Source organism: Lactuca serriola, chromosome 5, assembly GCF_051521515.1.
Source record: "Lactuca serriola cultivar US96UC23 chromosome 5, Lser_US96UC23_V15, whole genome shotgun sequence".
Classification (NCBI taxonomy): Eukaryota; Viridiplantae; Streptophyta; class Magnoliopsida; order Asterales; family Asteraceae; genus Lactuca; species Lactuca serriola.
Genome location: NC_136412.1, coordinates 297,702,742 through 297,774,830, shown reverse-complemented (window position 1 = coordinate 297,774,830; position 72,089 = coordinate 297,702,742). Strand labels below are relative to the sequence as shown.

The 72,089-nt window shown below is 35.8% G+C and overlaps 2 protein-coding genes and 1 long non-coding RNA gene across 3 annotated transcripts; all 3 read right to left on the bottom strand.

Annotated features, from left to right (window-relative positions):
* Window positions 1-33,882: 33,882 nt before the first annotated feature.
* On the bottom strand, window positions 33,883-39,772 carry LOC145054742 (dolichyl-diphosphooligosaccharide--protein glycosyltransferase subunit STT3A-like). The gene is made up of 23 exons (XM_079002994.1): window positions 39,512-39,772; window positions 39,361-39,423; window positions 38,600-38,655; window positions 38,428-38,499; window positions 38,226-38,331; window positions 38,062-38,112; window positions 37,872-37,967; window positions 37,717-37,776; window positions 37,512-37,625; window positions 37,296-37,382; window positions 37,099-37,202; window positions 36,906-37,001; window positions 36,679-36,799; window positions 36,481-36,561; window positions 36,256-36,387; window positions 35,951-36,169; window positions 35,701-35,844; window positions 35,428-35,614; window positions 35,245-35,342; window positions 35,083-35,162; window positions 34,336-34,426; window positions 34,151-34,240; window positions 33,883-34,079 (listed from the first exon to the last, which is right to left on the bottom strand). The coding sequence occupies exons 1-23, from the start codon at window positions 39,644-39,646 to the stop codon at window positions 34,020-34,022; spliced, it is 2,343 nt and encodes a 780-aa protein (XP_078859120.1). The 5' UTR covers window positions 39,647-39,772; the 3' UTR covers window positions 33,883-34,019.
* Window positions 39,773-44,123: 4,351 nt separating this feature from the next.
* LOC145054741 (Leucine-rich repeat (LRR) family protein) lies at window positions 44,124-46,551 on the bottom strand. The gene is made up of 6 exons (XM_079002993.1): window positions 46,133-46,551; window positions 45,290-45,520; window positions 45,048-45,194; window positions 44,817-44,959; window positions 44,600-44,714; window positions 44,124-44,461 (listed from the first exon to the last, which is right to left on the bottom strand). The coding sequence occupies exons 1-6, from the start codon at window positions 46,415-46,417 to the stop codon at window positions 44,381-44,383; spliced, it is 1,002 nt and encodes a 333-aa protein (XP_078859119.1). The 5' UTR covers window positions 46,418-46,551; the 3' UTR covers window positions 44,124-44,380.
* A 21,429-nt stretch (window positions 46,552-67,980) lies between these two features.
* Window positions 67,981-69,378, bottom strand: LOC145051727 (uncharacterized). The gene is made up of 2 exons (XR_013683792.1): window positions 69,108-69,378; window positions 67,981-68,711 (listed from the first exon to the last, which is right to left on the bottom strand). It is a non-coding gene; the product is annotated as an uncharacterized LOC145051727 (long non-coding RNA).
* Between the last annotated feature and the right edge of the window lie 2,711 nt (window positions 69,379-72,089).

Genomic DNA, 72,089 nt, shown 5'->3' with positions numbered 1-72,089 from the left:
TCTTTGAAATTTGTGCCTGTTTGGAATCTGATAAAGTGAAGTTCGCCGCTTGTACCTTCAACGATAAAGCCTTGACTTGGTGGAACGGCCGAGTCAAATCCTTAACTCTACCTGTAGCTAATGCTATGGGTTGGGAGGCCATGAAGGATCTTCTTCTTGCCGAGTACTGCCCACAGGGCAAGATGCAGAAATTAGAACATGAACTATGGAATCTAAAGATGCAGGGTTCCAACATAGTCGCTTATACCTCTAGATTCGAAGACTTGGCGCTGCTCTGTCTGGGAATGGTTACCCCGGAGAGTAAGAATATTGAAAGATTTATTTGGGGGCTGACCCAGCCAACAAAAGGGAATGTGTTGGCCGCAAAGCCAAACACTTTCGACAGTGCTAAATGTTTGGCGCAAACCCTGATTGATCACGGAGATAACCCTGATGATGAGACCACCACTCCTAAGCCGGTTAAGAGTAGTGATGGAAGTAAAAAGAAATTCTGGAACAAGCAGAAGGCCCAAAGTACACAAGGATCCTCTAAGAAACAGCAAACGGTAGCAGTCCACGCTGCTACTGCCCCTGCTGTTGTCTCTGCTGTTAGATCCACTGCTCAGACTCCTACTAGCGGATATACCGGTACCCTTCCTTGGTGCAACAAGTGCAGCTACCATCACCGTACTCCTGGGCCATGTCGCAAACGTCATGAGACAGACAGAAGTGTACGCCGATAAACTGCGAAAACCCTTAGAATTCTAGATTGGAAACCGTGTCCTGTTGAAGGTCTCGCTCTGGAAAGACATGGTACGTTTTGGAAGCGTAGAAAAACTTAACTCGAGGTACATAGGACCTTTCGAGATCCTCGTTAGGATCGATTACGTAGCCTACAAACTCCGACTACCTTCAGAACATAGCAACATCCATCCTGTATTCCATGTCTCTATTCTTAAGAAGTGCCTAACTGATGAAACCCTAGTAACCCTTCTTTATGAGATCGAGATCAACCAAAGTCTGAACTACATGGAAGAATCATCCGAAATCATAGATCGAGAGACTAGATGTATGAAGCAAAACCGTATCCCAATAGTGAAGATTCGCTGGAATGTCATGCGAGAACCCGAGTTCACTTGGGAGAGTGAAGATCCGATGAAACAGAAGTATCCGTATCTCTTCCCAAATACTTGATTCGTATCAAAAATTTGAATTTCGGGACGAAATTCCCTCTAACGGGGGGATAATGTGACAACCTAAAATTCTTTCCGTCATTTTAACCCGTTTCGTCTATAAAATTCATCTTTTCGAATTGTTTCCGTTTAAGTTTTTAAATTAAGTCATTATTTTTGAGACTTCCATTATGACTTAATTGGTATCCAAACACGTTAGAAACCCAAGAAAATATTCTAAATTAATAATTAGAGAATTTTTAGTTTCGACCATATCGGGTTACGACAACTTAATCGGGTACGACCAAAAGCCTCGTCTAACGTCAGTATCGGGTAGATTTCCTCCGGGCCACAAACTCAAACCTTATATAAAGCAGGAGTGGACCTTCATTTAAATCCTTTTACCCATCTCATAACTTTCTCTCACTACTCTCTCTCTCTCTAAAATCCGATTTTGATCCAAAATCATCCAAATCAAGCCTCAAATCATTAAGGTAACTATCCTAACTCACAGATTAGCATCTTTAGCCTTCAAATTCGTGTTTAAACCATCCAAATGCACCAAAGACATGTGTTTACGGTCTAGCGACCTCCCAAAACCGTGAACACCTCTAAAGAGGGTTTTGGAACCCCAAAACCCCTCCAAACCACTTCTAGTGCTTAGTTATGACCTTTGGACTTGCAAGAATGGACTTAGAGCACCAAAATCATACCATTTAGGGGGTAAAATTGAGTTTACGGTCCAAGAACATGTTTGGACCGTAAACCCTCATTCATGGACCATAAACATCATTTAAGGTGTTAGTTTGCCCCTAAACACCTCCAACAAACTTCCATGAGTGCATAGAACCTTAAAATCCTTCAAGAAATGCACCAAAACATACAAAATTGGGAAAAACTTGATTTTATGGCCCAAGAACATTCTTGGACCATAAAAACATCTTCTTAGACCATAAACTCCTCCAATGGGTGTTAAAGTGCCTTTAACACCTTGTATGGCTTGGAATTGGACCTAGAACTTTGTATGCTTAACCTACAACCACTAAAACCCATGAATCTTGGAAAAACATGAGTTTACGGTTGTAAAATCATGTGTTTAAGGTAGTAAACTCTCAAGAACATCTTCATAGACCGTAAACTACTTTTCCAAGGTCAATTCAAGTCTCAATCACTTCTTAAGCCATGGAATCAACCCTAGAACCTTCCTATGTGCATTGTAATTTACCTAGGACCACCAAAACACCTTAAGACATGGAACATAAAAGTTTACAGCCGTAAACTCATAGATTACTACCGTAAACTCCTCAAATGGTCCTTAGGATGTTCAAATCTCATTCAAATGCATTGAAACCAAGCGTAGCATCACCCCTCATGAGTTATAAGACAATATAGCAACCAAGAACACCCCCACCATGAGTTTACGGCCGTAAACTCATGGGGAGTGGGTGATTTGGACCGTAAACTCCTAAAGGAGTTTACTCTTGAAGAGTAAACTCCATATCAAAGCCATACTCGTCCATAGATGCTACCCGGGTCACTCCAAACACTTGAATTGAAGTGTTTTCGTGTCTAGAAGTGTTTACTCTTATCTAATTAGTGGTTTAAAGTCTAATTAGATACAATTATGTATCATTTCATATTACATAGGAACCTCGCGCGTTATCAAGCCCCGAACTGACACTTAGCATCCTAGACGACACGTTCCTCGACTGGTGAGTTCACACCCCTACATCTTCTTATGTATTCTGCTGAGCATAAGGGATGTCTTGTCGATTATAACTACATGAATTTCAGTAATGGAAACAATCAAATCAATCAAATTATTATGGGAATAATTTGCGATCTTTAGTTCTTGTTTAACGAGCACAGATTTATGTAAAGTTATTAGATAAACTATGTCTGATTCAGTTTATCTCTGTTTAATTTAAAGTATATTGCCAGATAATTCCATTATATTTAACTGTTTTCACTGTATTATGTTTCAAAACGATTAGTATGTTTGATAAGGTCTGAAAACACCGTGAATAATTTAATACTAGCTTGTGAGATTCGTCATTATTAAACCCTTTGGGTTATCAGTAAATCCTCCCCGGAAGTGTAACCAGAGTCTCCTGGAGGGAGAACGTGGAATTTATGAATAGATCTATTCGGGACTGACAATCCCACACCTAAACTACTAGCTACAGTTAGGCGGGCACGCCTGGGGTGACAAATTCTGGATATCGTCCGACATCTGACGAACGTCAAGGAGGTCTCGGTGTCGTATTAGCATGGTTACCCGACTCACAATACGTATTAATATAAGTTTATTCACGGATTTGATTTTATATCTATTTTCAATCTATATCTAGTATGGGATGGTATTCCCATGGTTTTGAATCTATATCTAGTACGGGATGGTATTCCCATGGTTTTGAATCTATATCTAGTACGGGATGGTATTCCCATGGTTTTGAATCTATATCTAGTACGGGATGGTATGCCCATGGTTTTTCAATCTATATCTAGTACGGGATAGTATTCCCATGACTTTCAATCTATAGTTTTGTGTATTAAAACTACCTTATATCTAGTACGGGATGGTACTCCCATGGTTTACAATCAATATTTGTATGTATTAAAAATATCCACTATTGTACTGGATGGTAATTCCCAGTGGTTTTCAGTACATAGTTTTATCTATTAAACTATACACTGTGGTATTTAACTAAACTTCACATTTAGGAAAATAAGGGTTTTTCCTGGGATAACTGAACTGTACATAACCGGATCGTATAACAAAGAGATAACTAAACTATACTTATAAGAAAATATGGGATTTTCTTGGATAACAAACTTTTTCGGAAAACCAAAGGAAACATGTTCATTTTCAGAAAACAAAACACTTATGAACTCACCAGCTTTATGCTGATTTTCAAACTGCTTGTATTCTCAGGTCCACATTAGACAGGTACCCAGCGATCCTTTTGGCGAAGACGGAGTGCGTTGAAGACACGTCTTTACTTTTGTTCATATGATATATATATATATATATATATATATATATATATATATATATATATATGTATAACACATGTAACTCTTGTTTTCAGACAATGTAAATGAATCTATGTAATGTAAAGTTTTGTGTTTACTATGCTTACTATGTACATTGGTTGTGATATTCATGACGTCCTCCGCCCCGGAACGTTTCCGTCTTGGGTTTCGGGGTGTGACAGATTGGTATCAGAGCCCTTGTTTATAGTGAACTAGTATACCAAACCTTACATGGTATAAGACTATAAACACTAAGGGGCCTAAGTGCTCTAAACTAAAAGTATACCTTAAAATATAAGTATTTTCAAAAGTATACAAGTATACCTAACCGTCAAAATCCGTAACTACAAGTAGAACAAAACATAAGTAAATGGGTGTTGTACGCTGCGGTTAAACCTGGGCAGTTATGTAGTCGTGTCTAGGATCAATATAGCCTGGCCAACTATATTCATTCGAGACACGGCCAACATGTGCTTGGGAGTGACTGTGGTATGCGGCATGCCTAAAACTTACCCAATTCCCAAACAACGAGTCGTCGTCTCAGCGAATCATGAAATACTATGGGAGTATTTCTCGAGCGAAATCCGTTATAGAAATCCTCATTCCAGCATTGCTCCTCAATCATTCCTTTAGCGATAATTTGTTTTCTTTGATAATTCTTTCCTGCTTTATCGCTTAATAGAATTCTATATCTGTCTTAATGAGATGTCCCCTGTTCCATATCTCTTAATTCAATTCAGAGGACTTATGATCCTCTCTTTCCTGATCTTTTTAGATCAAGATGCCTCCAAGAAAGAGACCCAACTCACAGAACAACAACAACCCTCCGCCACCACCTCCTCCCCAATTTCATCCTGTGATGTTCCAGGCAGCTGTTACTGCCGCAGTGGCAGCCGCCATGTCTCAAATGAACCCCGGTGGTTCAGGAGGTGGTCCCCAGTCCCAAAATCAGGAAGGTAGCCAGGGACACCGGAAAGAGTGTTCTTATAAAGATTTTATGAACGCAAAACCCACATCCTTCGATGGCACTGGAGGTGTCATTTCCTTAACCCGATGGTTCGAGAAAATCGAATCTATCTTTGAAATTTGTGCCTGTTTGGAATCTGATAAAGTGAAGTTCGCCGCTTGTACCTTCAACGATAAAGCCTTGACTTGGTGGAACGGCCGAGTCAAATCCTTAACTCTACCTGTAGCTAATGCTATGGGTTGGGAGGCCATGAAGGATCTTCTTCTTGCCGAGTACTGCCCACAGGGCAAGATGCAGAAATTAGAACATGAACTATGGAATCTAAAGATGCAGGGTTCCAACATAGTCGCTTATACCTCTAGATTCGAAGACTTGGCGCTGCTCTGTCTGGGAATGGTTACCCCGGAGAGTAAGAATATTGAAAGATTTATTTGGGGGCTGACCCAGCCAACAAAAGGGAATGTGTTGGCCGCAAAGCCAAACACTTTCGACAGTGCTAAATGTTTGGCGCAAACCCTGATTGATCACGGAGATAACCCTGATGATGAGACCACCACTCCTAAGCCGGTTAAGAGTAGTGATGGAAGTAAAAAGAAATTCTGGAACAAGCAGAAGGCCCAAAGTACACAAGGATCCTCTAAGAAACAGCAAACGGTAGCAGTCCACGCTGCTACTGCCCCTGCTGTTGTCTCTGCTGTTAGATCCACTGCTCAGACTCCTACTAGCGGATATACCGGTACCCTTCCTTGGTGCAACAAGTGCAGCTACCATCACCGTACCCCTGGGCCATGTCGCGAACGTCTCTGTAACAAATGTGGCAAGAAGGGCCACCTTGCTCGAAACTGCAGGAAACCAGCCCAATCAGCAAATTAATTTTCCGGAGCAGGTGTCGGTCAGGCCTGCAATAATTGTGGTGAAGTTGGGCACTTCAAGAGGAACTGCCCCAAGGCGGCAGCAACTGGCAACACTAGAAGAGTCCTAGCTATAGGACAAGATGAGGCAGCCGCCGATCCCACTATTGCCACAGGTATATTCTTCCTCGACAGCCCTTATACTTGCAATCCTTTTCGATTATATTGTTAAAAGAGAATATGTTATCTATTCAATCAAACATCATCTTAACCTTAGTCCTCCATTAGTAACCGAAATGTGTACCGTCGAGATGTCAAACAACGAGAAAGAGGGCGTTAGCGATAGATTCATAGGTCGTACCCTTACCTCGAACGATCATTCTTTTCCCATCAACATAATGCCAGTTTCCATGGATAGCTTTGATGTTACCATTGGCATTGATTGGTTGAGTTCCAATCATGCGGATATCCTTTATTACGAAAAAGTCATCCGTCTCAACCTTTCCCCTGGTCAGACCCTCAAAATCTATGGCGATAAGTTTAGCTCAAATCTTCATATCATTTCCTACATCGAAGCTCAAAAGGCTTCCCAGAAGGGAGTGCCATAAATTCCTAGCCTATGTGACCATCGAGAAACAGGAAGTTGCATCCCTGAAGTCTGCAACTTTCCTGGTGTCTTTTCCCGAAGAGCTTCCAAGAATTTCTCCCGAGCGTCGAGTCGAGTTTCACATCGACCTAATTCATGCAGCTACCCTCATAGCCAAGCCCCCGTATCGATTAGCGCAAGCAGTAATGCAGGAGTTTTCCAGTCAGCTTAATGAGCTACTCAACAAAGGATTCATCAAACCGAGTTCCTCACCCTGGGGAGTCTTGGTATTGTTGTGAAGAAGAAAGATGGATCCTTTCGGATGTGTATAGACTACCACAAGTTGAATAAGTTAACTGTCAAAGATCGATATCCTCTTCCTCGAATAGATAATCTTTTCGACAAGATTTCATTCGAGGCCCTCTACGGGCGCAAGTGCAGATCCCCTTTGTGCTGGACCGAGGTAGGGGACACGCAGCTAGCCAAGAGTCAGTTCCCCGACAGTGCTCTCACTGGTCCTGAAATCATCCATGAAACCACAGAGAAAAATCATCCAGATCCGAGATCGATTGAGAAGCGTCATGAGACAGACAGAAGTGTACGCCGATAAACTGCGAAAACCCTTAGAATTCTAGATTGGAAACCATGTCCTGTTGAAGGTCTCGCTCTGGAAAGACATGGTACGTTTTGGAAGCTTAGAAAAACTTAACTCGAGGTATATAGGACCTTTCGAGATCCTCGTTAGGATCGATTCCGTAGCCTACAAACTCTGACTACCTTCAGAACATAGCAACATCCATCCTGTATTCCATGTCTCTATTCTTAAGAAGTGCCTAACTGATGAAACCCTAGTAACCCTTCTTTATGAGATCGAGATCAACCAAAGTCTGAACTACATGGAAGAATCATTCGAAATCATAGATCGAGAGACTAGATGTATGAAGCAAAACCGTATCCCAATAGTGAAGATTCGCTGGAATGTCATGCGAGAACCCGAGTTCACTTGGGAGCGTGAAGATCCGATGAAACAGAAGTATCCGTATCTCTTCCAAAATACTTGAGTCGTATCAAAAATTTGAATTTCGGGACGAAATTCCCTCTAACGGGGGGATAATGTGACAACCCGAAATTCTTTCCGTCATTTTAACCCGTTTCGTCTATAAAATTCATCTTTTCGAATTGTTTCCGTTTAAGTTTTTAAATTAAGTCATTATTTTTGAGACTTCCATTATGACTTAATTGGTATCCAAACACGTTAGAAACCCAAGAAAATATTCTAAATTAATAATTAGAGAATTTTTAGTTTCGACCATATCAGGTTACGACAACTTAATCGGGTGCGACCAAAAGCCTCGTCTAACGTCAGTATCGGGTAGATTTCCTCCGGGCCACAAACTCAAACCTTATATAAAGCAGGAGTGGACCTTCATTTAAATCCTTTTACCCATCTCATAACTTTCTCTCACTACTCTCTCTCTCTCTCTAAAATCCGATTTTGATCCAAAATCATCCAAATCAAGCCTCAAATCATTAAGGTAACTATCCTAACTCACAGATTAGCATCTTTAGCCTTCAAATTCGTGTTTAAACCATCCAAATGCACCAAAGAAATGTGTTTACGGTCTAGCGACCTCCCAAAACCGTGAACACCTCTAAAGAGGGTTTTGGAACCCCAAAACCCCTCCAAACCACTTCTAGTGCTTAGTTATGACCTTTGGACTTGCAAGAATGGACTTAGAGCACCAAAATCATACCATTTAGGGGGTAAACTTGCGTTTACAGTCCAAGAACATGCTTGGACCGTAAACCCTCATTCATGGACCATAAACATCATTTAAGGTGTTAGTTTGCCCCTAAACACCTCCAACAAACTTCCATGAGTGCATAGAACCTTAAAATCCTTCAAGAAATGCACCAAAACATACAAAATTGGGAAAAACTTGATTTTATGGCCCAAGAACATTCTTGGACCATAAAAACATCTTCTTAGACCATAAACTCCTCCAATGGGTGTTAAAGTGCCTTTAACACCTTGTATGGCTTGGAATTGGACCTAGAACTTTGTATGCTTAACCTACAACCACTAAAACCCATGAATCTTGGACAAACATGAGTTTACGGTTGTAAAATCATGTGTTTAAGGTAGTAAACTCCCAAGAACATCTTCATAGACCATAAACTACTTTTCCAAGGTCAATTCAAGTCCCAATCACTTCTTAAGCCATGGAATCAACCCTAGAACCTTCCTATGTGCATTGTAATTTACCTAGGACCACCAAAACACCTTAAGACATGGAACATAAAAGTTTACAGCCGTAATCTCATAGATTACTACCGTAAACTCCTCAAATGGTCCTTAGGATGTTCAAATCTCATTCAAATGCATTGAAACCAAGCCTAGCATCACCCCTCATGAGTTGTAAGACTATTTAGCAACCAAGAACACCCCCACCATGAGTTTACGGCCGTAAACTCATGGGGAGTGGGTCATTTGGACCGTAAACTCCTAAAGGAGTTTACTCTTGAAGAGTAAACTCCATATCAATGCCATACTCGTCCATAGATGCTACCCGGGTCACTCCAAACACTTGAATTGAAGTGTTTTCGTGTCTAGAAGTGTTTACTCTTATCTAATTAGTGGTTTGAAGTCTAATTAGATACAATTATGTATCATTTCATATTACATAGGAACCTCGCACATTATCAAGCCCCGAACTGACACTTAGCATCCTAGACGACACGTTCCTCGACTGGTGAGTTCATACCCCTACATCTTCTTATGTATTATGCTGAGCATAAGGGATGTCTTATCGATTATAACTACATGAATTTCAGTAATGGAAACAATCAAATCAATCAAATTATTATGGGAATAATTTGCGATCTTTAGTTCTTGTTTAACGAGCACAAATTTATGGAAAGTTATTAGATAAACTATGTCTGATTTAGTTTATCTTTGTTTAATTTAGAGTATATTGCCAGATAATTCCATTATATTTAACTGTTTTCACTGTATTATGTTTCAAAACGATTAGTATGTTTGATAAGGTCTGAAAACACCGTGAATAATTTAATACTAGCTTGTGAGATTCGTCATTATTAAACCCTTTGGGTTATCAGTAAATCCTCCCCGGAAGTGTAACCAGAGTCTCCTGGAGGGAGAACGTGGAATTTATGAATAGATCTATTCGGGACTGACAATCCCACACCTAAACTACTAGCTACAGTTAGGCGGGCACGCCTGGGGTGACAAATTCTGGATATCGTCCGACATCTGACGAACGTCAAGGAGGTCTCGGTGTCGTATTAGCATGGTTACCCGACTTACAATACGTATTAATATAAGTTTATTCACGGATTTGATTTTATATCTATTTTCAATCTATATCTAGTATGGGATGGTATTCCCATGGTTTTGAATCTATATCTAGTACGGGATGGTATTCCAATGGTTTTGAATCTATATCTAGTACGGGATGGTACTCCCATGGTTTTGAATTTATATCTAGTACGGGATGGTATGCCCATGGTTTTTCAATCTATATCTAGTACGGGATAGTATTCCCATGACTTTCAATCTATAGTTTTGTGTATTAAAACTACCTTATATCTAGTACGGGATGGTACTCCCATGGTTTACAATCAATATTTTTATGTATTAAAAATATCCACTATTGTACTGGATGGTAATTCCCAGTGGTTTTCAATATATAGTTTTATCTATTAAACTATACACTGTGGTATTTAACTAAACTTCACTTTTAGGAAAATAAGGGCTTTCCCTGGGATAACTGAACTGTACATAACCGGATGTTATAACAAAGAGATAACTAAACTATACTTATAAGAAAATATGGGATTTTCTTGGATAACAAACTTTTTCGGAAAACCAAAGGAAACATGTTCATTTTCAGAAAACAAAACACTTATGAACTCACCAGCTTTATGCTGATTTTCAAACTGCTTGTATTCTCAGGTCCACATTAGACAGGTACCTAGCGATCCTTTTGGCGAAGACGGAGTGCGTTGAACACACGTCTTTACTTTTGTTCATATGATATATATATATATATATATATATATATATATATATAACACATGTAACTCTTGTTTTCAGACAATGTAAATGAATCTATGTAATGTAAAGTTTTGTGTTTACTATGCTTACTATGTACATTGGTTGTGATATTCATGATGTCCTCCGCCCCGGAACGTTTTCGCCTTGGGTTTCGGGGTGTGACAGATTGGTATCAGAGCCCTTGTTTATAGTGAACTAGTATACCAAACCTTACATGGTATAATACTATAAACACTAAGGGGCCTAAGTGCTCTAAACTAAAAGTATACCTTAAAATATAAGTATTTTCAAAAGTATACGAGTATACCTAACCGTCAAAATCCGTAACTACAAGTAGAACAAAACATAAGTAAATGGGTGTTGTACGTTGCGGTTAAACCTGGGCAGTTATGTAGTCGTGTCTAGGATCAATATAGCCTGGCCAACTATATTCATTCGAGACACGGCCAACATGTGCTTGGGAGTGACTGTGGTATGCGGCATGCCTAAAACTTACCCAATTCCCAAACAACGAGTCGTCGTCACAGCGAATCATGAAATACTATGGGAGTATTTCTCGAGCCAAATCCGTTATAGAAATCCTCATTCCAGCATTGCTCCTCGATCATTCCTTTACCGATAATTTATTTGCTCTGATAATTCTTTCCTGCTTTATCGCTTAATAGAATTCTATATCTGTCTTAATGAGATGTCCCCTGTTCCATATCTCTTAATTCAATTCAGAGGACTTATGATCCTCTCTTTTCTGATCTTTTTAGATCAAGATGCCTCCAAGAAAGAGACCCAACTCAAAGAACAACAACAACCCTCCGCCACCACCTCCTCCCTAATTTCATCCTGTGATGTTCCAGGCAGCTGTTACTGCCGCAGTGGCAGCCGCCATGTCTCAAATGAACCCCGGTGGTTCAGGAGGTGGTCCCTAGTCCCAAACTCAGGAAGTTAACCAGGGACACCGGAAAGAGTGTTCCTATAAAGATTTTATGAACGCGAAACCCACATCCTTTGATGGCACTGGAGGTGTCATTTCCTTAACCCGATGGTTCGAGAAAATAGAATCTATCTTTGAAATTTGTGCTTGTTTGGAATCTGATAAAGTGAAGTTCACCGCTTGTACCTTCACCGATATAGCCTTGACTTGGTGGAACGGCCGAGTCAAATCCTTAACTCTACCTGTAGCTAATGCTATGGGTTGGGAGGCCATGAAGGATCTTCTTCTTGCCGAGTACTGCCCACGGGGCAAGATGCAGAAATTAGAACATGAACTTTGGAATCTAAAGATGCAGGGTTCCAACATAGTCGCGTATACCTCTAGATTCGAAGACTTGGTGCTGCTCTGTCCGGGAATGGTTACCCCGGAGAGTGAGAAGATTGAAAGACTTATTTGGGGGCTGACCCAGCCAACAAAAGGGAATGTGTTGGCCGCAAAGCTAGACACTTTCGACAGCGCTAAATGTCTGGCGCAAACCCTGATTGATCACGGAGATAACCCTGATGAGGAGACCACCACTCCTAAGCTGGTTAAGAGTAGTGGTGAAAGTAAAAAGAAATTCTGGAACAAGAAGAAGGCCCAAAGTACACAAGGATCCTCTAAGAAACAGCAAACGGTAGTAGTCCACGCTGCTACTGCCCCTGTTGTTGTCTCTGCTGTTGGATCCACTGCTCAGACTCCTACCAGCAGATATACCGGTACCCTTCCTTGGTGCAACAAGTGCAGCTATCATCACCGTACTCCTGGGCCATGTCGCGAACGTCTCTGCAACAACTGTGGCCCTTCTTGGCCTTGCTCGAAACTACAGGAAACCAGCCCAATCAGCAAATTAATTTTCCAGAGCGGGTGTCGGTCAGGCCTGCTATAATTGTGGTGAAGTTGGTCACTTCAAGAGGAACTGCCCCAAGGCGGCAGCAACTGGCAACACTGGAAGAGTCCTAGCTATAGGACAAGATGAGGCAGCCGCCGATCCCACTAGTGCTACAGGTATATTCTTCCTCGACAGCCCTTATACTTGCAATCCTTTTCGATTATATTGTTAAAAGAGAATATGTTATCTATTCAATCAAACATCATCTTAACCTTAGTCCTCCATTAGTAACCGAAATGTCTACCGTCGAGATGTCTAACAATGAGAAAGAGGGCGTTAGCGATAGATTCAAAGGCCGTACCCTTACCTCGAACGATCATTCTTTTCCCATCAACATAATGCCAGTTTCCATAGAGAGCTTTGATGTTACCATTGGCATTGATTGGTTGAGTTCCAATCATGCGGATATCCTTTATTACGAAAAAGTCATTCGTCTCAACCTTTCCCCTGGTCAGACCCTCAACATCTATGGCGATAAGTTTAGCTCAAATCTTCATATCATTTCCTACATAGAAGCTCAAAAGGCTTCCCAGAAGGGAGTGACATAAATTCCTAGCCTATGTGACCATCGAGAAACAGGAAGTTGCATCCCCGAAGTCTGCAACTTTCCTGGTGTCTTTTCCCGAAGAGCTTCCAGAAACCGTGTCCTGTTGAAGGTCTCGCTCTGGAAAGACATGGTACGTTTTGGAAGCTTAGAAAAACTTAACTCGAGGTACATAGGCCCTTTCGAGATCCTCGTTAGGATCGATTCCGTAGCCTACAAACTCTGACTACCTTCAGAACATAGCAACATCCATCCTGTATTCCATGTCTCTATTCTTAAGAAGTGCCTAACTGATGAAAGCCTAGTAACCCTTCTTTATGAGATCGAGATCAACCAAAGTCTGAACTACATGGAAGAATCATCCGAAATCATAGATCGAGAGACTAGATGTATGAAGCAAAACCGTATCCCAATAGTGAAGATTCGCTGGAATGTCATGTGAGAACCCGAGTTCACTTGGGAGCGTGAAGATCCGATGAAACAGAAGTATCCGTATCTCTTCCAAAATACTTGAGTCGTATCAAAAATTTGAATTTCAGGACGAAATTCCCTCTAACGGGGGGATAATGTGACAACCCGAAATTCTTTCCGTCATTTTAACCCGTTTCGTCTATAAAATTCATCTTTTCGAATTGTTTCCGTTTAAGTTTTTAAATTAAGTCATTATTTTTGAGACTTCCATTATGACTTAATTGGTATCCAAACACGTTAGAAACCCAAGAAAATATTCTAAATTAATAATTAGAGAATTTTTAGTTTCGACCATATCAGGTTACGACAACTTAATCAGGTGCGACCAAAAGCCTCGTCTAACGTCAGTATCGGGTAGATTTCCTCCGGGCCACAAACTCAAACCTTATATAAAGCAGGAGTGGACCTTCATTTAAATCCTTTTACCCATCTCATAACTTTCTCTCACTACTCTCTCTCTCTCTAAAATCCGATTTCGATCCATAATCATCCAAATCAAGCCTCAAATCATTAAGGTAACTATCCTAACTCATAGATTAGCATCTTTAGCCTTCAAATTCGTGCTTAAACCATCCAAATGCACCAAAGACATGTGTTTACGGTCTAGGGACCTCCCAAAACCGTGAACACCTCTAAAGAGGGTTTTGGAACCCCAAAACCCCTCCAAATCACTTCTAGTGCTTAGTTATGACCTTTGGACTTGCAGGAACGGACTTAGAGCACCAAAATCATACCATTTAGGGGGTAAAATTGAGTTTACGGTCCAAGAACATGTTTGGACCGTAAACCCTCATTCATGGACCATGAACATCATTTAAGGTGTTAGTTTGCCCCTAAACACCTCCAACAAACTTCCATGAGTGCATAGAACCTTAAAATCCTTCAAGAAATGCACCAAAACATACACATTTGGGAAAAACTTGATTTTATGGCCCAAGAACATTCTTGGACCATAAAAACATCTTCTTAGACCATAAACTCCTCCAATGGGTGTTAAAGTGCCTTTAACACCTTGTATGGCTTGGAATTGGACCTAGAACTTTGTATGCTTAACCTACAACCACTAAAACCCATGAATCTTGGACAAACATGAGTTTACGGTTGTAAACTCATGTGTTTAAGGTAGTAAACTCCCAAGAACATCTTCATAGACCGTAAACTACTTTTCCAAGGTCAATTCAATTCCCAATTACTTCTTAAGCCATGGAATCAACCCTAGAACCTTCCTATGTGCATTGTAATTTACCTAGGACCGCCAAGACACCTTAAGACATGGAACATAAGAGTTTACGGCTGTAAACTCATAGTTTACTTCCGTCAGCTCCTCAAATGGTCCTTAGGATGTTCAAATCTCATTCAAATGCATTGAAACCAAGCCTAGCATCACCCCTCATTAGTTATAAGACTATTTAGCAACCAAGAACACCCCCACCATGAGTTTAAGGCCGTAAACTCATGGGGAGTGGGTCATTTGGACCGTAAACTCCTAAAGGAGTTTACTCTTGAATAGTAAACTCCATATCAAAGCCATACTCGTCCATAGATGCTACCCGGGTCACTCTAAACACTTGAATTGAAGTGTTTTCGTGTCTAGAAGTGTTTACTCTTATCTAATTAGTGTTTTGAAGTCTAATTAGATATAATTATGTATCATTTCATATTAAATAGGAACCTTGCGTGTTATCAAGCCCCGAACTGACACTTAGCATCCTAGACGACACGTTCCTCAACTGGTGAGTTCATACCCCTACACCTTTTTCCGTGTTTTTCAATGTTTTCAGGGGGGAATACAAGCAAAATATAAATATTTTCAAAACCTAAAACTGATGTATTTCTATAAATATCTGGCAAACTTATAGATATCTTTACCCCTTATGTATTATGTTGAGCATAAGGGATGTTTTATCGATTATAACTACATGAATTTCAGTAAAGGAAACAATCAAATCAATCAAATTATTATCGGAATAATTTGTGCTCTTTAGTTCTTGTTTAACGAGCACATATTTATGTAAAGTTATTATATAAACTATGTCTGATTCAGTTTATCTCTGTTTAATTTAGAGTATATTGCCAAATAACTCCATTATATTTAACTGTTTTCACTATATTATGTCTCAAAACGATTAGTATGTTTGATAACGTCTGAAAACACTGTGAATAATTTAATACTAGCTTGTGAGATTCGACATTATAAAACCCTTTGGGTTATCAGTAAATCCTCCCCGGAAGTGTAACCAGAGTCTCCTGGAGGGAGAGCGTGGAATTTATGAATAGATCTATTCGGGACTGACAATCCCACACCTAAACTGCTAGCTACAGTTAGGCGGACAGGCCTGGGGTGACAATTTTTGGATGTTGTCCGACGTCTGACGAACGTCAAAGAGGTCTCGGTGTCGTATTAGCATGGTTACCCGACTCACAATACGTATTAATATAAGTTTATTCACGGATTTGATTTTATATCTATTTTCAATCTATATCTAGTACGGGATGGTATTCCCATGGTTTTGAATCCATATCTAGTACGTCATGGTATTCCCATGGTTTTGAATCTATATCTAGTACGGGATGGTATTCCCATGGTTTTTCAATCTATATCTAGTACGGGATAGTATTCCCATGACTTTCAATCTATAGTTTTGTGTATTAAAACTACCTTATATCTAGTACGGGATGGTACTCCCATGGTTTACAATCAATATTTTTATGTATTAAAAATATCCACTATTGTACTGGATGGTAATTCCCAGTGGTTTTCAGTATATAGTTTTATCTATTAAACTATACAATGTGGTATTTAACTAAACTTCACTTTTAGGAAAATAAGGGTTTTTCCTGGGATAACTAAACTGTACATAACCGGATCGTATAACAAAAAGATAACTAAACTATACTTATAAGAAAATATGGGATTTTCTTGGATAACAAACTTTTTCGGAAAACCAAAGGAAACATGTTCATTTTCAGAAAACAAAACACTTATGAACTCACCAGCTTTATGCTGATTTTCAAACTACTTGTATTGTCAGGTCCACGACGGAGTGCGTAGAAAACACATCTTTACTTTTGTTCATATGATATATATATATATATATATATATATATATATATATATATAACACATGTAACTCTTGTTTTCAGACAATGCAAATGAATCTATGTAATGTAAAGTTTTGTGTTTACTATGCTTACAATGTACATTGGTTGTGATATTCATGACGTCCTCCGCCCCGGAATGTTTCCGCCTTGGGTTTCGGTGTGTGACAGTAGATATCGGTTTGGGCCATAATGGAATGTTATATATCAAATTCCATATCCACTTAGCTTCTTTTCCAATAGCAGATAGTGCTACAAACTCAGACTCTATGGTTGAGTTTGTAATACAAGTTTGTTTCTTGGATGCCCAATAAATGGAACCTCCTCCAAGAAGAAACACCCAACCACTAGTAGAAGAGTAATCCAGTTGTCATCTAAATAACCTTCTAAAATAGAAGGATATCCATTATATGTCAAGCCATAATCCATGGTTCCGTTCAAATAATTGAATACTCTACTGATAGCTTGCCAATGATGTGAACTAGGGTTATTAGTATCCATACTAAGCTTTCCCACACCATAAGCTATAGCAGGACTTGTAGTAATCATGGCATACATAAGACAACCAATGTCTCTTCAGTATTCAAGTTCAGACACTGGAGATCCCTTATTAGGAAGAAGGTTAAGATTAGGATCTATAGGAGTGTTAATAGGAGAAAAATTCTGAAAGTTAAACTTTTCCTATATCTTCTTAATGTAATGAGATTGAGAAATTGAAATCCCATTATTTCCTTGTTTGATTCTTATACCAAGAATCACCTCTATATCCCCCAAGTCTTTCATGTCAAAACTAGATAATAAGAATTTCGTGATTTTATCAACTTCTTCTTGATCAGTACCAAAAATCAACATATCATCTACATATAGACAAATCATAATTCCATTACCAAAAGTATCGAATTTTCTATATACACACTTTTTTTATGCCATTGTTTTGGTGTTTATTTCAAACCATATAATGATTTTTCAACTTGCACACCTTGTGTTCATTTCCAAACATCACAAACCTCCAGGTATTTCATGTTAATTTCCTCATCCAAGTCATCATTCAAGAATGCAGTTTTCACATCTATTTGGTGAATCACAAGATTATATATATCTGCAAGAGCTAATAATAATCAAATAGTAGAAATTCTAAAAACATGATCATAAGTGTCAAAGAAATCAATGCCTTCATTTTTCTTAAAGACTTGGATAACCAATATATATTGATACTTATCTATTGTGCCATCCACCTTCATTTTCCTTTTGAGGATACATTTACATTCTAATGCCTTGCAACCAGGAGGTAAATCATACAATACCCAAGTATTGTTATGCATTATAGAATCACTCTCATCCTAGATTGCCTCTTTCCAAAAAATAAAATCCCTAGAAGCCATAACTTCACTAAATGTCTTTAGAACCTCCTAAATATTAAAATAATATTGATTTTGAAATATAGTGTTATCCTTTTTTCATTAAAATAAATAAAGTTGAAACTTAGATCCAAAAGACTTAGCTTTTCTAGCTCTTGTTCTTTTCCTAGGGTCAGATACATAACTTGTACCACCAGAAAAATCTTCAGCTTGAGTTGTGTTCTTGATAAAATATTGATGAACCGTGTCCCTTAGGCTAGGTATAGATGTAAATATCTCTTCATCAAAGATAACATCTCTTGTCTCTATAACAGTGTTCACAGACACAGAGTCATTAGATTCTAAAAAATAGAATCTATAAGCATTGAAATGCTTAATATATCCAATGGAGATACTTATGGGTTTTATATGTTACAAAAACTAATTTTTGGTGAAAAAACATAAACCCTAAGTTTGCATGCACCCTAAAGGATCTATGTTCTCAATATGATATGCAGACAACTATTAAATATCAAGACCCCTCGAAGTATGTTACTATTTTTGAAAGTTATCAAAGGGTTATAGTAATTACATACCTTTCGTTTATTATAGTAAATAAACAATGATTTCTTCTTGATCTAGCTTTAGAAAGCAAGCACCAAAACTCTCGTGCTACTAATGGCTCACACCCAAACCCTAGCAAGTTAGAGGCTAAAGAGGAGAGAGGATAAGGAATGAGAATTTCCATTTCTCACTCTTGTATAAGGGTTAGACGAAATTATGAATCCTTAGGAGGGTTTATATAAGTGACTAAGGGAACTAGGATAAGGCAGGTTTCCTTATATAAGCCTTATCCCCTTTCCTTGCTCCCTAAGGACTCATAGGCTTCCTTAATGCCCAAGAAAACCATAAAACCATCTAGAATTTCATCCCCCCTCCTAGGGAGGTTCTAGAATTGGTCAATGTTTAATTTTTGAACATTGTCACCTTTAGTTCTTCCACTTTTAATTAATCCAATTAATCCCAAAATTAATTACAATTAATTTATGATTAATTATTAATTAAATAATACTATTTCTAGTTAATATATTATTCTCATAATATATTCATAAATCATTTATTTATATTTCTAATTAATTTATTAACTATATAGTAAATTATTAAACCACTATCTCTCTCTCCAAAAAGCATTCTAGCCAATTACTTGGTTTGATGGCAACCCAAAAGGACTTTGCTAATAATTCAAGATTATACTAACTTAGTTATTGGCTTAGACACCTAATCCGACAATCTCCCACTTGGATAAGTCTAAAATTAAATTATCGGCATAGCTTTTAATAAACAGTAAAGGGTGCTTTCCAAAGCAACTGTCGAACTCTGATCCGATCAGATATTTATTCTTTACATAAGTGATCAAATATTCATTCATTATTCTAGATATCATATGTATTTGATACATGGATTAAAATTGATCTCATTTTCCAAAATTTTATTTCTCGATTTCCAATTTATAACGACTGAATTCGGACTGCTAATTGAACACATCAATCTAGTATGGGCTCGGCCAAGCTCTACGGATGTCGAGATCAAATCATCTAGGGGCTCAAAGATATCGCTTTTCCTGTTAGGGCAAAACAAATGAGTAAATTTTGACTCATTTGCTTGTATCTCTACTCACTAAATCATATACGACACTATGTTTTATGACATCACGTTATTGATACGTTTTTGCATTACCAATGCACCAACGATTTGTAAATTACAACTCATATATCTCCATTTTAAGAATATAAGATATTATCATCTTAGAAGTACTTGTGAAAAAATTCATGAAGTAATTCTCTGAACATGGATTTAACCAATACTCAAAATCTCCATTTTCTAAGTACTCATGAATATTGTAGCAACACAATTGCTATGTCTAAAATCCTTAGACAATCTACAATCCTATTCATAACAGTCTTAATTCACTACTTACTTCCAAAAGTATGATCGAATGTGGAATTTCGAATAATCAAATCATTCAATAAGTAAAACATGCAAAGTAAAACACAATAAAACTAATTAACGACGGTCTCAACCCTATTGAATATAAATAATCTCTATTATTTAATCACCATAATAATTAGAACTTTAATCATTGTATAATGTTTCGAGTAATCAACTAACCACTTGAATCAAACCTCAGTCATGTCATGTTATGAACGTGCATGCTATGTCTCTCTATGGTCCTTCCTTTATGAATAGATCGATTGGACACTATTCCAATGATGCTCATTTCACAATTCCAAATTCTTGTCAATGTCTAAAGTATATTGGAATTCTAACCTTACATGCATTGACCTTTTGTGATGTCGAGGCTTCAAAGTCATTGAAACTGATCCAATGATATTACAGAATGTTGCTTTGGAACATTGTTACTAGAAACAATTCCATGATAATGAAGGTTCAAATTCAAGGTACACTCCTTGCACACTTCTCTTGCATTAAAGTTTCCGATTAACATGTAGATTTTTCAAGTATCTCCCATTATGGAAATATTTCCATATTTCTATCTGACCATCAATTCTGATGAAGGACCATCACAATCCAGAATCATGTCTCTATGGTCCATCATACTTAATATCATTTTCCTAACTGTCCACAAGCAACCAGTCTTTTGGTATAACCTTAGAATGTTCTTGACAGTTAACAAATTTTATTCACACAAAATTCTAGTCCTTTTTCTCATAATGCTTTGAGCATTTGAAAAATTAGAATAAGTAGATTTTATATCATACGTAATCGATCCTATATTCAAAGCATATAGGACTCGATTCATTATGTCTTACATAAGGATTTGATATATGTTCAGTCACTCGCTATAATATTTTCATATATTGAATTTCCTATGTTGAATTATTTCAACACGGTATTCATATATGTCTATGACTAAGTTCTATACAATCTAAATCTTTAGATTCGAAAAGAGTATGAGTGACCTCTCCCTTCAATTTTACTATAGCGAAACAATTCCAAAACTTTTCAATTTGAAAATTGAAAAACTTTGTTCCCTACGAACAATATTGTCAACATGTAATACTAGCATAACAATTATGTTCCCACTAGCTTTGACATGTACCCAGAAATCAACTGGACTTCTAGATATCAATACTATTAACTTTCTTAATGAAGTACATATGTCTGTTACGCGATGTTTCGATAAGTATCCAACTAGACTTCTTAAGCTTATACACCTTAACTAGATAACATGTGTGTGTGTTTAAACCTTTTCAGAACTTGTAGATATATGTCATAAAGGTTCAAACAATTCTTTGTCATTCCTCATAATTCGAAATATGAAGAGGGATACCATAATCATATTGTGAATTTGAGAATGCAATTAACAAAACCAATATCCATATTGATCTTTATCATATCTTTAAAATCTATTAGCGAAAGTATTTCCTCATAATCATTCTTATGAACTGGAGCAAAAACTTTTCCATATAGATCTCAAGGTGCATACGTTTCCATACATATGAATCTATCATTTGCAACCTAAAATCATGAGATAAGGTTTAGGACAAACCAAATTCAAATTTAGCTTTCCTTCAGTGACTGAACTTCGCTATTCTAAATTTTTTGCCCTCTGGTAGCACAAGGGCCTACCAATGCTTCCAAGTTGTTAGCATCTGACCTATATTGATCAATGCACTTTCACTGACCAACGTGCTTTGATTTTTAATTTAAATGAAAAAACATAGAACTCATAATCATTACCAACTCAACTGGAAGGTGCATAGAAATAAAAATGTGTCAATCAAACACGATAAGTCATCAACCTCACATCGCGTGCCGATGATAACTAAAAGGTTTATTTTGGGTTGACTCTTGAAATTCTCAAGATAAATACGACTCCCACTAACTTCTTTACGTATGAGTTTTCTCTCAAGTAACATTCCTTTACAAGCTAAAACAAATATTCAAAAGTTCATGTGGATTCCCGAAAATAAAACACTTCACAGAATAGGTCTCAATTTATCCTTTGTTTCTTGATTAACGAAAAAATCACAACTCCAATTATATATGTGCTAGAGTAAGAAGTTTTCAACCTTCTTCGTTTGAAATGAGTTTTAAGATACAATTTGTAGTTACTAGAGTGTGACTCTAAAACTTGATTGGAACAAAGTATGACTCATCTATGATCGAACCGTTTCCAACAATGTTCGGTCCCTCTTCTTAGTCATACAATTTGAACCAATATGTACTTGGAGGAGTCAATTGTGATACAATTTAACAATTACTAATATAATCATTGATGTGTGTAAAACGAACTAGTTTTAATCCTACTTATAAAATTTAAATTAATCACACAAAAGGTAGTGGACCTGTCTATTGGTGGTATAGTTCTAGTAAGCAGGGTATCGAACTCAGGGAACGGCAATTTAAACCAATTACTAAAATTATCTAATAGCAAATAACAAATAATAAAAGAGAGGGTTTTCTCTAGTTTTACAAGACTAGAAACTTACTAACTAATACTTAAACTAATTAACTAAAAACTAGATAAGCAAAGATTCGACTAAATTCAATAATGAAGGAAACTTCTGTTTAGGTTCAACTCAATTGATCCTATGGTTGATTTTATGGTAATAGTGCAATGGATTAATTCTTCTATTTCGTTACACTAATCCTTAGAAAACAAACTAACTCAAACAGTGGCCAGTTGTCTAAATTAATTTAATTCCCTAGGTTATTTATTCGGGTTAATTAAGACTTGTAATGGTTAACTAATTTGGCCCTTTAGTTAACCTCTTGTTGATGGTTCATCACACAAGCTCACACGTAAATTTACCTATTTTCTTATTAATTCTAGTTTCACATTCGCTAATCCTAGTCATATAATAAAGTGTTCACATAAGTTATACGAGGTAAACAATTAAGATATGTTCATGCAACTTAATTATCTTCCTATTAACAGAAAAATAGTTATCATTCACACATAAGGTTCTTTAACAAGCTTAAATTAACAAAATCACCAATATTAAACTATTCCTACCATAAATCAAACCATAGTCTCAACATTGTCTCCCCAAACAGAAGTTAAAAGGTTTTAGCTCATGATTGAGGCAATTGAAAGCATAAAAAAGAAATCTATATGTCTATACATGATGAAAAACAATACATTGAATTAAGAATAATGAAAATTGCCTCTAATCTCCTTCGGAATTGGATTTAGGGATGGATCTTTGTTCTCTAGGTCTTCTCTGACTTTAATTCGCAGCTTCTCTCCCCAAGGGTTCTCTAGATTCCGTTGTATCGATCTGAAAAGTCGTATTTATAAATTCGACCCCACTCACCGAGTCCATGACCGACTCGTCGATTCCATCACTTAATCCCCATGTACGACAAGTTAAGGATTCCTCGGCTTCACGAATCTTCGTAGCGACTCGTCGAGCCGATGCCAGACTCACCGAGTTCCTTCCATTTTTTGGTCTTTTCTTCTTTTGATCATTCCAAAACTTCCCGATGGTTACTCCTGCTTCTTTTTGCTTCCGACCATTCCTTTTGAACTGAAAACACAATTCAAACACTTTTAAACATCTTTTGTCCATAATATGCAAATAAATAGCTAATAAATGATAAAAATCAATATTAAATAAAGGGCTAAATATGCACATATCAATCATAAAACATGATAATAAAGTATTATCCTTTCTTCTCAGATTAGAGAATCTTTTATCTTTCTGTCTAATAGATTTTGTTATTCGTTCTGCTACTCTTTGAATCTTTTCAAAGATCAGCATTATGCTTAATCTTATAAACACGAGCATAATTACTAAAACATCAGTAAATCATAATGAATAGAGCTATCGTCCTTTGTAGTGGATCTGAATAGTCCATATCAACATGTACTAGATCCATTAGTCCTTTATTTGACTCATATAAACATGTGATCAATGCATTAGTCATAATTTTCCAATGAACAACATTCTCGTATACTATACAATACGACTTATACAACACTAGGTATCTATCCAGTTGGTGATGAGTTTTTTTTTTCACTTGGTCAATTACGATAATACCACAAGCGATATCATAAGAATCAAATCCACAATTAATGTTGCTAATATTAGAAATATAACCAACACTTTAATAAATGTCATTGAAAGGGAATATATAAAATGACACAACCAGATAAACCAAAATTTCACTTTTATTAAAAAAACGAAAATTAGAACTTGTCCTTACAAAGCATCAAATGAAAAACTATGTTTCTATACATCTCTTAAGAGTAATAGCAATCTATTAAATTATCCCAACTCCTTAGTAGTAGCTCCAGATTTTTAATCTTCGAACCATGTGACCAAATTCCATTTCTCACGATCAGATTTAGCACACCTTGCTCAAGCTTCCTTCTTTCTCTAAGCTCCTTCAATACTATCAACATGTGCTCATCACATCAATTATTTAAAAGTCTACAAAGGATCCTATAAAACAATGGAGTCAGATAATGGATGTACCTAAAGTAGAGTCACACAACTTGACTTTACTATCTCTAAGATCTTTCAGGTATTTTGGGTAGCTTTGTTTCCAATTTCCCTTCGATTGGTAGTAACACAAATGGACTCTTTGGAGTCAACACATGGAACGATCCCAGGCCTAGCCATTTCTCTTTACCATATGATTAAACAGTTTGATCTTGGACGACCCCTTTCCAATGGGAATAAAAATCTTTTCTGGACTACCATTGTCACCATTGTGAATGTCCATGGAAACCTTGGAATTAGACCCACTAAGCATCTCTTATTTAGATGTGCTCTTAAGCATTTATGCTTCAGCAACAATCAACATTTGGGTCAGATCAATTAGGGGTCACGTCGATATTTCTCATATAAAAGTTCTCAATGAACTAAGCATGTGACTTTGGAAGCGAAAGAAAAAACAAATCAACTGCTTGATTACTTGGTAAAACGACACCCATTCTATCCAACTTGTCAATGTACGATTTCTTTTCAAACTATACATACACACAAAGTTTTCATCTTGATGTTTATATGCTAATAGGCATTAAGTAGTCTCGTATCTTTCAACTTGAGGAAAACGTGACGTCGAGAAGGAAGGTAAAACAATTTTATCTTGACTTGAAATTGGAAGACCATCTCTAGAAGATTGAGGAAAACTATTTCCTTAAGAATGAGGAAGACCGTTTCTATCTTCATAAGATATTTTAAAAAAATAGGAGAAAATGAGAATTCAAGTTTGTGTATTTTAATCCTTAATTATTAACAGATAATTTAAATTAAGGCTAGGATCCATATTTTCGATTCAAACTTTGAAGAGGGATGTCGTAATCAAATTCAAAACTATTTTACGTAGGTATGGATTTTACCAATTTCAATATTATGGAATTCCTAGATCTTTTGAGATTCATTGATTCTTATTATTGGCATGTTTAATCTCGGATTATGCTCACTTTTGTGACTGGGATGTCGAGGATCACAAACGAGATGTGAGTAACCATGCAAACCCGCTTGACAACCTTGATATCATTTATCATCTTACATTGATATGGTGGTAAACCACACACGCTCCATCAACAATGGTAATTTTCAAGATGTGTATCATATCTCTTTACAATCCCTATTAGTGTGTTGGTTAACCACAAACACTCTACTAACAACATGTAAAGCATGATGTGCGATTTCATGGATTAGTCTACTTTTCAAATTTTCCTAAAGTAACTAAAGTGGGATTTTATAAAAGAGTTCTAATAATTTAATAGCATTATACTTTTAATGAAGTTAAGGCCCTATCATATATGTTCTGCTAACGAACCTCCACCAAACAAGAAAGCGGTGGGTGAGAGTGGACACCCATTCAACTACCATTTTATAGGAAGATTCCTTATACCCCCCTTTGAGTTTGGCTTTGTGAATGATTCATAGTAGCGATCTGACTGAATTGTCTTATACATATATTATATTACTCTTGTAATTATTTATAGTATAAGGTATATTTTAAAACTTTTTTAAAATATTAGGTTTAAGTTTAATTTTTCAAAATTAATTTAATTTAAAAATAAACCAATTTTGATTTAATTTTTATCTTTTAATTAAACAATTAATTAATCTAATTAAATCAATATAGATCTAATAGTTATTTACAATTAAACAATTAATAAAATAATTCAATAAATAATCCTTATCCTAAGCCTTCTATTTTTCAAAAAAAAAAAACAAAACAAAAGCCAGAGATTACGAGGTTTTAATTGTTCAAATTTTAACTCTCTTAAAATAACAAATAAGGAAACAAGGCAAATCCTAAAAGGGATCCTTAAATTTCCAAAATTAGGCAAGGGGGCTAGGGTTTCTAAAACCCTTGTAGATTTTGAAAAATATAGGGTGGAGGCTAGGGTTTCAAGAACCCTACGACATTTTTGAAATTATCTCCTTAGGGTTTAGTTTCTATAAACCTTAATTTTGATATATTCAACTTTTTGCAAGATCAATGAGAACAATGACTCTGATACCACTTCTAGGTTTTACATGTTCCAAAAACTAATTTTTGGCAGAAAAACATAAACCCTGAGTTCACATGCACCCTAAAGGATCTATGTTCTCATTATGATTTGCAAACAACTATTGAATATCAAGAACCCTAGAAGTATGTTACTATTTTCGAAAATTAACAAAGGGTTATAAAAATTACATACCTTTTGTTTATTATACTAAATAAACAATGATTACTTCTTGATCTAACTTTAGAAAGCAAGCACCAGAAATCATATGCCTCTAATGGCTCACACCTAAACCCTAGCAAGTTGGAGGCTAAAGAGGATAGAGGAGAGGAAATGAGAATTTTTGATTCTCACTCTTCTATAAAGTTTAGATGAAATTACGAACCCTTAAGAGGGTTTATATAGGTGACTATGGGAACTAGGATAAGGCAGGTTTCCTTAGATAAGGCTTATCCCTTTTTCCTTGCTCCTTAAGGACTCCTAGGCTTCCTTAATGCCCAAGAAAACCCCTAAAACCATCTAGAATTTTGTCCCTCCTCCTAGGGAGGTTCTAGAATCGGTCAATGTTCAACGTTTAAACATTGTCACCTTTAGTCCTTCCATGTTTAATTAATCCAATTAATCCTATATTTAATTCCAATTAATTTCTGATTAATTCTTAATTAAATAATACTAGTTCAAATTAAAATATTATTCTCATAATATATTAATAAATTATTTATTTTGATTTCTAATTAATTTATTAACTATATAATAACTTAATAAGCCAGTCTCTCTCTCTTTTTCTCCAAAAAACATTCTAGTCAATTACTAGGTTTAAGGTCAACGTACCTAAATGGACTTTGCTAATAATTCAAGATTATATTGATTTAGTTACTGGCTTAGACACCTAATCCAACATATACAACCTATACCTTTCTCACCCGATGTTTTCCTTTTGGGTTTAGTGAGCCTTATAACTACTCTACAACCCCAAAGTTTGAGATAAGTTCAAAGTGGGTATCTTTTTACACTAAAGTTCATAAGGAGTATTGTTTCTCTTTTTATTTGGATTCATATTCAAGATATAACATGCAGTTAACATAACTTCACCCCAAAACCCTTCATTCAAACTAGACAGGGGCAGAACACGAGACTTAAACTTAGGGGAGCCGAAACAAAGTTACTTACGGTTTTTGGTAAACAACATTAGGAGTTTTGATATTTCAAAAAACCTTTTTTCATATATCTAAATTTAAAAATAAAAAATAGTTAGAAATATCAATATGAATATATTGAACAAACTTTAGCTGTAAGATCGCTAAATATCACTATATTTCATATGTACTATATAAAAAATAAAAGCAGTTAACTATAACATAAAATAATATAAAATACTAAAATCTCTTTATGTACATAAACAGTTAGGTTAAAAGAATACAACACAAACTTTCACATGGCGGTGGGGAAAACTAAAAGAGCGGGAAAGAACAAAATCGAGGCAGTAACAGGCAGATAGAAGAGAACTAACCATAGCAAAGTAGGGACGGTGATTAGCATGGTGTCTGAAAAGGAGCAGTTCTCCGATGTCTTCCGTTTCTTTCAATCTTCTTCGATTTTACAGAACAGTGGTGTGGTGGTGGACTATATGTTTTAATTCTTTTTATTTTATTTTGTGTATCTTCTAGTATTTAATGATCCACAGGATCTGCCTTCCTTTATTATTGAAATTTTTGGAATTTTTACTGCGACTTTTTAGGGTTGAACAACTCTATCGGCTCAGCTTGCCATTTTGTCTCTATCCCACAAATTTCTAAGGATAAAATTACTACTATAAATTTAAAAAAATTAAAATAAGACGAGTGATTTGTTGAACAAAAATTATTTGGTTTTCTGTATTCTCTTAGCTGATCGACTGATCCAGCTAATTGTTCAAGAGTTTTATATCCTACGGTTACTAGGCTCAAAAGCAGGGGGGCATGGCCTCCTCTGGCCTCTTAAGCGCTCCGCCACTAAAACTAGAATAGGATAAAATGGAATTGACCCTTTCTTTCAAAGTCTTATGATTCCTTTCAGCTACACCATTTTGATGTGAGGTATAAGGAGTTGTGGTTGGATGTATTATTCCAGATGATTCAAAATAAATTGGATCATAATACTTACCACTTCTATCATTATGCAAAACTTTTAGTAATTCATTTTTATGAAGCTCAACATGTTGCTTATATATATTAAATTTATCAAGAGCTTCATCTTTTGAATGAAGCAAATAGACATAACAATATCTAGATGCATCATCAATAAAAGTAATAACATACATTTTGTTTCCAGTGGAAGGTGTTGCATGGAAATCACATAAATCACTATGTATTAGTTCCAACACTTTACTTTCCCAAAAACATCTTTAAAGGGTTGTCTAATGATTTTAGTTAAGATGCATGTTTTACACATTTCATTATCTATATCAAAAGTAGGAATTAAACACACGTTAGACATGTTTTTTAATCTCTTGTAATGAATGTGTCCTAGTCTAGCATGCCATAAATCAGATCAATTAAAGTTATAGCTAGTACTAGTTGAAGCCATGCAAATCGAATTAGATAATTAAGATTAAGTCTAATCAATCCATTATATATATATATATATATATATATATATATATATATATATATATATATATATCTCCAAATCACATAAAAGAACCATGTCTTGACAAGATATACTTTTCACCTTCTAATACTTGTTTTTAACCACAATTATTTAAGACTATTTTAGTCATGAGATTTTTGCGAATCCCTGGTACATACAATAAACTATTCAAACACAAAAACTTTCCAGAAGTAAAGTAAAGTAAAACAGATCCTAAACCCTTTATTGGTTCAATTGCAACATTTCCCATATTCACAACAGATCCATCTTTAATTGGTTGATATTCTTTGAACCAACGAAGATCTTTGCAAACATGACTTGTTGCTCCCGAATTAACCCACCATGGAAAATCATCATTTTGCACATAAAATGCTTCAAGAAACACAGAAACATAAATCTACACACAATAAAAATTCTACGTAACACTAGAATTTTACCTTGTTGCTTTTCTGGATCCTTAGATCCACTTGGTCCCACGTCGTTGTTCATCTTATAAAGGCGAAAATCTTGCTTGAAATGACCCGATTTGTTACAGTTCCAACAAACCAATTTTGCCTTCTTGTTGGAATACTTTTCATCGTTTCGTTTAAACTTTTTTTACCATTAGACTTCTTGGGAATCTTTGACCCTTCTCATTCCACCATGTTAACAGAAGAGAAACCAACATGGTTCTTGCCTTTAGGATTGTTATCAAGTTCTTAAGTCCTTAAAGACTCATCAATCTGTAAATATCTTCCAAGTTGAACCAAAGTTAATTTCTCCTTTTTATGTTTCAAAGTGTGCCTAAACTCTTTCCAAGATGGGGGCAGTTTGTCAATGATAACAACCACAAAAATGGCTTCATCTATTTTCAGTTTTTTTGAGCAAACTGTCCCATAATCCTTAACAATTCATGAAATAGTTCCATAAAAGGCTTGGAATCAATCATCTTGTAACCCATAAAGTTACTGACCAAAAACTTCTTGCTAGAAACATCTTCAGTCATGTACTTGGATTCAAGAGAATCCCATAGTGCTTTTGTTGATTCAACATTTTGATAGATATCAAATAGAGATTCAGACATGCCATTGAGAATGTGGCCACGACTGATGTAGTCATCATTATCCCACTTTGATCTCCTCCTTGTTTTTTCCAAAGTTTCATCTTCAGTGAATTCTGGCATGGGTGTACGCAAAATTGTTAACGTTACCATAAACGGTCCCGTTAAATGTAACGGACATCATAAACGAGACGTTATCTCATCAAGACTTTGGTCAAGGCCCAGTATTGGCCAAGGCATTCTAACACCAGGGCGGCAGTTCGTTTCCCTCCACGAGGGACGAATATTCCCGGTAATCTTCTCATTCACTCACGACCAATCAGGACGTGACAGAAAGCTTAGGTGACGCCTAAAACTGGCGTCACCAAGCAGTTAGCCATCGTGGGCATGATCCTCCCAGTTAGAGGAGGCCACGTTTCACACTGATTAGATGAGGTCCCCAAGATCCGTTAGAGGCAGGTATTTAAGGATCTATTTCGCCTTAAGGAAGGGATCCATCTTCTCTCTGGCAAACTTTACTCTAAAATTACCCCTCTCAGAAAACTAACTTGATCGTCGGAGCGACGTCCCGGGAGAACACCCAGACGTGCTTTAATGATTCTTCTTTGTGCTCATAGGAAAACTCTGAAGGCAGATCCATCTTCCGGCATCCATACCCCTTTTGAACATGTCACAACATTTGGCGCCATTCGGATGTATCCTAAGAGCAATACAGTCAATAAACGACGTTGGTTCTTTGCAAAAAGGGGATCTACACCCAATAGCATCGGGGACAGCGGGGGTATGGATGTCGAAAGATGGATCTGCCTTCAAAGTTTTCCTGAAAACACAATAAAAAGAAGAATCATTAAAGGACGTCCGGGTGTTCTCCCGGGAAGTCGCTCCGACGATCAAGTTAGTTTTCTGAGAGGGGTAATTTTAGGGTAAAGTTTGCGAGAGAGAAGATGGAACCCTTCCTTGAGGCGGAAGAGATCCTTAAATACTTGCCTCTAATGGATCGTGGGGACCTCGTCCAATTAGCATGAAACGTGGCCTCCTCTGACTAGGAGGTTCACGCCCACAATGGCTAACTGCCTGGTGACGTCAGTTATGGTCATCGCCTGAGCTTTCTGTCACGTCCTGATTGGTCGTGAGTGAATGAGAAGATTGTGGGGAATATTCGTCCCTCGTAGAGGGAAACGAACTACCGCCCTGGTGTTAGACTGCCTTGGCCAAGACCGAGCCTTGGCCAAAGTCCTGACGAGATAACGTCTCGTTTATGATGTCCGTTACATTTAACGGGACCATTTATGGTAACGTTAACAGCGTCCTTCTCAGGTTACCTTTGAAAACTATTTTGGAATTTATTTTGGAAATTATTTTAAAAACTTTACAGATCCATAGTTTGAGTCTGGATTCACACGAATGTTTATTCAATTCTCTGAAACCAGGGCTCTGATACCAACTTGTAACATCCCAAAAACACGATAAAAATTTTCATTTATAATTTTAAGGAAATCATTGTTTTCAAGCAAACTCATCTCAAAATCAAGTATCAGGATACAAATATTTACCGAGATCAATATGTCATAAATCTCTAAAACATAACATCGAAGGATTTGTACGATCACGCCTTCGTCTTGCCCTGATGATCTGAAGTACCTGAAACATAAACTTAAACCATAAGGCAAAGCTTAGTGAGTTCCCCCAAAGTACCACACACAACCATACAAATAACAGCATGCATACATGAGCCTACAGCCTGACTGGACCGTTGCACTGGGCCTACAGCCTATCTGGACCACTCTCGAAGCCTTCAGCATGACTGGACAATCGCGTTGGGCCAACAGCCTATCTGGACTGCTCTCCAAGACTTCAGCCTTACTGGACACCCTCACATGCCTTCAATCTATCCAAACCGCCTTGGGTATCTTGGCCTCCAGCACAAAGCAGGACCGCCTCAACCCAACTGACAATAACACATCCACATATATCATAAAATCAATTGCCAGCAAATACATGTAGTCCTATATATCTACCAGTCTAACACATATCCAGTTCTACATGTAATCATATAATTCTACTAGTCTAACGCGTATCAGAAGTCATCATGTAATCATACAGTTCTACTGTATACTCAGCATAACAACTAGCAATATACCAGGATATCAAATCCAGTGGTCCGACTTTGGTGCCTTCAACCCACAAGTATAGTGAGAAAAACTCACCTCTCAGTTCGAAAAGATTGTTGAACAGGACACTGCTCTAAATATCAGCTCTACTAGTCACCTATTTATCAAATAGTGACCAATCTCAATTACAACTCAAAATACCCAAAATACCCGTAGGTCAAACCCAGGTCAAAGTCAAAATCAATCCACACTCGAAAGTCCCACAGCCACTGGTCACGTTGTGGCCCCTAATAGTCACTTTGTGACATAATAAGTCAAAACGGTCGAGGAATATCATCCTCATGTCGTGGCATCCAAGAGCTCACGTCGTGAGGACGCTCTGGACAGAAGTGTTGAATGAAGCTCTTGATCCCTTTTTAGCCAAGCAACCAAATCCTCCATAGTGTCTTATTTACTCCAGAACATCATAACAATCACGGCTTTTTAGACATGCATGTCCCAAACACTAACTAGGGCACAAAAGGAGAAAATGACACCAAATCCCATGCAAGAGTCATAACACTCAACCATATTCTAGATCTAGCATCTATACTACTCAAGCGACATTGGAATCCATAAAGTTGGAAACTTTATTAATTCCAACCACTACATCATCTTGAATATGAATGATTAAGAAAAAAAAAACAGAAATCTAAGCTTATTGACTCATAAAGCAATGAACTTGAAACTCACAAAAGGTCCAAAAGGTGTGAGAATGTTTAATGGAGAGACTTGAATGTAGAAATGATGGACTAAATGATCTTCCTCTTCTCCTAGAACCACCACAAATAAGCTCAAGATCAAATGTGGATGCTAAGGTTTCAAAGGGGAGTGCAAGGAGGTGATGGAGGTTGAGGGTAGGCTAACCCGAGCCCTCACTTCCCTTAAATACGGAATAAAACCCCCCAAAATTAGGGTTTCCTCTCAGGCTGATCTCACGTCGTGAGCCCAAAGGTGATACGCGGTTGCTCTAACCTCCTCACAACGTGACATACATACCTTACGTCGTGAGTAGGGTTAAATCTTTGAATTTTAAACCTGACAATTGCTCACCTTAATGTTACAGAGTGGACTTGGAAGAACTTATAAGGGTTGCTGATAATCCACAGGGTGTGCTGTTAATCTAATGGGATTGCTAATAGTCCTCAAGGTTGTTGATACCTCATAAGGCATGTTGTTAGCCCACAAGACGTGTTATTAACCTACTCGGACTGTTGATAGTCCCTAAGACTGCTGATAACACAGTTGTTTATTTATATTGTGTTGTATGTGATATTTTAGAGAACTCACTAAGCTTTATAGTTAAGGATAAAAATGTTTTTCAAATACTTATTGGATTACAAAGGCGAGATTATACACATACATCAATAGTGGTTTCCTTATAACTCTGATTATGAATTATGATTTATGAACAATTGATTTGACTTGAATATAACTTTATAAAATGAGTTGTTTATTCTATTTTAAAAATGAAAAATTTATTCTGTAGTTTCAAACTTTGTAAAATTATAAAAATAATATTTAAAGTTTGTAAAAATACGAATCATTTTTTTTTTAATATAAAAACACAAATCCTTTACCTGTAGTTCAAAAGTTGATTATCTCATTCACCAACATAACTCCCTACAAAATCTTTTGATTGATCACAACTCACAATCGTTTGTATAAAAAAAAAAAAAAAAGGCTGTGTATCTCATCTAATTTCATATCTTCTTAACTTCTAATGCCAAGGATTTTTCTTCAGTGTTGTCCCGCTTCTCGGTGTAGCCGAGCTTGTTTTCTGCAAATATTAAAACGTTAGCAAGACTCGTCCAAAACACACCCACAAAAAATAAATAATAAATAAATTACCGATTTTAATTTCTTGGTCTTCCCTCGAATCCTATTCTTTTGAGGTTTTAATTTATAAATCCGAACCATCCAATGATGAGTTGTGAATACCTACATTACATATGATGAAATTTTGTTATCAAATTGCAAACGACTAATAAAAAAAGTCTATCTAAATGTAAACACACATAATTAAATATACTTACCTCCTCAAAATGTGTTAATTTAAAGTATTTCTTTCCAATTTCAGTCCTCCTGACTCTATCGTATCCTTTACCACCATCGGTCTCCACAAACCTATAGAATACAAAAACTGGTTTAGCATAATTTTACCGTAAATTACATTTTTAGTCCCTGGATATAGCTGACTTCTGCAATTTTGATCCCATAAAGTTTTCTCTTGCACTTTTGGTCCTTAGTTGAGGTTTTTGTAACTTTTTTGTCCATGTTCAAAGTAATATGATGGTTTTTTAGCCCTGAACATAGTTGATTTTTGCAATTTTGGTACCGAAAATTTTCTTGCAATTTTGGTCCTTAGGTAAGGTTTTCTGTAATATTTTTGGTCCCTGTTCAAAGTAAAATGACCATTTTTGGTCCCGATATAGCTGATTTTTGTCCCAAAAATATAGTGATCTTATTTGGAATAAGGACCAAAAACGTGACAAAAAGTTTTTTTTTCAATTTTGGTCCTTACTTAAGGTTTTTGTAACATCTTTGGTCCCTGTTCAAAGTAACACCATTTTGGTCCCTACATATAGTTGAATTTGGCAATTTTGGTCCCAAAAATATAATGATCTGGAATAAGGACCAAAAACGTTACAAACAAAATTTAAACAACCAAAAGTGCAAAATAAACTTTTTGAGAAAGAATCAGTTATACTCGGGGACCAAAAATATAAAATACTCTTATGTTTTATTTTGTTTTTAGAAGTTAGAATTTTAAACGTAAATACCTGAAATAAGATAATTTGTACATGAGACTGTTAAGCATGGTTGGAGTCGCCTGTGAGTCGATTCTGTATTGACCATCTCTCTACAACAAAAATAATAAAATTTAGTAAATAAGAATTAAAATGAAAATATTTGAGAAGAAATATATTTATTAATTTATTTACCAGATAATCAGGTTCCTTGATGTGTGGGAAAACGCCTCCTCCAATACGAACCATCCATAGGAATTTATTTATGTCATCGCTAGGGTATCCCACGAGACCTAACATTATTAGATATTAAAATTTAAATATTTTACGTAATTCCTTCTCCTGAATTTGTAAGGAAAGAAAATTAAGAAAACTAACCACCAAACACGACAAGTACGTATTTCACATCCAAGGAATTGAAAATTTGCCACGCGTCCTTTTCAGGTGATGACATGGCAGTGCCAACTGTCGCGATATGTGTGTTGTTCCATGTGTTGTTATCAACAATGACAGTGCGGTTTGCCATTGCGGTTGTTTGGTAACCGTAGTCCCACCAAGATGCAACCTGAGGGTATTTAATCTCTTTATTACATTTTTACCATTTTTTTTAATATAAATTATTTGTTAAATTTTGAAATAATAGAAGCTTACCTTGTCATCTACTTCTGTGTTATGGCTTAACCATGCATAGGCCTCTCTGAAATCATCAAAAACATGAAGTCCATCATGGGAATGAGATGTAAGCACAATTGAAGGAGCCGAATACGCCTCTGCTGCAGCCCAAACACTATGGACCTATGACAATTCAGTAAATTTAATTTTCAAGGGTATTTTGGTCTTTTTCCTGTGAGAGAATTTTAAAAAAAAAAAAAAAGGAAAAGATTAAAGGAAGTATGCTTACAACATAGAAGGCACCGAGCAAGACAATCAAGAAAAGAGCAAAGATGGATGCCTCAACAGGCAAGACCAGGGGCATTTTTGTAATTTGGGGTTTCACAGAAGGTTTTTCGATATTCTCCTTCTCCTTTTTCTTGTTCTTTCTAGAAGGTCTTTCCTTCAACAAGTCTTCCTTTTTCTCAGGCTTGATGACGTCATTTTGTGGGGATACAATATCCCCTGCCTTAAAGATGACAAAGTACATTGCTGAAAATTTGTCTCTTATGTGGTTGAAAAAGTAGGTTGCTATAATCAGATTTCGATACTTACATCAGTCAGGAGACTATCAGATAGGCTAGAAATGTAGTATTTAATTGATCTTGTACAAACATCAAAAGCTTCAGAAAGTGCAATTCCAGACATTATGCATGCAGCTGGAGCAAGCACAAGCATCAGCCTTACCTGTCACACCATTTTATAAATATAACAACTATCAATAACTCAATTATAAAATATTAAATATATAAAGTATGAATTATTTTTATTAATAGTTACCATGACACCAGAGAAATAAACCGACATGACTAAGTAAAGGATTACAAAGGAGCTTGCATCAGATAACGGTGTAAAGCATGCCTGAGAGAAACGAATAGGTTAAAAGTCAAAAGTCAAAGGTTAAAAGTCAAAAGTCAAAAGTCAAAAGTCAAAGGTCAAAAGGGAGAGAAATTTAGAAAATATAAATTGTGAACTTACAATAATTCCAGCAGGGACTAAGAAAGCTAAAACGTTAATATCCATGAAGTAAGATGGCCATGTAGGTGGTTGATGTTCACTGACACTTGCAATAATTGGGATGTATTTGCTTGCATAAGTTCTGATATAATTTATAAAAATAAAGGAAAGAATGTCAAAGATTCATTAGAAAACTATTTAAGTGAAAATAAAATAAGAAATAATTATTTTGAATTTTGATTACTTACGGATCAAGAAGACTTAAGCTTCTTCCACTCCATCCTTTTGTAGGACTAGATGCAACTACTGCTACAAGTACTGCTATTACAGCACAACATACCACCCTGAATAATAATAATAATAATAATAATATGTTAAAAATTTAATTGGTTGTGATTGGTTAAATTTATTTTCTTTTTATCCCAAATGATTGAAACTTACAGGCCAACAGATACTACAAGGGTAGCAGCGACTTTAAACATCTTTGGAGAGAGAATTCCTTTGATATAATGTGCAAGAGCCACCACATGGATAACAATGAAAACCTGAAATAAAAATTTAATAGAATTAAAAAATATAGAATTATGTTAAAAATTTAACATAAACATGACACCATTTATTATGGAATGGAAAATCACCAAGAATGATGCAAAATGTTCTGATGTCATGACTGCATTAAAACCAACAACAGGCACCAATGCTGCTAATAAAGTTCCCAAAACAACCTGCATTACAATTAAAAATAACAAAATGTTAATGAAACAAAAACCAATTTGACAACAAAAAGGGAAAAAAAAAGATGAAGAAAAAGAAAAGAACATATTGTTAATTTATTTATAAATTTGTAGACTTACAAGTGGAGCATATGCAATGTATAAACGAGAGGAATAACGACCAGTTACAATGCAAAGAAGCACATGCATTGGTATAAGGTTGATAATGAAGGTGTATCCTCCCCAAGAACAGACCTAAATGAAATCAAACAATATAAAAAAAATGTAAATTTTAAAAAGAAAAAAGAAAAAAGAAAAAAAGAAAATAGGACCATTTTAAGCCTACCATGTAGAAATATGAAATGGAGTTTAATGTAGCATAGAAGAGGGATCCTGTGTTCAAAGTCTGCAAACAAAATATTTTTGTCAGAAAATAGTTTTGTTTTATGTTTTTAACAAGATGTGACTGAAATGAAGGCAATTTGTATAGATAAAACTGACCTTGATATAGAGATAGAAAGTGAAGATTAAAGCAAAGATAGCAACTGCTTCATTATCATAGCTTCCAGCCACTGATCGAGATATATAAGATGGCACCTATAAAATATAAAAATATAATCAGTAAATAAAGAGACAATTAATCTGTATGATAAAAATTTGATTATTTCTGAAGTACCCTTTATGTGTTTACCATGGCAAGAAGAATTGCAGCAGTAAGTCCAGCACCTGTTCCCTTAACTTCCTAGATAAAAATAAGTGAGCAAGATTGAGGGATGTTAGTATTAGTTTAAGAACATCAATGAAGCTAAAAGTATTTATTAAAAGTTTAAAACACAAAAAGATTAAAAATAAAACCTTGGTTAGTAGATATGTAGCCCATGCAGCAAAGGCAGAGAACACAGGAGCAGTAAATACACACACAGTTTCTACAGAGAGAGGAATGTTCAAGGATTGAAGCACCCTGAAATCAAGAACATATATTATATTTACTGTGTTGAAATTATTAGAATATTAGAAAAAAAAAAAACAACTTATTTGTATAATAATTAGTACATACTTCCATATAGTTCCAGCAGTCAAAGTCAATCCAGGGTATACAGTTCCACCAATGACTCGTCCAAGAGGATACCTTATGAGAAGTAAAATATATGGTTTCATGTTAACTTCATGAAGTGATATAACTTTAAAAGTAAATAAATAAAAGTAAAAATAAAACCTTATACACATACCAGGTGCGATCATCAAACCAATTCCAGAAGTCATATATCCCATTCTTTGTGAGGAACTGAAATCAAAAGAGAAACAGAAACTATAAGCAATACATTGAACTTATTGAAATGTACATTATAGACATGAATCTTAAGGGATGTGAAATGAAATTTAGCAGCTTGAAAGGGGGAGAAGAGGAATATAAGATTTATGTCTCTTCAAAAGAGAGTTCTAAACACTAGCCTGATGTGCATCTGGTTTTTCTCTGTGCTTATACCTTTATGATACTAAGAAAGGTTTTCATAAACCAATATCAAAGTTCTCCAGCTTGAAGTTTCTATATTTAGAAACAACTTATAATTATATGTTCAACCGTTATCATGCTATTTTTAGAATTGTATAAGAATGATTTTGGAACTCAGGAGATGCACAACCGAAAAGCATTTCACCATGGATGGGCTAATTTTCGTATAATTTCCTAACCAATTCAATGTACTATTTATTTTACAATCACTCGCTCTGAAAACATCTAAGTGGCATTGCGATTCGAATTCATGTTCAACTAGCAAAATAACAACAGTGATATGCCGCAATCAAAAAGAATTGAAACTACTGCCCTAAATTCTTGAAGTGAAATCCTAAACGAACAAAAAACTTCCCTAACATCCTGCACGTTAACATCACATATTTTACTGCTCAACAACCCTTGTAGTACCAAATCAACAAAACAAAAAACAAAACCTTAACTACATAAACCATTTAAATAAACAAAAAGACAAACCTGAGTGACTCTGTAATTGAAATAAGGATCGAACTCATGAATAACACTTTCATACTTAATAACCTGCAACAAAAACGTATTAAATCAGATCAAAAATCGCAATTTAACTATCACATATGTATCAATCGACGTTTGGATCCACTGAATTTACCGAGAAAAGACGGATCGAGAATGCAAGAACTCCGATTAACAGGAGAATGAAGAAGGCGAGGACATTTCCGAAGGCGAAACGCAGACTCGAAGACGGCGGCGACTGCTTGATAATGGCATCTACGGGGACCGCCATTAACGGCCGTCGAAATCCTGATGTGAGAGGTTTTGTGAGGGCGTTACAGATTTCGAGTCAATCAAGCTTATACAAAGTGAAGACTTTGCTGCAGGGGGACTGAGGAAGAGAGGGAGCCGAAGGTATTGGTTTTTTACTGGTTTACCCTTCGTGTACACGTAGATGTGTGTTATTGGATGGCACCAAAATTTGTACACGTGTAATGAGCTTATTGGTTGTGCTACGTGAATTTTTCCCCAAAACACTTCTCAGTTCTCATGCAATGCTTTTGCTCTTTGGGCAATAGTTATGAGCATGACGACATACAAAACTAAATTCAATAAATTTATATCGTTGGCATATACCATAAAAGGAATAATGATTTAATGATTTTATAAGGAAATAAACTATGGCTTATGTTATTTATTTATTTAGTTTTTTTTGTCTATGATTATCATTAATTTACATTTTATGTTTAGGAAACACTCTTTTAACTTGTTATTGTAGAGGTATAGCGGGCTTGTGGCAACCTTGGCCCGAGAGTTTGATCATCTTGTCTAGCCCACATAAAAAATTTTGACGAGCACATACGAAAACATAAACTCAATTTCACTTGTTATCTCTAGCTCACAAAAGCACAAAAAAAGGAAAATGTTGAAGAACTCAATCATTTACACATTTTAAAATCCATATCTAAAAAACAAACACGAATACATGTATTGGAAGAATGAACGTGGAGAGGAAACCCATATGTGAAATCTTACGAAATCCATATCTGAAATCTTAATTCATGTGTTGGGAGAAAGGACGTAATTGTTTCTAAAACTCCATATTTAAAGGGGAATACAACTCTTGTTCATTTGAAGGCAAACCCACCCCCTCCCCCTATAAAAACTATTAACTATATCTCATGATCAATTGACGGGAAAGAAACATGCAACTCGTGTTTCATAGAAATTAGTGGATAAAAAATCATAATACAAATAAAAAAAATGAAATCGATGTGGGGTGTTTTAGACTTCGGATGTTGAAAATGGTTCTTGAAATCTATTTAGACGGTCCCTTTAGGAGGAGAAATCATTTCAAATGCTATTGTATTTGCACATATGTTGACTCTAGTGGATACGGTTGTCCTAAATCCTAAACTAAAGCCAAGTACTTGTTCTTGATCTCAAATACAAAGCCTAAATCAAAATCAATAGCTTCAAGTACTTCTTATTCTTAGTCTCAAATACAAAGCGTGAATCAAAATCAAGAGCTTCAAAAACAGGTATATAGTGATGAAAATGGATTTTCTTTTTACCCCCAAAAATCTTTGTTGGGCTAAGAAGATTCGTTAAGGTGTTAGGGTCGTCGAAAATGTCAACTTGTTTGCCAAATAAGCATTAACATAAATATTCTTTCAAATAGTGGATTTTCAACTTTGACGTCCTTATTTTCATGGTCAGAAAATACCTTTTTATTTATGTTTATTTTAAAACAAAGTATTCTTTATATTGCGGAATTTATCCTATAAAAGTATTTCTGAAAAAATGTTTGAGTAAATTACACGAATGGTCCCTATGGTTTAGGGTAATTTGCGCGTTTGGTCCCTAAATTGTTTTTTTAACTCGGAAGGTCCCTACTGTTTGTTTTTGTTACACGCTTGGTCCCTGTCTTACCTAAAAAAACTATTTTGCCCTTGATTTTTTAAAATATTTAAATAAACACACCCTAACCCCAACCCTCATCACCTTACCTCACCTATCCTATCATTTTTTCTATTTAAATAATAGTTTTTTTTTAGGTAAGATAGGGACCATTCACGTAACAAAAACAAAAAGTAGGGACCAAGCGCGTAACAAAAACAAACAGTAGGGACTTTCCGAGTTAAAAAAATAAGTTAGGGACCAAGCGCGCAAATTACCCCAAACCATAGGGACCATTCGTGTAATTTACTCAAAATGTTTTTCATTGATTTTTCAAAACTTTGGATGTCATAACTAGTACAAGAAATATAAGCATAAATGTAATCATGACAGACCTTACAACATCCTATATTTCGTCGAATCTTTCATCGGATCCAAACATCATTATCTTTGTACTGTTTCATGTGATACAAAGAAATTGAGTGGGTCAAGTTTGGAAATATGGTGAGTACATAGGGTTTTCAACCTACAATATTATATTTTTTTTAATTATATACTTTTCAACAAACAATTAACCCAGTTACCTATTCTTGTTATCCTCACATCCTAATCCTTAAATAACAATCTCGAAGGATCTTTCCTAAAGGATCTTTATCAGCAACAGTTGTCATTTATACCTTCTTAATTAACTAGACATAACAATACGATAGTACTTTGGGTGAGCACAGCAGTACGATGGTACTTTGGTTACAACACAGCGGGTCACAACTTATCATTTCGCATAAATGAAGGGTAGGAACTCAAATCCAAATCCTGCTAGTGCTCCCATTCTGGCTATTGGACAGGGAAAGGGGAAGAAGGGGAAAGATCCTCACAAGTAGAACTGGAAGGTCAAGGCCCGTTTCGAGTCATCTAGCAGTGGCCCAAAGGCTAAGCCCAGTTCTGACATTCCTCACAATTTTGATCCCAAAGATGCTACTTACTTTTACTGCAATGATAAGGGGCGTTGGAAACGAAGTTGCCCAAAGTACCTGCAAGACATCAATGCTGGTAAAGTGAAGTCATATTCTGCAAGTATATATACTATTTCATCTAATAAATCATTATCTTCTCGTTCTTGGGTCCATGATACAGGATGTGGATTTCATATTTATTTTTGCAGGGGCAAAGAGAAAGTGAGGAGGTGGAACACGGAAGGATGAACCTGATCATGAGGAATAAGTGATCTTCTCCTGTTACCAAGATTGGAGTTTATACTCTAGTGTTTAGTAGTGGTGTTTTTTTAGACTTAATAAATTGTTGTTACTCATCAGAGATGACACGTAACATTATTCCTTTTCATGCTTTATTCAGACAAGGTTTTAGATATTCATTTAATGATTTGAATGGTTCTATTTATGCTTATAAAAATGGTGTTTTTATATTTGAAGCTTTACCATGTGATGGTATGTATGAAATTGTGATGTGTGTTGATAATTTAGGCAATAATGTTTTTCGTATTGATTCATCTAATGGTATAGACAAAGCGTACTTGTGGCATTGTCGTCTTTGACACATTAACAAGAAACACGTACTTCAACTCCAAAAGAAATGAATGTTGGAATCATTTGACCTAAGTTCAGATGATACATGTGAATCTTGTCTTTTGGGAAAGATGAAAAATCACATCTCACAGGATCTTGTGAAAGAGGTGAAGGTTTGTTGAATCTCATACATGCAAATGTGTTGGCCCTTTAGATCATCTACAAGGGATGGTAATCGATCTTATGTGACTTTTACAGATGATTGTAACAAATATGGTAATATCTACTTAATCAAACATAAGTCAAAAACCTTTGAAACATGCAAAAATTTTAAACATGAAGTAGAGAATTGGTTGGGCAGGAAGATAAAGATGCTTAGATCCAATATACACGGAAAGTATCTTAGTATCGAGATCAACGACTATCTAAAGGAAAGTGGAATAGTTTCACAATTAACTCTTCCTAGGACACCACAATTGAATGGTATGGCTGAGAGACGTAATCGGACATTCTTAGACATGGTTCATTCCATGATGAGTCGTGCTTCTCTTCCTATTCACTTTTGGAGGTATTCCTTACACAAAGTCACCCACATCCTAAAGGAACATAATAAGTCATTTTCAAATAGAGTTTGGTAGGAACGAAGAAGAACAAGATAGAATATTGACAAAGTCAAATGGAAGATGGAACACACCGAAACAAAAAAACAAAATGACTTTAAAAAAAAAATTCCCTTATTTCATGCAATCGCCCACCCATCACATTTCACCTTCTCCATCTATCATCAAACATCAAGCCCTCCCAAATTCATCTCCCCGAACTCGGGTCATTGCAAAATTTCAGATAAACGATATAGCACAAAAGTTAAGAAAAACACATCACCCTTCGATTTTTCTCTATATGACACTGCTCCCATTGATAGACCATCCTACAACACTTATAGATTTAAAGTTGTTTTTATACAACAATCTGGCTTCAAATCTATGTTTAATGGCCAAACTTGTAACTTAAGCCCCATAGTCAACAAAAGTCAAAGGATTCGTAACAATACTTCGAACTTCATACACTCCAACCCAAACATATCTTTAGAATTCTCATAGAATGCTTCTTGATATCCATTGGACAAATTTAACATGCATTAACCATAATCTTGTATCCTCATCAAGCTTTCACTTACATAAGGTTATAAACGGGTTCCTTAACTAATTACCTCAAAACTTGATGAAATTATTTTTATCTTTGGTTATTCAACAGGAAATTGTAAGTACACATGTAATTGAACATAATCATAATACAATAGAAAAGAGAATTTACGCCCTTAATTCAAAACAACTACTATAGCACACATGGACCAAAACTGTTATTTACTCTAAACAAAACTCTTTTGTACCAAAAATACAAATAGTTTTTTTTGGTAATGTACTCTTTTAAGTTATGTGAGGATCACCTTAAAGTACTTGTACAAATGATCTCATGGTAATCATACAACCAATTAACATGAGAAATTCACACACACACACACAAACACGATTGTCATGTTGATCAATAAGAGATGAAGAAAAAAGAGGATTTAATCTTAATCCATCCAGACAATTCTTTCTAAATTAAGCAAACACTTCTGAATCAATTTGCTCGATATTCGGGAAGATTTGTCTCAGTGTAGTCAAGTAGTCAGACAATTTTGCCTACAAAATGTAAAACAAATATCAGTTAATTACATAAAAGACCCTGCATATTCGGTTTTTCCCGGTTTAAACCTCAACTTTATGTTTTGTCTAAAAAAGCCCTTACTTTTAATAAATCTACCAAAACATAGTGCTTACACATGGATTATGCTCAAGGTAAATGGTGGTTAGCTTTTCTCTAGAACCAGAAACTGCCTCAGCAATGCCATCCAATGATGCTAATTGGTTGTCATTGAACCATAAATCTTCTAAACTGCAATCAAAAATCACAAACAGATCAAATAATAACAACATACTTTCTTTTATAATTTTACTTTTTAATAAAGGTGAAAATATTTATATTTATTATGCATACCAGGTGAGTTTCTCAATGTCTTCAATGGCTGCAAGCTTATTTGAAGAAACATCCAACACCCGAAGATTAGATAAAGTTGAGAGGCCTTCCATTTTTGCAATACCATTGTGGCTCAAGTATACTTCTTCTAAAGCAATACATTCCTGGAAAAGATATATAATATAAAGAAATGAAAGTAAGATGATATAATAAACACACCCTTAATTTAAAAAACACAAACAAAAAACTTACCTCTAATCCTTTCATGGAAGTTAGTCGATTGCTTTGCAAACTGAGCTTCTTAATGCATTTTAATCCACATAAATCAATGGATTTTATACGATTGCGACCTAACCATAGCTCTTGTAACTTTGTCAGATTCTGTAGGTTCTCAATCACCTACATAAAAAATAAAATAATTACTTTAGGGTTGAGTATTAATTGAAGAAAGAATGTGTTGTGTATCATTAATTTTGATGGATTTTAGTCCTCACACGTAATCTGTTTGAACCAAGTTCAAGAATTTGTAGTTCATGGAAATGTTCAATCTCCTCGATCTTGGGAACTTCGTTTTTAGAGACATAAAGTTCCTTGAGTGTGCTTGATGCATTGGATAATCCATTCATTGATGTGATTTCATTGAATGAAACATCAAATATTAAGAGGGTTTTGAATATGCTGACATCGGGTATTTTCTTTAGTTGGTTATCCCTGAGAACTAACTCCTGCAAAAAAAAAAAAAAAAAGTCCAATTATAGTAACTTTTGTAAAAAGAGCCAGATAAACAAAGTTATTAAAAGATGCGATTGTGGTAACATTCGAATCCATATGCTTCTTTATCATAGTGGTAAACTCATGTAAGCATCATACACCATATTATAAGCACTGATTGCCATAGAAACGTACATACACACATGTATATATATAGTTATATCTATATGGATATCATTTCATATGAACTTTGTAAGTTTCAGGATTTTGAAGATTATCTAGTTAAAGATTATATGATTATCTAGCTCAAGAACATGTATCTCTCATATTACCAAATAGACTTAACAGAACAACTTCTTAAGAACATGACACAAAATTATACCACCTCATGTCCACAATTAAAAATGCAGTCATACAAAACTACAAAGTTAGTCTAGTTTGATCTATAGGTACTATACCAATCAGCATTAGCAAAAACCGATGTCAGCTTATTAAAAATGAACAGTCTGTGTGTACACAGTATTCTAAGAAGTTAACTCAACTCGCATCGCTCTTTAAATCCGATGAAGATGATTCGGAAAAATAAGAAAGTATGCGAAAGTGGAGAAGACAACCGATAAGCATACCTCGAGGCCGGATATGGTGTTCCACTGCGAAATCGGCTCAACACCGGAATCATTGAAGAGGTTCTGTCGAAGAGAGAGCTTTTTGAGATTAGATAAATGAGAAATACGCGAATCCAACTTAGTCAATCGATTGGCCGTCAAATCAATCTCGGTGAGGGTCGGCGGGAACTCGATTGAGTCGAGATCATGGAGCTGATAGCTGGAGGCGTCGAGGATAGTTAGCAGTGTAGATTCTTCGTCGTTGTTAGTGTCGATCATCGGATCGTTTGCTGTTGTAATATCCATTGATACTACTGTAATCTGAAACCCTAGAAACAATCGACGAAGGAGAACGATCGTTTCTGTCTGAAAGTTCTGTTTCTCGCAGGCAAATTGTATTTCTATTTTCTTTCTCTTTCGCGAAAAAAAAAAGAAAAAAAAAACGATAAACTATTAGGCGGACACCAAAAGTATAAAAAGAAAGAAAATTACAAGGTGGGTCCTTATAGTTAGGTTACTTGCATGTTTGGTCCCTAAAAAGTTTTTTTAGCTCGGACGATCACCGAAACTTAAATATGTTACCCGCTCAGTCCCTAATTTAACATTCCATCTACTTAGTTGTTAGAAACCCCTACCTTGGGGGCATTTTTGTCCTTTCATCTTTACAATGTCTTTAAACCTTTTTCTCACATGTTCTCTTTGGTGCATGTGATCAAAGTCCAAAATAAGATGGTGGTTTGTGGCTGTGGAAGTATGGTTATCATAAGGACTTCGTACACTAAGAACAATCTTTGTAGGGAAAATTATGTTTGCCCGAAAATGGTATTGTATTGTCATTTTTTTGTAATGTTCAATTATAACTCCAATGTGATGATCAATTTTACTGAAAGTTGCATAGACCAAGGAGTGGGTTTCTTTTGTGGGTTTATGAGGCTGAAAAGCATGACCATGAGGTTGAAATCCAAAATCGAAACATGAAGATATGCTTAATACTTAGTTGGGTTTTTTTTTTGGCATAATTGTTTACAAGTTGTAATAATATGCACCCTAGTGATCAATGTGATGTGAAATTTGGTAAAAGTTATAATATTGTATTGAAGTTTTGTTGGAGCAATGAAAAGGGTATTCTAGTAACCTTATTGTGTTTTACAATTGATGAACTTTATTGTGTTTTACAATGGTTGTTTAACAGGTTTTACATGACCAAATCCATAAGCATTCAAAATACTATTCCATAAGACTTTAAAGTGACCAAACATAACAATTTAAAAATTACATAAGAGTTTAACCAAAACAAACCATAACAATCCATGTCAAGTTTTACCAAAACAAACCATAACAAGTTTTACATAACATATAAAACAAAGGCAAAATAACACCTTTTTCCCTTATTCTTCATAGCTACACCACCAACACTTGGTAATTGGACTTTGTAGGTCATGGAATTGTGTACTTTGTTATTACATTTGGCACATGTAATTTATTTTTGGGATCTAGACAGTATATTCTCTTTAAGCAAATCCTTTTTTTTCAAAGATGACTTGTTTATTTTCTTTTTTGGCGTCCCCTATTATGACACAATGTTTTTGATGCAACAAAGTAGTTGGGAAAGGTGACTTCATCCACATCCTCTTATCATTTATTGGATCGACTTTGAGTAAGTATATATTCCTAAAGGGTGTTAGCCAATAGCATAATAAACAAAACTTTCTAGAATACCCACTACAACATTATTTTTCCTCATGTCCCAAATGGCAGATACACCATGTTTGCATGTCATTCTAATCAGTTTCCATTTCTTGGGTGAACAAATTCCTTGACTCACTTTAGTTACACATTGTTCTTACCAAGGTCCACTGACTTAGTACTTCCAATTTCCACATAATGTTACTATATACTCTACTGATCTTTTGTTATATCTTGGTAACATTGGAGTCAAAGGGCATGTTGCTTTTCCAAATACTTTGTCAACATTCATAATCTTCTTCATTATGTATTGTTTGATGAACTATAAGCAAGCGATAACTGGTGCATCATGTCCATCATCTAATTTGCTATCAAATGAGTCATATATGTTGTTTAACACAACATCACAATATGCTATCCCTGTCAAACAATAGATTATATAAGAAATTTTGCTCAATTCCTAATAACAAGAGAAAATGGTCAAACCAGTGAAGTGGAGTGTGCCCAGTGTTGAGGTGGCATTTTTAACCACTCAAAACATTATGTATTAGGTTTGATGAGTTATTTAGTTACTTTTGTTTTAAATCTTGCACGTTATATTTCATAGCACAATTCCAAAGACTATCCTTGAACTCCTTCCCTTTCCAATGCAACTTCATGTTCTTGTGTATGTGATGAAGACAGTAACGGTGTTATGCACAAAGAAACAAATTTGCAATAGCAGGCGGTACACCCTACAAAAAATATTGACTTATGTGAGTGCTTACATCAAAAGTCAATTCAAATAAAATACAATGCATTTAACTTTTGTATGGTTGTTATAAATGTGAAATTTGCATTTGAAGCCAACCCTAAGTCATTACCTAAATTGCATAAAAACAATGTCCACGAGTTCAGAGTCTATGCTTTACCACAACATATGCCAAAGGGTATATTCCATTATTACCATCTAAAGCATGTGCAATACAAACCAATTAATGTTGAAAGTAAAAATAAATCAACACAATTTCAAAACATAAATCTTACCATATCATGTAACATTTAACCTGGGTAAGGTCCTTTCATGAAAGCCTCATTAAGCTCAAGAAAGTCCCTTCTCTCTACTGCAAATCCTTTCTTTAAAGCACCAAGCCACACATACACACGCCTGAAGGTTCTTGTCTCAACATCATGATATTGTTCACTTTCGACATCAATCCTAATAGTGGTGTTTGGGTTACAAATTCTTTCTTTAAAGCACCAAGCCACACATACACACGCCTGAAGGTTCTTGTCTCAACATCATGATATTGTTCACTTTCGACATAAATCCTAATAGTGGTGTCTGGGTTACGAGTCTACACCTTTAACCAACAATCCCGCAAAATATTATATTGACTAGCATAATCACCCTTAGAATTTTTAAGGTTGCTTTCTTACCTTAAATGCTTTCATTACCCCCTTATGATTTGTAAGGTTTCTTCTCTTGCCTTAAATGCTATCTAGTTCATTAGATCTTGTCATTTGGTGTTTTTGGCACTTTTGGTCCATTTTATGGGTGATCTTGGAGCTAAGTGGACTCCATCATCTTTTGATCAGCTTAGGATGCTTCATGGACCTCATGGACTAGGAAAGTTATGATCTTGTGCCTTCCTTTTTATCCATGCAAGTTATCTTGGTCCTTTAGGGCATTTTGGTGTATTAAAGTTTATATCTTTGAATATTGTGGCATTATTATGGATAAAGTTGGAAACTTTATCCATCTAGACATCTTGTTGATTCAAATTTGAAAGTGGGAGACTTGGACTTAAAGGATTAAGTTAAGAAAGATGCATTTTGGGCCTCTTTGAGACTTAAAGTCTTGATCTTGGTGGTTTGGACCATCCTAATGGATGAAGTTGGAAACTTTATCCATTATGAAACTATTAGGAATCAGATGTGACGATTTTAGCTTTGGCCCTTATGGGTTAAGCCCTTACTGAAGAAAAACCTTTTAGACGGAAGACCACGACATAGCCAAGGAATGGCATAAAGTGGTGGTTGGGCTTATCATGTTTGTTTTGTCTTTTAGTGCCCATGATGTGGCCTATGGGTAGCTACGACGTGGAGTATTGTTGAGGGTGACTTTGACTATGGTTGACTTTGGTCAAATTTGGGGTTTTAGGGTGTAGACTGAGAGAGTAATTTTTTATTGATGTTAGGTGTCTCTTTGTATCTGTCTACCCTGTGTGTGAGCTGTTGTGTGCTAGCTGTTATTCGTGAGGTGAGTCTTCACACTATAATTTCCTGTGTGGTAGTATATATACGTGCTGACTAGCTGGGTCTTATTTAATGTTACTTTAATATGTGTTATTATGTATATTGAGGCTTCGGGTAGTCTCCAAGGTTACTGATAACCCACAGAGTGTGTTGTTTGCCCACTGAGACTTCGGGTAGTCTCTAGGATTGTTGATAACCCACATTACGTGTTGTTTGACCACTAAGACTTCGGGTAGTCTCTAGGGTTGCTGATAACCCATAGTTGTTATTTGTGTTGTATGTGGTATTTTGGGGAACTCACTAAGCTTTGTGATTACAGTTATGGATTAAATATTTTGTAGGTACTTATCGGATTGCGAAGGCGGGACTGTACACACACATCAACATACTATGATTTGAGATTTCGCATTATCTTCTTATTAACTATGATTTTGGAATAATGGTTTATGAACTAATAGATGTAACTTTACTAAAAATGGATATTATATTATTTTAAAAATGAAAATTTTAGCCCTGGTTTTTGGGATGTTACACAAACCCAAGACAAGACTAGTGTGTCCCTCCAAATTCCATGGAAAACAAAACTAAGAGTAACCCAAAAAGGGTATTGAGGTATTCTAGACATGCCTCGCTTGTGCTTGAGGGTAACTACCTCATGTATGAAACTAGTGATTGATAGCTCACCTATAACATCCATAAAAATTTCATAAAATGTAAACTTTTCAAAACAACCTTTTTTCTATATAAGTGTTTACAAAAACCATTGTTCCCAAAAAATTATTTAAAAATCAGAATCTCTTTCAACATAGTTTTCAAAACATTCACATTATCATAGTTTCCCAGAAATTATAAGTCCAAAACGCGAGGATGTGTACGGTCACACCTTCATATTGTCACGATCCACTGAAGTACCTGAAACCATAAACCAAAATTGTAAGCATGAAGCTTAGTGAGTTCCCCCAAAGTACCAACACCCAAACAAATAACATATACAAATAACAGCATGCATCAGGTCCAAAGATAAAAGATTGGATTACCCCTGATGTAACGCCCGTGTTTATAGGCTAGGCATTAATGTTGATGTAATAGTCTAGGTTAACCTTTGTAACTCATTTGGAAATAATAAGAATGTATTATTTGAGTATTATGTGTTTTATGCTTAATTATGTGGCTTAAATGAATTAAGAATAAAAATAAGCGTAATAATAAAATATTAGATAAGCCCAATATCTATGAATGAAGTTGTAGTGGTCGTGACATGGGTTCCGGATATATAAAGAATGCCAAAATCCGAGTTATAACGAAGAAGTTATGACCTATTGAAGTTTCGCGGCAGAACCGACACGACACTGTATGACGTAAAATATGAATTTAAGATAGAGCTATATCTAGCCTTAGTGATCTTAACGAAAGTCGTAGAACACGTTAAACCGAGAGCATGCATAAAAAGAACGTCCAAATCTGACTTCATATGAGGAAGTTATGATTTTTCTAAGTTTCGACTTACTAGTATACAACCCAAATCTCGAAATTAAGATCGAGGGATATTTGACCGAAACAATCTAAACGAGAATCGAAGATCTCGTCGTTAGTAGTCCAACGGTAAAAAGACAGATGAAAACGGACGTCGGATGAAGAAGTTATGATTTTATAACGGAGTTTTCCTGTCCCAATCCAACTAAAAATAATATAATAAAAATAAATTCAAAATTAGCTGACGAAGTCTAAAAAAAAGTTGTAGAGTATAGTCTCACCTACGCGTGGATATAAAGAACGTCGAAAACGGAGCTCGTATGCAAAAGTTACGCAATTTTGAAGTTTGGTATGTCGGTGTACGCTAAGCATAATGAAGTATGCCCAACGTACCCGTATGTATGAACTGAAATGGGCTACGTCGACCCGACCTAATACTCGAGTGCATGAGTCCGTAATCCATAACGCATTCGGTATGATCCGAAGAGTACGCCCAACGTAACCGAAGTACGCCCAGCGTACTGCTTGTAGAGGCATTACGCCCAGCGTAATCAGGATTTACACCCAACGTAAATCAGGGTTTCAGCCCTTATAAATAGAAGTCGTGGGCTGCTGAATTTGGTTGCTCATTTCTTTCTCTCTCTCTCTCTCTCTCTCTCTCCCATTTTACATCGTTTTACGTGCAAGCTTTACCCCCGAAGCCCCGCTATCATTCCCGAGACCTGAAGCAAGTCCCGAAGCCCCGAGGATCCCGAGAAGTAAACTTTCTGAGCCGAAACTCTGCCCGCGTAAAGCCCGGTTTTGGAGAAAACGTCCTGGTTTTATCTGAAAAGATTATTTTAAGAGACAAGGTGTTGTTCGATCATCATCTTATCAGGTGAGTGTGTAGTTACTTTCTTCTAACACATAAATACGAAATATTTTCTATAAAATACGTGTTGTGTGTTTATATGTTGTGTGTTATTTGAAATGAGTATTGATTGAATGTTTTATACATGTGTTATGTTGTATATATATATATATATATATATATATATATATATATATCTACAAAAATGTTGGGTAGAACATAGGTAGATAGTAGATGTGTGATGAAATAAAATGATGAGACGCCTCGATGTTGATGTTGTTAATCTAGTCATCTAGCGGAGTATGGATGACGACCACAAACTCTTTCTAGACTGTCCAGTGGAACGCTGACAAGTTCATAACCTGTAGGTGTTGTGAATGATGTGTTCACCGATGTACTCTATCCCCCTCATGGTTGCCTTAGGACATTCATTTTTTAGGAAACCCCTTGGCAGTAGTGTCCATCCCGATGAAAATCCTAGATTAGGTCCCTGGTAATAGATGTTGTTTTAGGGACATAAAGTGAGGATAACGGGAATGGGTAATCGGGTTATTGTTGGTTGGTGAAATTAAATATAATTATTTATTGTGGGTTGAAAACCCTATATGCTCACCAGGCTCCCAAGTCTGACCCACTCAGTGTTATTTGTATTACAGGTAGTGACACGAGGGCATAAGATGGATGAATCATCAAGTTGTTTTGTTTATAGGCCTGTAGTTGTATGTAACTGTTGTAAGGCTTATTATATGTCGTTTATGCTTTTGTGTCTGTATCGGAACATGACATCCCGAGTTTTGATTATCTAATGAAAATACATTTCTTTACGAAATGCTTTGATAAATATTATTTTATCATATTTTGTTTGGGAACAAATTCCGCAATTCTTTTAAATCAATGGATTTACTCTGAAATTACTTTAAAACCATAAATAAAACCGGTCTTTTCTGGCCATGATTTTGGGGATGTCACACCTGAGCCCACGGTATGAGTCTGACTTGCCTATCAGGCCCACAAGTCACATCTGGCTTGCTCCTTAGCCCACAGCATAAGTCTGGCTTCTCATATCTGGATTGCTCCAATACCCTCAAGCCCTCAATACGAGTCTGGCATACCTACCGAGTCCTCAGCTTGTATCTGGAATGCTACTGAGCCCTCGGTATGAGTCTGACATGCCCTACCCGACCCTCAGCTCATATCTGGAATTCCCCAGGGTTTGTTGGCTACAACACCGAGCAGTACAACTTCAACCCAACTGTCACACCCCAAAACCAGAACGGCGGAAACGTTCTGGGGTGGATGACGTCATGTCAAGTATCACAACACATGCATTATAGTAATCAAAGTACAACAAAACATTGCATTAATAGTAATATTTTTACATGGTTTACATTACAATACATCAAGGTAATAAAAGTAAATATATTAAGTACAACATGGTACTAAGTTATCTTCATCAACAGCTCCGAGGATGTACCTGTCTAATGCTGACCTGAGAATACAAGTTATTTGAAAAGCGAGTATCAGCATTTTTACAAATGCTGGTGAGTTCATAAGTATTTAGTGTCATTATATCCAAATAACTTTAATAAAGGTGGTAGTTTTAGAGTGTCCATTACATTAGTGTCTTTTCCAGAAAATCCTATATTTTCTTTAATAAAAGCAGTCTTCTACCAAGACTGGGTGGATTTATGTGGTAAAAAGTAGTTTTCCCTTAATCGCTATCACTATCAAAATACAAAATTTGATTATTAAAGAAAACAAGAGAAATCAGGGAAATAACATATGCCTCAGCAGTGAAGACTGCTGACTAAGGCAAAGGAATCATAGACTCCAGGAGAGTATCGAACAATCGACACGCCTGGCTCAGTCTAACAAAGAGAGACACAGACCCCAGACGGTACCAAATGAAAAGTACAGCTGGCAAGGTCTAAACAGAGAATACAGACCCCAGACAGTATCAATTGAAAGATACACCTAGTAAGGTCAAAAAAACACAGATAATACAGACCCCAGACAGTATCAAATGAAAGATACAGCTAGTAAGGTCTAAAAATAGAGAATACAGACCCCAGACAGTATCAAATGAAAGATACAACTAGCAAGGTCTAAAAACAGTGTGACTCTGAGAGTGGGTTTCCAGCATACAGTGTAAATTGCTGGTGAAATACCATTACCTTAAGGCCATGAATTATAAGGTAACTTAGGATACTCGTAACCATACTAACCGACACTAGAGTACCTGACTCCCTACAAGCGTCTATAAAATGTGACATTTGTCACCCCTTGGCTTGGTAGGCCGTGGACTGTAGCTAGCAGTCAGGGTGCGGGGGTGTCAATCCCGTATAGATCTATACACACAATGTCCGCTCTCCCTAAAGGAGACTCTGGTTACCAACTAGACGACGGAGAAGGTCGTGTCCCGAAGATGCATCCCAAATAGTGGGTAGTGGGTTTCCAATATAAGTGCTAAACTAGAGGTAGAGACTCATAACTGAACTGACTAATGTAAACCTATATGTCTATGCTTGTATACTTAATATATAACTAATGAATCAAACGACCTTCGGACGGACATCCGATCCCACCAGACCACATCTCAACGAAGAAAAGGAAATAGGGTGGACAATCCTTCCTAAGTCCTTCAATCATTATTTATATGCACCTATACAAGCACAGACATACACCTAACTACGTCTGAGTGTGTAACAAGTGGAAACGTATCGTGAAGTATAACCGAATCGTGATGTATAAACATACAGTGTGGAATAACCGAATCGTGATGTATAAACATACAGTGTGGAATAACCGAATCGTGATGTATAAACGTACAGTGTGGAATATCCGAATCGTGAAGTATAAGCGTTACCAAATATAAGTGTATCACGAAGTAGAAGCGACAACAAGTGAAGTAAGAGCGTCTAATAGGCATAAGCGACTACAAGTATAAGCAAAATAGAGGCAATAACAAGTATAAATGCATCATGAAGTGAAAGCGTTATCAAGTAGGAGTTTAAACTAAGAGGGAGTATCAAAACATGGAAGAAAACCTTTATACTTGAGAAAATCACAACTTGGTGTTCTTTGGTAAAATAAGTTTGAAAACCTTTAGAAATTCTTTGGAAACTTTTCTTAAACCAGTTTAAAATGAACTTTGATAAAACAATATAAGTAAGAGTTTTGAACAAGTGAAAACCTTTTGGAAAACCATTTATAGTATCCTACTTGGTAAAACAGTTTACAGTGTGGTAAATCCTTGTGCATGCGGGTTATCAATCACATGTGATTGATATGATAACTGACATGTTTAACTTGTATCCCCCCTATAAAACATGTAAAAACATTTAAAAGGTTCATTAAGGGGTATGAACTCACCTGATGTAAGTGGATCCGACGAAGGTGCCGGTTGGGTGCTCGGTGTCAAGTAAAGACTTGGACACACTTAGTGACCTATTTAACATATGATAACATATGTGCACATACAATTAGTACATTTAATACTAATTAACCAAGTATACGCTTCCTAAGTGCGAAAACACTTTTAATTAAGCGTTAGGGGTGTCCCGGGTAACATTTAAGGGTGTGAATGGCTTAGGAATGGAGTTTACTCTCCAAGAGTAAACTCTCCATATAGTGTTTACGGACCTGGGACAACTCCCCATGAGTTTACGGCCGTAAACTCATGGTGAGGGGTTCTAGGATGTTTAAAGGTCTCGTATCAATTGTGGAATTTTGCTAGGCCCAAATATAAATTGTATGAATGGATTTAAGGCATCATAGGGCCCCTTTGAGAAGTTTACGGCCCTAAGCAAGGGAGCTTACGACCGTAAGCTCCTATACACTCATTCTTTTGGTGTTTTGAAGTCTTAAATGGTAGAGGATAAACTCCTAAGCATTTTTCCAAGTCAAATGGGGTGTTTAGGGCACCATTTAACCCCTATATAGGATTTTACGGCCCATGAACCACCTCTATGGGAGTTCACGGCCGTGAACTCCTATCCCTTGACTTTATTGGAGTTTAAGCCCTTGTTTCAACCCTAGCATTTTCTAGTGAAGGTATAAGGCCAATTTAGGGGGTTTAAACCCTCATTTGGTGAGGTTTGGGGGTGTTTACGGCCTAAGCATGTGCTTGGGCCGTAAACTCCTTTTTACCCCTCATTTCCATGTTTTTAATTGCTCTAAACCCGAAATAGTAAGTCCCTAATTTATGTTTTTAAGCCTAAGGATGGTTTGGGAGTGTTTCGGACATGATTTAACAAGCTTAGAGGGTGTTTACGGCCTAAGCATGTGCTTGGGCCGTAAACCCTCTTTTATGTCCCAAAAATGATTGTTTTAAGGTGCAAACACTCCTAGGCTAAATCCCCAATTAGTTTCCAAGCTTTTAGGGACAAATTTGGGTCATTTTGGCATCTTTTTAGGGGTTTACGGCCTAAGGAGGCTCTTAGGCTGTAAACTCCATTTCAACAACTTATAATGTCGAATGGAATGCAGAAGCTCACTGAAGAAATCTATAGTTGCTGCCCTGCCGGCTTCCCGAGCTATCAAAACCAACAACACAACCAATTAGTAATTGGGTTCCACGCTATAATCCATAATCCTTATCTGTGACATCCCCATATTTCTCGGCCAGAAAATACCGATTTAATTTATGCTTTTTAAAATAAAATCAGAGAAATCTTTTTAAAAGATGTTGCGGAATTGGTCCCCAAACAAAATATGATAAAAGTTTATCAAAACCCTTCATTAAGAAGGTATATGTTTTCCATATATATATATATATATATATATATATATATATATATATATATATATATATATATATATATATATATATATATAAACCTCGGGATGTCATGTTCCGATACAGATCAAAAGCATAAACAAGACATTATAAGCCTTTCAACAGTTATTTACAACTACTGGCCTATAATCCAAAAATCTCTCGTCGTCCTCCGACTATGCTCGGGGTCCACTACCTGTAATCATAAAACTAAGTGAGTCAGGCTTGGGAGCCTGGTGAGCATATAGGGTTTTCAACCCACAATAATAATATACTTATTAAGTTCACCAATCAACAATAACCCTGATTACCCATTCCCGTTGTCCTCACTTTACGTCCCTAAACACCTATCACAAGGGACCTAGCCTAAGGATTATCATCGGGATGGACACTATTGCTAAGGGGTTTCCTCAGCCATACATGTCCTTAAGGCAACCATGAGGGGGATGGAGTACGCCAATGAACATTTAATTCATCAACACCTACAAGTTGCGAACCTGCTAGTGTTCCACTGGACTATGTAGAAAGTCCGTGGTCATCATCTATACTCCGCTATATGACTACAACAATAACAACAACAACAACATCGAGGCCTCTCACCATTTTAACACACATCAACTATTTCATATACCCATGTTCTACCCAACATATTTTGTAGATAAAAAGCATATATAGTTTAAAACTTGTATAAAACATCAATTCAAGAGTCACCTCGAATAAACAATTAGCATATTTACACATAACACGTATTTCAAGGTAAATACTTCATATCTATGTGTAAATTGAAAGTAACTACACACTCACATATTTTGGTGAAAATCGGACAACAATTCGTTTCCTAAAACGATCGTTTCTAATAAAACCGAGAGTTTTATTGAGAAACCGGGCTCTGCAAAAGTCGGGCTTCGAAACCGAAAAGATAAATTTTCCGGGCTTCTCGGGCACTTCGTGGGGTATTCCGGGCTTTACAATCGATACCGGGGCTTTGCGGGATGTTAAGATGAAGAAAATATGGGTTTAGGGGTTAAAAGTGGCAATTTCTTAAAAATATCCGAGAAGGCTCGCAGCCTTCTATTTATAGGGTGAAGCTTCTAATCGGACGGCTGAGAAGCTTCTGATCCAACGGCTGAGAAGGCTCGCAGGCGAAGGCTCGCATATGGCTCGCACCTGTGAGGGCTCGCTGGCGGCTTCTAAGTGGACCGGAGTCTACTGGTGCACCTGCGAGGCTCGGAGCTAGGTTAAGCGAGGCTCGGACACACGCGGCAGCAGGGCGAAGCTTCGGCTGGGGAGCTGGCTGCTTCAGATTGGGCCTCCTCCTCGGTCGAATCAGAAGAGGACACGCGGCTTCGCATGACTCAGCAGTTTCAGTGACTCAGCAGCCTGGTGACTCAGCAAGACACGTGTCACATTCTAAGCGAGGGTGACGTGGCAAAGTGTGACTATGCGAAATTTCTTGGTTTTCGCGCCAAAACTTCTAAAATCCATAACTTTCGCATACGAGCTCCGTTTTTGACGTTCTTTATATGCACGCGTAGCTAAAATTATGATCGACAACTTCCATTTAGACTTCGTTGGCTAATTTTGACTTTAAATTTTATATTATTATTTTTAACAGACCGGGACAAAAAATCCGTTAAAAATTCATAACTTCTTCATCCGACGTCCGTTTTCGTCAGACTTTTTACCGTTGTGCTCCAAATGACGAGACCTTCAATTCTCATTTAGGTTGTGTTGGCTAAAAATCGCTCGATCTAAAATTCGAGTTTTTAGCTGTCTACTGCTACTCTGAAACTTCGAAAAATCATAACTTCCTCATACGAAGTCAGATTTGGGCGTTCTTTTTATCGAACTTCTCGGTTTAACGAATACTAAGACTTTTGTTTAGATTAATAAGGCTAAAAAGTAGTTTATCGAAAACTCACTTTTTACGACATTCAGCACCGTGTCGGTTTTGTCGCGAAACTTCGATAGGTCATAACTTCTTCGTTATAACTCGGATTTTGGTATTCTTTATATCCCCGAAATCCTTGTTTCGACCACTACAACTTTATGTAAAGATATCGGGCTTATCTCACACTTTAATTTTTGGCGCTTATTTTTATTTTTAATTAATTAAGCCCTAATAATTAAGCATAAAACACATAATTCACATAATATTCACATAATTCCTTTTCATTTCTTCAAAATGAGTTACAAAGGTTAACCTAGACTATCAACTCAATATAAATGCCTAGGCTAGAAACACGAGTGTTACATTATCAGGGGTAAAATGACCATTTTACCCCTGACTCCACATGAACCAAGAATGAGGCCTAAAACCAAAAGATCTACAAAGTCCCACTGATGGCCTAATTTTCCAAATTGGGCCCAACCCCATATGGGCCTTATCCTAAGCCCATAATTTTCCTTATTACAATTCAGATTACCATCAAGCACCCCTTGGGACAAACTTGGTCAAAGACATAAATTGAAAGTCAAAGTCAACGGTCCAAGTTGACCCATCTCGTTGATTTGTCCTTCAACTCGTTGACTTTCTCCATTAACTGCACAGATCGGGAAAAACGAAGTGAGCTCACCGAGTTGACCACAAACTCACTGAGTTCTTCTATCATTCTGAAAATGTCGGGGAAAACCGAGCCAACTCGCCGAGTGTATCCAACAAACTCGCCGAGTTCGCCAGAAACCCACCTCTTAACACATTAAGCACTTAAATCCATGAGGACATGACTCCAAAACATAGATCTGACTTCCTTGAGCTGGAAAACCACTTAAAGTTGTCAACTTTATGTTCATGCATGTCTAAATGAAGCTCTTAAGCTTGGAATGGACTTAATAGATGACTCTAATGCATGCATAACACCAAAATCCTCATAAAGTTTGAACCTTTAAGCTCAAGGGTACCAAAACCAACACATATCTGAAGGAACAACCCCTAAAATGAATTTACTCCATCATCATCCCCAAAAAGAGTCCAAAACACAACAAAACCCAAAATAAGGAGATCTAATCATCCATAAGTCAAGGTATGAACTTTATACCTTAAAGTGACTGCAATAAATGGAGTGATTCTAGATCCAAGACTTCCTTCTCCAAGATAGAAACTTCAAGATCTTCTAATTCCTTCACAATGCACAAAAAGAACACCAAACTTCCTTCCAAGGCTCCAAAAACTTGACAATGGAGGCTACAACTCGTTTTAGGGTTTGGAAAACAATGGAGGCTGATAAGGAGGCCAAAAGAAAGACTTAAGGACTTTAAATAAGGTGCAAGACCCTAAAAATTAAGGTTTCCTTCCCAGCTGCCAACTCGTCGAGTTGAGGCTCCCTAACTCGTCGAATTGGTTCATTAAACCCTCACGATCCATCCATATTCAACATGACGAGTTGGTCCCTCCAACTCGTCGAGTTGATTTAGAATTAGGGTTTTTCTTAACAATCCCTCTTCAATATTTCAGATGTTACATCACTCATACCCACAAAGAGACCAGCAAGAACGAGAGAAGTCGTGATATAGGGTGCTTTGTGCTAACTATGTCATAATCTTCATTGCCATCAAAACGGGAATTGTGAATAAGACAAATAGGAGAACAAGTTGGGTATAGATTGCATCATGCCTTTCATTATTTCCATTTATGATGATTATGTGTGTTTATACAATGAAAAAATTACTGAAATCGTCCTTATGGTTCGGTAAAAAATACTAGTTTGGTCCCTAAGTTTTTTTTTTTGCACTCGGACTGTCCCTAGGTTTTGGTTTTATTACGTCTTTCATCCCTATTACACATGAAAATACTATATACCCTTTTCTATTTTCTTTTTCATTTATTTATTTTGTTAGAGTTATTTATATTATTAATTAATTAAATGGGTCCCACCTAATTATATCCTTACACTTAACATCCCCATCACCAAGACTTCTAACCCTAACACCACCATGGAAATCAATTCCAGATTCTCACTTCTCCGGTGAACAACCATACGCCACCACCATCTCCGTCGGAAAATCTCTTGCCTCCGGCAAGACCAAAACTCCGAGGAAACTAGAACACCGACAAACAATATATTTCACTCCTATTTTTTCATCCCGTCCATTATCAACTCTGATGATAGAACACCATACACCACCACCATCTCCGGCGGGATCAGAACTCTGGCGAACACCACACACCACTACCATCAAGTCTGATGATAGAACACCCTCATTGTGATTTTTTCCCTTTGGTTCCTCCATTGGACTGCCGAAGGAGATCTTAAATCGAAAATGGAGATATGCAATATAAGATCTGGAACTCAAATCGAAGATCTTCACTGAACCTGTATCTCAAATCTCCTATCACCATCACCGTCTTACGAAAGTTAGAGCCACCACCACCATCGTGTTATTGACCGGGTGATTTTCTGAAATAGGAATCATCACCACCATAGGTGGAGCAAGGTATTAGAGAATGAGAAAATCGAACTGTTTCCTTCCATCGTTGTAGGTGGTTGTTTCCTTCCACCACCGCAGGAGGTTGTTTCCTTTCACGAGCATCGCCATTCCCTTAAAGAAATTCCAACCACCACCATCTCCTTCACTACAAACCCCTCCGCCGTCATCTTCATCAAAAAAACTTTGAAATTAGATTTCCAAATTAAAAATCACAACGAGCATCGTTCCCCTTTAACCTCGTTTCTTTTGAAATCGTCTTTCATTTTTGGGATTTCATATGATTTTTCTTTCATCAACCATTTCAGGGTAGGTTTTGGGTTTTGATTTTCTGATTTTGGGATTTGATATTGATCTAATTTTGATTCTTATGATTTAATCTTTGGATCTAAACTGATGAAACTAATTACGTTAGCGGGTGGTGGTGCCAAAATAAATGGATGGTGGTGGTGTTGGTGACTGGTGTGGTGCCGGAATAAATGAATGGTGGTGGTGTTGGTGACTGGTGTGGTGCCGAAATAAATGAATGGTGGTGGTGTTGGTGACTGGTGGTGATTGTCGGTGAACAGTGAACGGTGGTGGTTGTACTGCAAGTGGGAGTTGGGTCTCAATAAATCACTTAATTGGTTTTATTAAATCAATAAATAATAAAAAAACTGAAAAAAAGAAAATGCAAATGGTAATATAGTCTTTTCATTTCTAAAAGGGATGATAAACACAATAAAACCAAAACCTAGGGACGACCCGATTGCAAAAAAAAAAAAAGAAAAAACTTAGGGATCAAACTAGTAATTTTTACTAAACCATAGGGACGATTTCAGTAATTTTTTCTTATACATTTTATGAGCTTTAAATTGTAAATGAGTAAAAGAGTTTAACTAAGAGTTTTTTTAAGTGTTTCAAAGAGAAGAGAATAAATAGATTAACCAAAGAGTTTTATATATCTTCTAAGTGTTTCCAATAGAAAAATAGCAAGAGTTTAAGAATTGGACATTGTTTAATAAAAAGAGTTATAAGAGTTCTAAGTGATTTTTCAAAAGAGTAAAGAGTAACGATTTCATTTGAATAAAGACTTAAGTGTTGTAAAGAGTTTTCATATTATTTTTGAAGATACATCATATGTCAAGGAATGAATGATTCCTTGACAATAAAAGTGATGGACTCTTTATTTACTCAATAAGCATTCCCAATACCTAACATATGAATTTGACATGTATTCTGGTGCGAGTAGAGACGGAGGCTTAGAGGATATGAGATATTTTTAAGTTCATTGTTATGTTGTCATAAATTATTGTATGTAATGATATTTAAATTGATGACCCTCCTCTAAAACCTCTTTTAATCTAAACTATTTGAGAAATTTGAGATATTGGACCGAAATTCTGCAAACCAAGTTTATTTTATATTAAAAATGATTTTTATGGTTTATTAAATATAAAAACAAAAAAGGATATTTTATGTGTATTGGTTCAAGGAAAGTGCAATTTGCTTGAACTACAACATGGTGAACCTTGATAGTACTACTCAACTTAGAGGTGAAGACGTTTGAGGTAGTTATAGACATCTAGAAGGCTAATTACAAGGTAGTGGTTTTGCTAAATTTATATGTTATAATGTTAGACTGTTACACCTCCATATTTTTAAAAAAATTTACATTAAACTTTTTGTAACTTCCCAAAAACCACAATAAATTTTAACTTTTCAAAAACAACCCAAAACATAATTGTTTACAAAACCATTGTTTCAAAAGTGTGTTTTGGTAATGAGAGTATCCCAAAATCCAAATAACATAAAACCGAAGGATGTGTACGATCACGTCTTTGCCTTGACACAGTCATCTGAAGTACCTGAAACAATAAACTGACAGTGTAAGCCAAAGCTTAGTGAGCTCCCCTGAAGTACCAATACACAAACATATAATAACATGCATACTGGGTCCACCAACTAACATAATGGATTACCCATGATCCCACATTATGAGTCTGGCTTGCCTTTCAGGCCCACATCCCATATATGGTTTTCTCCTGAGCCCATAACATAAGTCTGGCTTGCCTTTTAGGCCCACAGCTTATGTCTAGCTTACTCTCAGGTTTGTTGGATACAAAACAAAGCAGTACTATCTCAACCTAACCATTTTATGTCAACATATACATAACATATAACATATATCCAACAAACAGATGAACATATAACCAATCAACAGACAAACAAACAGATCTACAGATCACTACCTCATACTAAATCCTATTGACCAGGACACAGATCTAACAGATCACTACATTGTAACAACATCCTCTATACCAGAGTACATAACTAATGGGTCAACATTGGTGCCTTCGACCTACAAGAACAGTGAGGAAAACTCACCTTTCATTATGAACAGACAAGTGAATAGGACACAACTTTGAATATCAGCTCTATCGGTCACCTATCCATCAAATAGTGACCAATCTCAAATACAAGTCAAAACACCCAAAATAACCTTATATCAAACTTGGTCACAGTCAACGGTCAAAGTGAAAGACAACTACAGTAGGCCACCACACCGTGGTCATCCTTGGCTACGTCGTGGCCACTAAATGACAAAACAGACGAATCTTAGCCCAATTGCCACGCCGTGGAGACCTAGGCCATGCCATGGGGATCCATCAGAATGACTTAATTCCTTAAGTCGATTTCCAATCCAATCTAGGAGCTCCCAAGCTCAAACTAGGCCCAAACCATAACCTAGATGGATAAAGTTTCCAACTTTATCCTTTAGAACTTGCCAAAAAGTCAAGATCTAAAGCCATAAGTCCTTAATGGAAGCTTAAAGCACATACTACTCATTAAGCACTTAATCCTTAGAGTTACTTCTTCAAAGTTTCCAGAAGGATTTCCTACATCTTCTAGACCATAAAAACCATAGCTTTAGGGACATGCATGCCCTTTCCATTTTTTGGGCAAAACAACGGCAAAAGGGGCCAAGATTCCATGTATGGCCTCAAAACTCAAATCTACTTCAGATCCAAAGAATCAAAGGCTCCAAATGGCTTGGAGATTCATAAAGTTGCAACCTTGATGTGATCTCACCCTCCAAAACCCAAAAAGCATGAAGAAAGGGGACCAAAATCCAAGATCTAATAACCTAGCAAGGAAAAGATTGAGTCTTGAACACTCACCCAGGTCCATAAGATAAGCTAGAAGATGAATAAGCTACTTGCAAGATGGTATTCCTCACCAAAGGCTTCCTTCTCCTTCAAGAATGCCAACAAAGAATGAAGAATGAACTATCAAGAGTAATGGAGGCTAGGATTATGGTTTCAGTGCTTGAGAGGGTGATGGAGGCTGAATGACCTCGAAACTCTAGCCATAATATCTTTTAAATAGTTCCCAAGGACCAATGGATTAGAGTTTCTCCCAACACAGCTGCCACGTCGTGGCACCTTATGGTCACGTCGTGGCGATTTATTTAAATTTGTGGTCAAACGAATTCTGCCACGCTGTGGTGAGGCTATAGTACACTGTGGCTACCCATAATAGGAATTAACATTTAAAATGACTCATTCCTGGACCGGGTGTTACACTTTGGTTTTTATGACATTGGGACCTATATTTTTTGTAAATCATGTTTGATTTTAAAAAATATGTTTTCATTGATCAAAATGTTTAACCCACACGAGGGGTGTTCCAATATATATATGGAAGATTTTTGTAATGGCTACCTCAATGGATTTAACTTTGTTATATATTAAGTTTAACTTTCCAAATCCCTAGTTCATTCGTGTATTTTCTTTAAAATGAATGCCTACGAATTAACACTATCTGACTTGCAAATTCCATAGGCAACTAGCAAAATATTTATTATGTTACCATATATGGTGATCTCTAGTAACATTGTGACCTTTAAGTGACCCTAAAGGTGAACATCGTGTATTGGAAGTGATAGTCATGCGCATTTACGAAATAGAGATAGTTGCAAAATATTAGTGTTGGATTGATAAGTATTAATGTGCAAATATTCACCCACGCATGGCATTTAAAAATGTGTATCATCCAATAGTTTGTGATGAAGATAACTTAAACTAATCTTAGACGTCCATCTGAGCATGTATCATGGTGCATATATTCGCTTTCTTCAAATTGTGACAACGTGTGGTAATAATGGAAAATGAATCTTTTGGGATTTCCCTCAAAAGTTGTAGTACATAGCACTTTTCCTACCAAGTTTGTTTATAGAAAAATGCCAACTTTGAACTTCAAATTGAAATCCCAAACGATTTCCTTTCCCTTATATATTTTACTGTGGTTTATCAGGTAGAACCTCTTTTAATTAATATCCACAAAACTTATTTATTAGCTTGATACTGGTTGGGGCGTAATTGCATTTTTGTTAAATGTGTGTTCGCAAACAAAAGTATACACTTGGAGTAAACAAGCACCCTTAAATAGGTTAGCCCTTATGCATCATGTATAATTTTCATGAGTAAATTTTGCGTCAAAGCTTTCTTTTATAGATATTTTACTTTGTAATGAAAACCTTCTTGAACATATTTCAATCTATAGCTAGTTGAAATCTTCTTTGCTTTTAAATATTTGTAGGTTTTAATATATTTTGTTGGCTTTTGGTTGTATGATCGTGTACATGCATAAATGGAGTTTGTACATGGCATTGGGGGATGTGTACATCAGTAATGTGTTTTTATTCCATCACCAATGTATTCATCCTTCGAACAACCGTCATAGGAAGTACTTATTTCAAGGTTTGGTATCACAAAACAATATTGTAATAGCTACTTGTAAGGAGATAGATTTGAATTGTTTATAGAGGAAGCATCAAGCATACCTAAGTATTCGACATCCCAATATGTAGAAACGTCGTCATCACTAATATACTTATGATTCTTTTGAGAAACATATTGAATACTTATGAGAGATTAAAATATACCCTTGATTGTTTTTTCCCACACATGACCCTCTTTAACTAGATCGGTTTCCACTAGACTAATTTCCATTAATTGTTGATCAGTTTCCTTTAGTAGATCTATGTGTATAGAATCATGCACATCATCTATGCAATACTTATTTACAAATTTTGAACACACAATGTAAACAATGTTAGCAAGTGTTTGAACATCATTTTCACTAATTATTTCTATAATGTATTTCAAGTTAGAATGTTGGAAAGATAACATATGTTTCTATGGCAAACCACAAAATCTAAAAAGAGGCATAAATAACTAACAGTTGTAGCCGGAAGTTGGTAACTAATAACAAGAAGCTAGATGTGTAGATTTTATTAGTCTATAAGTGTTTAGTAAAAATAGATGTTAGCTTTTAAATATGTAAAATTATATAAAACAAAATTTACTTGAAATAACATTTGAATTATAGATTCTTTAATTTTTTTTTTTGGATTGTAGACTTTTTGTTTAAAATAAAAGGTAAAAGTTTCTATTGTCAAACATTAATTTATTTTATTCGAGTTTTTTTTCTTAAAAAACTCTCAAAAACTTCATGTCGATCATGCTCATGATTTTTGTAACTGCCCTACAAATATCAAAGTGACCACACAACACTATGAAATTTGTTGTTAATTTGATGAATAACAAAGTTTTAGACTATTTTATAGCAAACAATAAGCTATGCCTGACTAGATTATTAAAATTAAAAAAATGTAATAAAAACATCTAAATAACATCAAATTTTTTTCACCGTGATACTTGGTATTTCTAATCTTCCTATACTGATAAAAGAGTAGTTTTTTTTGCTATGTATCATTCTATTAGACCTTCTCAGTAATGTCATATCATTTGTACACCTATTGATTTTCCATTTTGAATTTTAAAATTTAAATTTCTCACTCTAATTAATTAAATTAATAACATTAGAATAAAAATAAAATTACATTAATATAAATTATAAGATGATATAGTTTCACGTATTTATTTAAATCAACGACAATAATTTTATATAACTAAAAAATATCTCTTAATTAATAATTTATTTAAATGAATTAATTAATAATTTTGAGTTTTATAACAGAAATTTAATTAATTTTGTTATCATGGTTCCCATAGGTTATAAGCTAGTTTAGTAGTTTATAATATTTATCTTAAACACCACTAACCATCATTAAACGATTTTGAGTAACATGTATACACATGTCCACCCTATAACTCAATAGTTACATGGTTGATTCCATGGATCCAATTTTAGGTATGGATTATTGGTCTTCAACTTTTAAACAAATAAAAAATAACTAATGTAATAACTTTCCTCAAATATTTAACAAAAGTTTTTATCTATTGATCAAGTATCAAGAATGTATATCACAATCAATCTTTACAAGTATGTTGTAATGATCAATAAATGACATTTATGGAGTTGGAAAACAAAATTTTCAAAAAAAGAAAATATTGCATGTGTTGGGACAATATAGAAATTGAAAATATCATAGTTTTGGACATACATGATTATTTGATGTTATAACAGAGTCTTGTAAACTCATTTAATTCCACAAATACTAATCTTGAGTGTAATTTTGATATAAATGGAGATCTTAATAGACATCTTTATTCTGATACATATACAAGTAAGAATATTTTGTATATATATATACTTTCTAACTAATAGGAAAAGGCTGAAAATAATGTTTTGAGCTCATACATGGGTTTCAACTTTCATTACCCGACCGAGTCGACTCATTCCCAACCAACTTTTCACGATCAGCCTCAGGAATTCCATTTTCATCAAGAAATCTATAAACATCTTCAGGCTCTTTAAGTTCATGATCGTTTGACTTCTTAGTCAGCACTTCTGTTGCTATCGATTCCTGTTCTTGGACACTATCATTGAGTTCACCAGGATTATTCGTTGTATCATATAGGATCACTTCTGAGCTGACTCGGTGAGTCGACTTCAATGGTGTGACTCGCCCTTTTCGTCCCAATATGCTGGAAATTCGCTGGTTGTTGAGATGGATTGAGAAGATCTCACTAGCGACACTCTTCTTTGTGGATGATTGATTGATCTGGTATAATAACCAAATGCCGAAGGCCATAAACAATGCAAAACGAAATATTTGCATAGCTGTTGATGATTTTAGGCGAGTGTTCTTGAAGCTGAATCCATAGTTCATTGTAATCAATCACTTTTCAAGCTGGATTTTCCTACAAAATTTCAGGAAAACGAATTAGATGCATTGTATAGGATCGATTATTGGTAGCAAAGTTTGCCATTATAAGCTTCCAATCAAGAATCATGAGAAAAGAGACGCAAGAACAACACGATCTTACACACACAATATAACGAAATCGAAAAAGAATATTACCAGATGATCATCAAATTGTTTTTGGGTTACTTCATCAATGGCTGTAAACTCAAATCAAACTACAATACATCGTTCATGTTCTATAAGGAATACTCCTACACTGCAATTGCTCACAAACAAAAACCCTAAAAGTACTACAGTATACTGATCAAAATCAAAACAATCATAGCGGAATCCTAAAATTACTCTAGAATTATCGAGAAAAAGGAAAAAAAGATGATCAAGGCAACTTTACCTCTGGTGTACGAATGGAGCAGAGTTCGATTGCCGAGTGAACGCCCAAACCCTAAAAAAGAAATCGACTGTATATTCTTGTGAAAATTTTCAGGAGATTTGTTGGGGAACCCTTTGAACAAATGTGGAAATATTAGATTTTGAAGCCAAAATTAAATGGAAAATAAACGGTCATGGAGTGTTTTTCTTGTGTTTTCTGTTGCTCGGAGTATTATATTCTAAGTTCTTTTTGACTTAAAGCTACAAAGCTACAAATTGATAATTATATTTTTAACCAATGGTTTATAATCCAAACTCCAAAGTATGTTCTGTGTTATAACGTTAACGTGCTTTCAGTTCAAATGTTCCATGGGGTAAGTTCCATTTAAAAATTGAAAATCTTCATAAATTCATAAATGGTCTCTAGTTTTCAAAAAAATCAAGCTTAGTTGTTATTATTATTATTATTATTATTATTATTATTATTATTATTATTATTATTTTGTGATCCTTATGGTTTGAAATTTTTTAATGAATGATTTTTTTGGATGACTCCGTCAAATTAGAGCCATTAACTGTCCTCACATGCAAAACCCGTTGTTATTTCACTTAAGTACCCCTCATTTAATGTTGTTGATCATTTTGTCACACATATTATATTCTTTTTCTCTATCCTATCAACATCATCCCTCTCCCAAGAGACCCACTTCTTCCTTCGTCCTCCCAATCCGATTAACATAACAACTTCAAGCTTCTTAGGGTTTCAACCAAACGAAGGGAAATGGTCATCTATGTTTGGAATATCCATAAAAATAGCAAAAAAAGAAAAAAAAAAGATTTACTTAGAAGTTGAATACAATACACTTTTACATAAAAAAACTATTTTTTTTCCTTATAATGTGTTGATCAAAGACTCACAATGTGTTTACCCATTCTTATTTGTGATTGCGGTAGGATTTCCCAATTACTTCATGTTTAAGATACATTACAATTGATTGCTCACCAAGTCCCCAGGTAGGAAATATGTAGATGACATTTTCTCATATGTTACTTCATTGATACAAACCTTTTTTCAGTATACGACCTTAATATCATGGTTACAGAGTTAGGATACCAAAATCAGTAGACATTGTACTACCATTACTGTATCCATGGTGTCCCATTAGATTATGGCTTAATGCCTTTAGGGAATGACCAAGATGTTCCAAAAATGGTCGTATATGTCCCTAAGACAAATCAGTATGTATATTGAAACTGGGGAGAAAAGTGCTTTTACATATTTGAAGTCTCCATCTAAGGTTATGATTGAGAAGTTAGAACCTGAAATTGTTTCACCAGAGTTTAGGAAAAGAAAACCAACTAAAAGAGAATCGGGTTCTTGTAATAGGAAACTAGATTTTAACGAACTTGTATGTGAGGGACTTTAAGTGACACAATCATAAATAATTGCTGTTGGTGAAGCCATAACATATGATAAGTGTATTGTAGCATATATAATGTCAAATGTTATCTAAGAAAGTCAGGTAATTAATGTTGAAATGAGGAAGAAGATGGACGCGTGCATAATATAGCATAAATGCATCAAGGTGATCAAATGACAAACCAAATGGACCAAGGTGCCCTAATGACAATAGATGTGGATAAAGATGTTCCTATGACAACATATGTAGAAAAATGTGTTCTTATGACAATAGTTGTCACTACAAACAAAATGACATTTAGTCGAACACGTTTTTAATGACATATTATTTTTATGCCAATATAATATGTGTTTAGTGACATATTTTATATGACACTATACAATTAATATATTTGATGGCACTTAATAATTTATGTAACTAACAATAGTGTTATTAGTGGCATAAAAAATTTAAATGCTACTAAATAACTCTTTATTTTATGTCATATACTTTTTTATATGCCGCTAAAGTTTTACAGTATGTTTTACTGATTAGTTTTTGTGCTTGTTCCACTAATAAAAAATTTGAATTCCGATTTCTTATTTCCCTTTCCAAAATGAATGGGCGCTTATATATATATATATATATATATATATATATATATATATATATATATATATATATATATGAAATAGTATGATGTTCCCCTTTAATGTTTTATCCTTTATTCTATGTTAATCGATCGCACTTCACAACTTCATCATAGCATCATCAGAGACAGACCATCAAAACTAAAGTCAGACCATCTCTTTGCATCACGACATCAGGTATGATTCCAACTTTCAATTCATATTCCTCACCCTCTCTATTGGTTAAACCTTAACCTCCTCAAGTTTTTCTATGGGAAGTGTCTCTTCTTAAACCCTAATTTTCAAGTCTACATGAAATCCACTATACATGGTCGTATTTTTATGGAAGCGGTCAATTAAGTTTGATCAGAGTAGAATCATTTTGTTTGTCACTTGATTTGTGAAATCTATACGAAATCTCCTTATTTTCTTTTGTAATTCATTCTCATATTGTTGTTTTTGAGAATTTATAACAACTCTCGGCATAGTTATATTATTCTAGTGAGTTTTTCTCCTTCTCTGTTGGTAACCTAAACCATTGATTTAGCATTATCTCTTTTGTACATAGGATTTTTTCTTTGGATGTTGTTCTTTGTTGTTAAACTTATGTGTTAACTTAATTATCTTCAATGACTAGATTGAGGCTCAACTCTTTCACGATGAACCGCTTAATTAACATTTATCTCATCGATGATTATGTAGATATTTATATGAATCTTTGAAAGATACATTGAATCAAAAGTTTGATCATGGAAACTATGAATACTTTTTGCAGGGGGAACATGATATTTCCTCAATCATTTTTCTATTTGATCATACGAAAGGTACTAATATTTTCCTTAATTTGTATCTTTGATCTATACTCCAAATCTTTAGTTCCTTTACACAACGGTTGATTGAAGATGAAGGTTCAAGAAAAGGGGGAGAAATTATGGAAGAATGGTAATTTGGTGTTTTTCTAATTTTATATTACAC

Excerpts from the sequence above, each read along its gene's own strand:
- LOC145054742 (XM_079002994.1), bottom strand. The coding sequence starts at position 39,646 with ATGGCGGTCCCCGTAGATGCCATTATCAAGCAGTCGCCGCCGTCTTCG. Across the intron at positions 38,656-39,360 it reads TCAATTACAGAGTCACTCAG|TTCCTCACAAAGAATGGGAT; the intron begins GTTTGTCTTTTT and ends TTTTGATTTCAG. Across the intron at positions 36,562-36,678 it reads TAGTCCCTGCTGGAATTATT|GCATGCTTTACACCGTTATC; the intron begins GTAAGTTCACAA and ends CGTTTCTCTCAG.
- LOC145054741 (XM_079002993.1), bottom strand. The coding sequence starts at position 46,417 with ATGGATATTACAACAGCAAACGATCCGATGATCGACACTAACAACGAC. Across the intron at positions 44,715-44,816 it reads GACATTGAGAAACTCACCTG|TTTAGAAGATTTATGGTTCA; the intron begins GTATGCATAATA and ends TTTTGATTGCAG. Across the intron at positions 44,462-44,599 it reads ACCTTGAGCATAATCCATGT|GCAAAATTGTCTGACTACTT; the intron begins GTAAGCACTATG and ends TACATTTTGTAG.